This window comes from Haliotis rubra, unplaced genomic scaffold, assembly GCF_003918875.1.
Source record: "Haliotis rubra isolate DU_JTF1 unplaced genomic scaffold, ASM391887v1 Scf6, whole genome shotgun sequence".
NCBI classification, from domain to species: domain Eukaryota; kingdom Metazoa; phylum Mollusca; class Gastropoda; order Lepetellida; family Haliotidae; genus Haliotis; species Haliotis rubra.
The window spans coordinates 1,616,973-1,677,920 of record NW_025767301.1 but is presented as its reverse complement, the minus strand read 5'-3'; the positions used below and the strand labels follow the sequence as shown (position 1 = coordinate 1,677,920).

General features: G+C 38.8%; 1 protein-coding gene across 1 annotated transcript; it reads left to right on the top strand.

Annotated features, from left to right (window-relative positions):
- Positions 1–240: 240 nt before the first annotated feature.
- LOC124255368 lies at positions 241–49,258 on the top strand. Its single transcript, XM_046689266.1, has 8 exons — positions 241–771; positions 22,222–22,314; positions 23,246–23,404; positions 24,136–25,057; positions 26,185–26,427; positions 26,838–27,004; positions 28,177–28,377; positions 48,116–49,258. Exons 1-8 carry the CDS (start codon positions 514–516, stop codon positions 48,275–48,277), a joined length of 2,205 nt encoding a protein of 734 aa, XP_046545222.1. The 5' UTR covers positions 241–513; the 3' UTR covers positions 48,278–49,258.
- Positions 49,259–60,948: the final 11,690 nt, after the last annotated feature.

Below are 60,948 nucleotides of genomic sequence, written 5' to 3'. Positions count from 1 at the left end.
ATGATATCCTGGAGATTACAGTTCGCACTTATTAAGTCAACTATGTGAACTGATGTGGTAACATTAAGCAATATTACCACTGATTACAGTTAAATTATTTGCGGTCTGGTGTCGCGTAGATTGGACTGGTGTCACGGAGATTGGACTGGTGTCGTGTAGACTGGACAGGTGTCGTCTAGACTTGACCGGTGTCGTGTTGACTGGACTGGTGTCACATAGACGGGACTGGTGTCACGGAGATTGGACTGGTGTCGTGTAGACTGGTCAAGTGTCGTCTAGACTTGACCGGTGTCGTGTTGACTGGACTGGTGTTACGTTCACTGGTCTGGTGTCACATAGACGGGACTGGTGTCAGGTAGACTGGTGTGGTGTCACGTACACTGGACAGGTGTCACATAGACGGGACTGGCGTCAGGTAGACTGGACAGGGTCACGTAGACTGGACTGGTGTCTCATAGATTGGATAGGTGTCGTCTAGACGGGACTGGTGTCGTGTTGACATCTGCACATTAGATGCATAGGAATTATTCCGCCCCGGTCCACCGGGCCCCTATGCTTGACCCTTCTTCTTGGAGCAGGAAGGACTCGGACACTAAGGTACCCAAACAGGCTATGTCCACAAAGATCTTGGGTCTAGGTCTGTTTTTAGTTGGAGTACTCCTGTTATCAGTGGCTCTCATCATCGGACTGGAGTTTCCCAAATATGTGCGCACTAAAATCATTGAAGACCAGTGTATTCTGAACAGAGACCATTCCAAGTTTGAATCGTGGGTAAGTTGCTTCAATGCTTTTTTTTCTTTTGTGTGTTGTGTCAACATTCATTACGTATGTCCACGCTGTTATGCAGAGGTAGGGTGAGTGAGTAAGTTGGGTTTTAAGCCACTTTCAGCAATATCACGGTGGGGACACCAGAAATGAGCTTCACACAGTGTACCCATGTGGGGAATCGAACCCAGTCCTTCGGCGTGACGAGCGACCGCTTTAACCACAAGACCACCCAACCGCCCCGCAGAGGTAGGGAATATTTTGAATGAATATCCCACCTTTCCAAGATGACATTCCCGGCTCTGACTCGTCACGTACTACCAAGATCAGATTATACGGTAAAGAAATTCTTCAGATTACTGAACTTAATCTTTGATGGCGTGTGGGTATTCAATTCGCTGCCTTCCAACTGTGGGGATATATGCTCTGAGCTGTATAAATCGCTATACCTTTGGCCCTGGTATTTGGTATTTTGAAGAATGTCGCAACTATTCGATGTGTAGACATTCAGTTAACATGAACATACTCCACAATACCGAAAACGTCAATAGTTGATAAACAGCAAAATGTTTCGGAATGAATGAAAAACACTGTTATCGTTTTATCTTTAAATGTGTGTCTACAAAGTTGTATCATAACGTGAAGCATTCTCATTGCCCTGCACCTTGAGTACCTCGGTCAAATAGTGTGCAACTCCTTGAGGAGTATACAACCCAAGATGCCATTTAGTCCAGAAAGTTTAAATTTGCATCTGACCCCCACGTCATCACATATAATCAAACGCGTTTCACCATTTCTCACAGAGAATGCCCAATTTGAATGACACAAATCGTAAAAAAAGACAATATTTCTGTCACCTGTTGTTGCTGAACGAAAATCAGAAATTGTAGCACTCAAGGGGAGCTTGTAAAACTTCCATCACATCTCATGCAATACCACCCTACACGATCGTTGTAATCTACGTGACTTTTCTGTATGGTGGCTGCATAACACATTGAAGGGAGATATCATTCACAAAATTCAGTCGTTATTCCCAAAGTTGTGGTTCGTTAAGAAAACAACATTACATGTAACATCCTTTCCACTCAGTTGTGTTTGTTAGCATTATAACAATAAACTTTATCAAGGCAAAGCTCTTGAAAATATAATTTTATGTTAAAATGTTAAATGCTGTTCTTTACGCAAAAAAAGACGACAAAATGAATCGACATCTGAGAGGTAATATAATGAACTTCACTGACAATACAACAACATTAGAAAAGGTGATATTATTGATAAGGTTGTCGATGAATGTCTTTGTAACGTAGATTACAGATTTGCACAAAAAACACTTGTTCAGATGAATAACATTCATTCCTTCTTTTTTTATATTCCCTTATCCGTAATCCCGCTGAATCTCTGCATGGGTCTTACCCATTCTGTCAGAATTCAACAATGATATTTTTGTAATCTACGTTACCAAACTGTAATCTACATTACCTTACAAACATCTTCATTGGACGTAATACTCGTCCTCATATAGACTGATTTTACATCAGTTTACCATATATGAAAGTCATTATTGCTACTTGATGAGCAATAAATAAAATATTCATAACAGCTACCGGAACATGTGATAGTTATGAAGGTATTACTTCATTCATTGCAATCTACGTTACCATACTTTGAGGAACGAGTACAAAATTGAGGGGAAAGATATGTTGCAGATTTCTTAAGAGATCGAAATATCATATGTTTAGGGTTAAGATCAATATATCTAAAAAAATTATGTGATATTTTAAACAATTGATACATGCTTCACGAAATACAACTTCTATCAATCTTTTGAAATGATGGCTACCTACACCCAAATATAGTGATCATTTCCAAATGCTTCTACCGAAGAAATTCTCAACAGTAGAACAATTGTTTTTACATATTCTGAAACTATATCTCTCCAATGAAGTAAATTAACAAACATTCTTACCTGTTTCATAGGGAATTACCCGAATAAAGATGAAGTTTCCCTTCCAAATTTGAATTTCGTGAAATGTCACTGAAGTGCTGCGATCATGTGACAGCAACCGGTGGCAACTGTTGTAGGTTATCAAATTATTTGCCAGGGTTCTCTGACTATGCTACGAAGCGAAATCTTCTATTTCCAATTATATTTTGTAAGATTCCATATCAGGTGGTAACGTAGATTTCATAACGTAGATTACTTGCACCGTTTGCAAACTACCATGATCTTGACTGGAAGCATATTGCACTCCCTTTTCGGTCTTATTACTCTATGAAAACACAAAGCATTCATTCTAATCACTTTTATAGGTAGCTGTTATTCATATTTCTGTACAGAAATGGTAACGTAGCTTTCATGCTTAACACTTTGTGTACGGTTTTATATGGTACGATGTGTTCCAAGGTGACACTTTTTGTACATATACTATATCCAGTAAACACTTGCGAGCTTTCAAAACAAACGTTTGCCAATATATATGCATTTTACACTGAATTTTACGTTCGGGAACGTAGATTACCGCTATTGTGGCGACATATTTCGTAGTGTCACATTTGTTTTGTTTATTATGACAATCCCTTCATTTTTTCATAGGTTTTACATTCATGTACGTACAACCTATGGGGAGTGATTTTAAACGCCTGTGATGGTAAACATACTAAGTGTAGCCATTTGTTTAAACACTAGAGCTTTGGGGACACCAAGAATGAATAAATTGTGACACATATTTTGGTTGTTGCACACAAAATAGCGATTACCAGTTGATTTCTTCGAATTATACCATGTTTAGTTGATAGTACTCTGATACCTATTTGACTTTTATTCGTGTGTATTCGTCTGCTTAACAAGTACAAACCAAAACGACATAAGAAATGGCCAATTGGGCATTCTCTCTGAGAATTGGTGGTTGACGACCTTTGATGACGTTTAAGGCAGAAGATGATAATAAAAAATCATAATGTGTTACTCGTGAGTGCATATTTTTTCTTTGAATGTATAATCTGACTAAGTTAATTCCACAGTAAAAGGTCATTAGTATGACAATAATTCCTCAGTGTAAGCGTCGTCACAAACTATTCAGTTTTATATTTAGTGAGGTGAGGTGAGGTGAGGTGAGGTGAGGTGAGGTGAAATTGGGTTTAACGTCGTGCTTGAGCATATTTCGCTCATATGACGACGTGCATGTGGTGCACGTGTATGTGCGGCTGCTTGTACTAGCCCAGACTGAAGCTGATTTTATAGTGCCAGCCCACTGAGATACCATGCCGCAGTGAAGCATGAATACTCCACTCAGAGACATTATACTGACTCCGAGTCGACCAGTCCTTGTTGTACCCATTAATGCCGAGCGCCAGACAGGGACCAACAAGTACCATATTTTTACGTCATTTGGTATGACGCGGCCGGGGATCAGAACCGCGACCTTCCGCTCTCCGGGCGGACGCTCTACCCACTACACCACGGAGGCGGTCTTTATATTTAGTTATCAAATTGGACAAATAAATTGTTCCATACTTCGATCTTTAGAGGTATCAAATCAATCAATTCGAAATGACAACGACCAGTGGTCAAATGAAGACAGAAATATGTGTCCATACATTGCCTATCAGCTGCATTCCAATCCAGTTTTAAAGATACGTTGTTTAAAATCTCAATGAGTGAGCTTAAGCCGCTTTTAGCAATATTGCAGCAATATCACATCACGGCGGGGGACACCAGAAATGGGCTTAACACAATGTACCCATGTGGGGTATCGACCCCGGGTTTTCGGTGTGACGAGCGAACGCTTTAAACACTAGGCTACCGCACCACTCCTTTAAATTACAATGATACTAAATTAAACTTGTTATTTGACAACAGCCAGTTATGTACGTAACCACTTTTACTTTCTCGCTTATGAGAATGCTATGTGAAAAATACATATCTATGTCAGGTCACAATGTTATCCCGCATGATTAAATAACTATCCGCTTGAAATGTTGAAATAATAAGCACGAAGTTTTCATGTAAATACATATCAATTTCGCTTCCTCAGTAATTGCCATTTGTATCACATGTGTTGCACGTTGAAAATATTCAAATAAATGACATATGTTCAGGCTCGCGGCCCTATAAGTGCATATTATATAGATTAGATACCGCGCCTCTTTTAAATCTCAATTTAAAACTTGATATAAATATTTCTCTCCCTCGTCCCAACAAGAAATCTATAAAAAAGTTCTATGCTGTTTACTTGTATATGGTAATGTAATACCAGGCACTATTTTATTGCTCAATCAAGGTTACATCATTCAAAGCCTTGAACATATAAGCTTCCCAAGGTTTAAGGTAGAATATGGAAGATTTTCATTGATCATTAACCAAGATGATGTCCAATGCTGTGCCCTGTTTTAGATTTGTACCATATGTACCTGTGCTCTATTTTAGATTTGTACCATATGTACCTGTGCTCTGTTTTAGATTTGTACCATGTGTACCTGTGCTCTGTTTTAGATTTGTACCATATGTACCTGTGCTCTGTTTTAGATTTGTACCATATGTACCTGTGCTCTGTTTTAGATTTGTACCATATGTACCTGTGCTCTGTTTTAGATGTGTACCATATGTACCTGTGCTCTGTTTTAGATTTGTACCATATGTACCTGTGCTCTGTTTTAGATGTGTACCATATGTACCTGTGCCTTTTTTCGTGGTGAACAACTGACAATGCATTTATGACAGGTGCGACGATTGGCCAGTATACGGTCACCTATTCGCCCACACAAGGTATCGTCCATATTTAATTGTGGTTTTTAAACAAGTTACGGTATTATAAGTATGGTGTCTGCATGCCATATCCTCACATGTTAACATAATATACTCGATCACCTCATAGTAAACCCAGAAAATAGCTTTCAGCCCGAAAGAATTTCTGGGTCAAGTACAAGATTGATCTATTTGGAGCTACTATCACTTACAGTTATAGCATTAATTATACAGAGGGGTATATTTAGAATGGTTCACCAGAACAGATAAGGTGGATTATGTTGCCATAACGACACACAGAATTAAAAGGTCATTTTACAGTAAACATGACTTTGAGCGAGAAATATGTTTACCAGCTAGTAACACATACATTTGATTTGGTGAGCATTTCTACTGGGACATTTAATCACGGATAAAACAAACATGTATAACTGCGTTAGGTTGTAGTAAAAACAATAGTCTTGAGTAACACTTGCAAGTAATAGGAGGCGAGTAAAATGATCATTTTGATGTTAAGATGATCATTGTGTGGGCAAAACGATCATCATATGGTTGAAATGACCGCTTTGATGTTAAGATGATCATTGTGTGGGCAAAACGATCATCATATGGTTGAAATGACCGCTTTGATGTTAAGATGATCATTGTGTGGGCAAAACGATCATCATATGGTTGAAATGACCGTTTTGATGTTAAGATGATCATTGTGTGGGCAAAACGAGCATCATATGGTTGAAATGACCGCTTTGATGTTAAGATGATCATTATATGGTTAAAATTATCACTTCGTTGCTCAGATGATCACATTTTTGCTGAAATTATCATCATGAGGTAAAGTGATCATCATGTGCTTATAGTGATAATGATCATCATGTGCTAATAGTGATCATCATGATCATCATGTGCTTATAGTGATCATCATGTGCTCATCATGTGCTTATAGTGATCATCATGTGCTATAGTGATCATCATGTGCTTATAGTGATCATCATGTGCTATAGTGATCATCATGTGCTATAGTGATCATCATGTGCTTATAGTGATCATCATGTGCTATAGTGATCATCATGTGCTATAGTGATCATCATGTGCTATAGTGATCATCATGTGCTTATAGTGATCATCATAGTGATCATGTGCTATATAGTGATCATCATGTGCTATAGTGATCATCATGTGCTATCATCATGTGCTATAGTGATCATCATGTGCTTATAGTGATCATCATGTGCTTATAGTGATCATGTGCATGTGCTTATAGTGATCATCATGTGCTATAGTGATCATCATGTGCTATAGTGATCATCATGTGCTTAGTGATCATCATGTGCTATAGTGATCATCATGTGCTTATATAGTGATCATCATGTGCTTATAGTGATCATCATGTGCTATAGTGATCATCATGTGCTATAGTGATCATCATGTGCTATAGTGATCATCATGTGCTATAGTGATCATCATGTGCATGTGATCATATGTGCTTATAGTGATCATCATGTGCTTATAGTGATCATCATGTGCTTATATCATGTGCTATAGTGATCATCATGTGCTATAGTGATCATCATGATCATCATGTGCTTATAGTGATCATCATGTGCTATAGTGATCATCATGTGCTATAGTGATCATCATGTGCTTATAGTGATCATCATGTGCTTATAGTGATCATCATGTGCTTATAGTGATCATCATGTGCTATAGTGATCATCATGTGCTTATAGTGATCATCATGTGCTTATAGTGATCATCATGTGCTATAGTGATCATCATGTGCTTATAGTGATCATCATGTGCTTATAGTGATCATCATGTGCTATAGTGATCATCATGTGCTTATAGTGATCATCATGTGCTTATAGTGATCATCATGAGGATGAGGTAAAGTGATCATCATGTGCTTATAGTGATCATCATGTGCTTATAGTGATCATCATGTGCTATAGTGATCATCATGTGCTTAAAGTGATCATCATGTGATTAAATGACCACTTTGTTGTTTTAATGATGGTCATGTGGTAAAACAAATCATCATGTGTTTACACTGATCATGTGTTTCCAAGTGGTTAAAACGATTATCGAAGAGATTATCATATGCTATGATATGCAATAACCTTCCACAAAGAAAACGAATTTCGCTACCTTACATGGCACACACACAGACACACACACACACACACACACAGACACACACACACACACACACACACACACACACACACACACACACACACACACACACACACGGGGTAAGGTGCTATCTACAAACATCACTTACATCTTAACCGTTGTATATGGGTCACTCATTCTGCATTTTCATTATATATGCTGCGAATTTTAAAAGGTGCCTTACATCAATATAAAAGAAGATGGATACATGCTGAAAGTGTCAGATCAAGGAAGGTAAACAAGCATCACCCTGCATGACCCGTGTTTAAGTAGGCCCTCAACACACAGCCAACAACAATCACAGGACACATGACAACACAATCATCACACTGATCAGAACACCACCAGGTTAATTTGGAGAACGTGGAATTACTTCGGAGTCATTTAAACAGGAAGAAGATACATTTCAAACTTCAGGTTCATCGGTACTATTTTGTCAACTTCTGATAATACCTGTTAATACTCACAGTAGAAAATAGCTTTTAAAAGGCCAGTTTACCCATGCGCATACAGTGTCGCCATGATTATTAATTTACAATGTAATTCTCTGTTAATGTTTTCTCTGTGATCAATTCATATGTTTATTATTGCTATTTAACCTTCTACACCCTAGGGAATTTGTGTCGTTGGACAAAAGAGACTGGACCTGGTTATTCGCTGTCGTTGACTTTATACTTATAATCGAATTTGCAGTTGATCATATACTGATGTAGACAACTAAGGTAACACATAAAAGTGCAAGTGTACCTATGTTCCTTTCAAGATTTTTACCCGCAGTGCAATACAAAGGTTGTGAAGAAACATGGAAAAGAATATATGAACACTTGCACTCATATGTTCCCTTATTTGTTTCCATCAGTATATATTAACTGTTTCAGTTGGACCGTAAAGTGGAGCGATTGACATGAATCGTACGAAACAGGAGATGAAACAGAAATGAGACACAAACAGTACGTCATGAAAGTTATACTTTTTGCAAATTATGTGAGTGGCAGTGCTACCGGCAGGACAGAACCTTTAACCTTTTGAACTAACACCTGGTGTCACATCTGATTTTCAGTGATCCATTCAGTTAATAGTCACCGCTCGTTTTAGGCCCAATGGAATCTATTTCGTCGGAGACTCCAGGCTGGTTATTCTCTGGTGGTGACGTTTTATAAGAGGTCCTGTAAGAAAAATGCAAACCGGATGTGTTTCGAAGAGGCAGCCATCTTGTTTTCCACAACCCTTAACGGTTTCTGTTTTTCTTCTGGAACCATTATTTAGTTTGATTTCGATATTGAACCATTATCCGCTTTTTTCTCGATCCGAATTCATTATTCGTTTTTTTCTGTATTTTGAACTGGAAGTAGTATTCAAAATTCAGTTTCAATGAGATGAGATTTTGAGAAAAGTCACTGCTGAAGAGGTGGGTAAATAGATTAAAAAGGTTGGGCAAAACGGAGATGTAGAAGTGCACTGTAGATCCTTCAGCGCTCATTGGCAGACTTCCATACTGGATGATTCATAGTCTCCAGTCGTGACATGTGGAAATAAACTGATATTCAACGACGAACAGATGATAAGATACGGTAATCGCAACGACATCGAGAGTTTTATTGACATGATGGATTGTCACACTCCCTGATGACATGCAATTTGGTGCACGTGTTCATTACTTACTTGCATCCTAATATCAAACATACCAAAATAGGCTAAGAGAGGAAAAACACTGAAAATCTTGAAATATTTTTTGTATAAGAAATCGAAAGTTTGGTCTTTGGTTTGTCGTAAATGAGGGTTTCTTGGTCTCTTTGACGTCGTTGATGTCATAAAGATATCCATCATCTCTTAACTCATCAACCACTGATGCTGCATGTTAATACTGACAAAAAGAAAGAAAGGGGCCGTCTCAAAACGTCCCCCTGCCAGATACACTAGTTCATCGTATTGACACAGATATTTTGCTCTTTGTTATATTCATAATTCTGCAGCGGCATGGTCAGAATAGATCAGTATTCCACGAAGGAGCCAGAAATGCGGATCAGTTTGTACCATCTTGTGACTTTTCTGACTGTACGAATCCGAGTATATGTGTATCATAAATATGTTTTTTTAAGAGTCACTGTCAAATAGTGATATTAACATATTCTTTGGAAGTTGGAGCAGTAAGGAACGATAACAACATGTGAATAACAATACAAGGATAAACAACTTGTTTATTACAGCGGGAACGACGTATGGGTCTAGGTTCTGTCATCACTTGCTTGATAACCTTGTTAGAACCTGCATCGAAGCGTCGCTCTCACTGTAAGTTAGAGAAGATGTTCATCCATGTATCGTTATCCTCTCAGTGATAATTCCAGTTATTGATCAAAACACACGTAGATGCAAGTCACTGTGTATTTACTGATTCTTGGCTTTGATACATGCCCTAGTCAGTCGGTAATTAAAAACTATGTAGGTTTACATTGTAATGGCACCGGTGACTTGTCAGTAAATGGATTATCTCATAAATCAATATGTCTGGGAAGAATTTGAGATAGAGTTACATGGAGGCAGCACCGATGTTTGAATCAGAATCATATGCTTAGATGAGGTGAGGTGAGGTGAGGTGAGGTGAGGTGAAATTGGGTTTTACGTCGTGATTGAGAATATTTCGCTTATATGACGACGTGCATTCGTGTGTAGGTGTATGTGCGGCTGCTTGTACTAGCCGAGACTGAAGCTGGTTTTATAGTGCTAGCCCACTGAGACACCATGATGCAGTGAAGCATGAATACTCCACTCAGACATATTATACTGACTCCGAGCCGACTAGTCCCTGTTGTACCCATTAATGCCAAGCGCCAGGCAGGGACCAACAAGTACCATATTTTAACGTCTTTTGGTATGACGTGGTCGGGGATCAGAACCGCGACCTTCCGCTCTCCGGGCGGACGTTCTAATCACTACACCACGGGGGCGGTCGATATGCTTAGACTGACTGACTGACTGAGTTTGGTTTTACGCTACTTTTAGCAATATTCCAGCAACATCACGGCGGGGACACCACAAATGCGCTTCACACAATGTACCCATGTGGGGATTCGAACCCGGGCCTTCGGCGTGACGAGCAAACGCTTTAACCACTAGGCTACCCCACCGCCCCCCATATGCTTAGATGTGCTGATATCTAAACTATATATACTTATAACTAGACTATATTTTAGCTTTATATATCGCCGTGAATAGCTGTAATATTTATTAATTCATTAGCGGTATTCTCATGTGTTTCAGTTTAAAACTTTTAGTAAACTTTGTACATGTGCTATAACAACGTTAAATGTATTGACGTGAATACTGGGGAGGTATTCGTAAAAGCCTCGTAATCAGGCTCAAGGTGTTGATCCCGACATCAACCACTGGTTTGCCTCGCCCAGTTTCGACTGTTTACAAGCTATAATGGTCTACATGGAATATTGACGTAAAACAACAGACAGACAACGCGTTAGGACACAGTGGAAGAAACCAAGCACAGTTTACAGAGGTATAGATAAGCTGTGTATCTGCTTGAAGTTTTGTAAATACTCAATAAGTTTGATCTTACATGCGTACACACATAAATGTCACATTATAGCTTGCGTACCGGTGGTTAGATGAAATAACTGAGGAATATTGAGATGTGAACTTGGCTACTTGCAGTCTTTCGTATCGTTTCTCATATTACAGATCAAATATGTATAACAAACACGTAAACCAACATTTAAACTTTATCATTTATCTACAACTTTATGGAAAATGGCAAAATACCCAACTGAGTCGGATTGAGGTGGGTACAATTTATTTGGTTACTCAAAGGAAAATTAGGATACCCAATTGAGATGAACACAAGCGAGTACATAACTCAATGACTCAAAAATTTAAGTTATCTGTATCTCTACAGTTCACATATATTGCATACGATGCAGGCAAAAGAAAGTATGCTGCCCCAAATTGGATTTGGCTAAACAAATGCAAACGTAACGAAACGTAAAGAGACTGAAAACATTCCCTGAAACGCCTCGTACTCGCGAACGCAACTATGCTACCCGTACACACAGTGTGTAGCAGTCCATTATGATTAGGTGAATGAATGAGTGGGTATAAGTATGTTTTTAGCAATATTCCGGCAATTTCACGGCGGGGAACACCAGAAATTCTCACATTGTGCCCATATGGGGAATCGAAGCTGGATCTTCGGCGTGACGAGAGAACGCTTGAACCACTAGGCTACCCCACCGCCCCTTATGATTACGAGAAGACGAACATATACACGACTTTGTGTTCGGGTAGGATGTTCTTATCAAACAAAAAGTCCACAGAACTGAATTGATAGTTATTTACACACTGATCTCGTTGTGCGGCAATGAAGTACAACTGTACATATTTACCTCATTATTACATATTTGATATACGTGTAAGATACATAATATGGTACGTATGTATCGGTTGCTTGCCAGAATACGTTACATGTGTACGCACATCTAAGCAATTAAATGAAGAATATTACGTACACTATTTCTTGGAGATTGCTTAAAATGAGATATTATTGTTTTGAAATTTTTTGCTAAGTTCCTAATTGTTCCTGATTTATCGCAGTGAAATAGCTGTTTGATATGCATATTTGGATAAATATTAATAAAAGCATTTCTTTCTAAAGCAAGGTTGGGCAAATAAACAAAAAAGTGAAAGTCATCTCAAAAGTTATCTCCAATATTGTTTAAATAAAAGAAGAAACATAATATTTCATTTGGGGGTGTTTTACTCAGTCCTCTAGTCTGTCTCACAGTCCCTGAACCACATTATTTTCCCTACAGCCTAGCCTTCCCTGTAGTGCTAAAGCCCTAAATAAAGCAAGTCTAGATTTCCCCAGGTTCAGGTTCTGAATCTCTGGTCTCCCTAGGGCTCCTTTTCAATTTAAATGGGCTTGTTTGTTACTATCAAAATTATAGATATTCAGAGACTAAGCCTTAGTCTATCAGTCCTCCTGTTTCTTGTTTGACGTTCTGAAACTGAGTGACGCCCGCCCATTATCATAATGCTGTAAACTTAGGAGTCTCGTGTTTCAATTAAGACTTTAAACAATTATTATAAATGGTCCTGTTTGAAGATTTCTCAAAGTCTGCAGATTAACGTCTTTAAGTCTATTTCAAACAAATGCGTTTACAGTTTTTAATTAGGACATGCCTGTGGGACCCAAATATTTCATTCCAGTTTTCTCAAAAGTATCCTTAATACAGGCAACCCGGATACAGGTATTATCATACCCTCAACCACCCAAAAACTAAAAACAAAAATTACCCCTCATCCCAACAACCCTCAGATAAACGTTTTATACATTCTTACAAAAAAACGCAATTAATATGAACCTTCACATGTTTCTTTATATATAATTTTATTGATTTTTGTCACGGTCAGAGCTCAACATTAAGATGAGAAGTTTTCAGAATGTTAACGATGTCTTCAAGCAATTGTTTATGAGGTTTACGCCAAATGTGTTTCTTTCCTGACGTGTCCTTTACAAAATCGTACTGGTATTTATGCGATCGGTCACGATTGCGGAAGCAATCCATTACAAACCAACATGTGTTCATGTCATGTCAGACATGTGTAATTAGAACTATATCTGTTGTTATAACTATATGTCTTCAGGCAATTGTTTATGAGCTTTACGCAAAGTGTGTCCTGTACAAATACGAACTCGTATTTATGTGATCGGCCACGATTGCGGAAGCAACCCATTACAAACCCATATCCGTTCATGTAATGCCAGACATGTGTTATTACAACTATATCTGTTATTATATATCTGGTTCGTTAATCTGTCCGTCATAATGTTTATTGCTACAAAATCATCTAAACGTATTCCTTTTCTCTTATTTAAAATATGTTTTTCATGCATCTGTTTCATGATGTACATGTATATGGATAACAACATATCTACATCCGTGTATTTATGATTCATGTCGACTTTTCTGTTCCATATTATGGTCTTATAAAATTATCATTTATTCTCATTCTGCCGAACAGGTTAAAAATTTTGTTTTGTATAAGACACACGTTGACTAAACGAAATCGATCTGTCGGTATGTATAATTACACTTGTTTCGGGCTCCCCAGATCTAATATTTAATATTCACGTATGAGTCTCCATCCTCCTGCAGATGCAGGTGCAGAATAAGTCCCTTGATACATCTTCCTACATAGATAAGATAAGATAAGATAAGATATAATTAAATTTGTTTCGGGCTCCACAGATCTAATATTTAATATTCACGTATGAGTCTCCATCCTCCTGCAGATGCAGGTGCAGAATAAGTCCCTTGATACATCTTCCTACATAGATAAGATAAGATAAGATAATTACACTTGTTTCGGGCTCCACAGATCTAATATTTAACATTCACGGGCATGAGTCTCCATCCTCCTGGAGATGCAGGTGCAGAATAAGTCCCTTGATTCATCTTCCTACATAGAAAAGAAAAGAAAAGAAAAGATTTTATTTACGTGTTACGCAGTATATTTACATACAAACAAGTAATCGCAAAGACAAGACAATATAAAATATATACCAGCCGGACAGTTGGCCTATGAGACACGAGGTGTCTGAGAAATCGTAAATATATTTTATTTACCTGTTACGCTGTATACATACAAACAAGTAATCACAAAGACAAGACATTATAAAATATATACCACCCGGACAGTTGGCCTATGAGACGAGGTGTCTGAGAAACCGTAAATATATTTACATACAGTGTCTACTTACATGAGAGTCAGTCTTGTTACACGGGTTGGCAGCAATATTCCAGCTGTGCCAGGGTGGGAAATGTCTAGAGTTCACGAACTGTTGGACTCTGAACGGACATGGTATTTTGGATCAATGAATGCCGTTTTAGAGTATTATACAGTTTTACCATGACGCTTGAGTCTGCTGAGGGAGAAGAATTCCAACTGATGCAGGTTGTCCAGGTTTTGTACAAAGCCCACAAATAGTAAGGTTTTATATACCGTTGTAATCTGTATTAATCACGATACCAGAAATGGCCTTCCTACATTGTACCTGTGTGAGGAATCCAACCCAGACCTTCAGCGTGACGAACCGCAGGCTACCCCGAAATCAGCCAGCCCTGCTACTACGTGATTCCTAGTCTTCTGTAGTTCTCTCTGTGACTGACCAAAGTTTGTCAATAAAAACGTCTTAAATATGTATAGCTAAGCAATAATTGCTTTTAGAATAAGTGAAGTGATACTGTTCCAGATGTATCCTGTACATACAACGAACGTGTATCCTTTCACGTGTGCAATGACATGACCGAAACAACATGTCGGATGAGACTCGTATATGATCGGAAGAGCTAATTCCTCGGAGTGTACTTTTATCGCCAGTAAGATGCTTGTTTCCTGCCCGATAGCACGTGTTTCTAACCAACCCAATCAAGCATTATGTACCGTTATGAGATTTAATCCCGGGTCGTACCAGAAAAACTGGGGCTAATTACTTCCGCTGTCACTTATTCGATGCCTTTGCGGAAAGACAATAACATCATGTGACGTTGATGCGTCTGGGAGCTGTTCAGGTGCAGGTTGCTACGGCGGGGATGCCGATTGCAGCTGTGCGGGGGACCAGGAGACGCTGTATCCTCCAAGGAGACTTGATACGTGCATGGGAAGATGCAGTGGGGGATGCAGGAAGTAGGATGAATGGTCGACCCCCTTTCACAATGGTTACAGGAACACAATCGCTAGGGGCGCCTGAAAAAATCTGAGTATAACTGAAGGATGTTTAGTGAGTGAGTTTATTTTTACGCCGCACTCAGCAATATCCCGGCTATATGGCGGCGGTCTGTAAATAATCCAGTCTGGACCAGACAATCCAGTGACCAACAGCATGAGCATCGATATGGGCAATTGGGAACCGATGACATGTGTCAACCAAGTCAGCGAGCCTGACCACCCGATCCCATTAGTCGCCTCTTACGACAAGCATTGGTTACTGAAGATCAATATTCTAACCAGGACCTTCACGGGTGAAGGATGTATAGAACATTAATAGAAGTACAATGCCTCTCATGCTGTCTAAACCACATACTCATCCAGGCAGCATATGTCTGTAGGAATGTGACTAGGTATTTTCTCGTTATGACCAAGGACAAAAGTTGCTTCATCAGCAGCCATCCATGTGGAAATCGTGTAAACTGAACGGGTTGAAACAGCTACCGGTGTGGAAATCGTGTCAATTGTATGGGGTAAAACAAATGTCCATGTGGAAATTGTATCAACTGAATGAACTGAAACAACCATCCATATGGAAATCGTGTCAACTGAATGGGCGGAAACAGACACCCGTGTCAACTGAATGGCCTCAAACAACCATCTATGTGGAAATTGTGTCAACTGTAGGGCTGAAACAACCATCTATGTGGAAATCGTGTCAACTGTAGGGCTGAAACCACCATCTATGTGGAAATCGTGTCAACTGAATGGGCTGAAACAACCATCTATGTGGAAATCGTGTCAACTGAATGGGCTGAAACAACCATGTATGTGGAAATCGTGTCAACTGTAGAGGGTGAAACAACCATCTATGTGGAAATCGTGTCAACTGTAGAGGGTGAAAAAACCATCTATGTCGAAATTGTGTCAACTGTAGGGGGTGAAACAACTATTCGTGCGGAAATCGTGTCAACTGTAGGGGTTGAAGCAACAGTTCTTGTTGAAATCGTGTCAGCTGTAGGGGGAGATGCAGAGCTCAAGAGGGGAAGAGACCTCGAAGATAATCCAAGATCATGAAGACCTTGAACTGCCGTTACTAAGAAAACTACTCATAAAAATATGATTATGGTTGATCGGCGGCGACTCGGAACACTTCACTGTCCAATACAGTATGAGTAGAGAGTTTAGAACAGTCTGATTAATGAAATTGGAATTTACAAAGATCCTAAGAGAACACAAATATGCACAATCCTTATTTGACGTCAACATCCAAAGGCCCTAAAAAACAACAACATGTACAATATATCCACAACAATGTAATAGCTCGGTATTATGTTGTAGCCTTTGGAGTGCCTCGATTACATTCGCTTTTCGAGATATAGTAATCAGATATGACGCTCTGAATGGTTCGCGCACTCGTAAAAGCCAAGACGCAAGTTGCTGATAAGAACGTTCAACCTGACCTCTCTTTCAGGGATCAGATTATGACGGCCTTGAGTCTCTCAGTATGGAAACATACGGTGATAGAGCCTCAATTAGCAGCCGACGTATTTAGTGCTATGTAATTAGTGTCAACATAGATAAAGAGTCTGTTGTCTTTATTACGTAACATAAAGGTACGCCAGCCGAAACGTGCCATAGGTGTGAGGTGGCCATTGAATTTTCAGCATCGTGTTGGTACACATTACGATCATTACGATGCACGATGCCAGGTGCTAAAAGCTTCATCACGCAAGTACCACAGCTGCAGGTGTTAGCGATACCGTCTGTATGAACACTTTTACCACGCCACGTTTATTTGTGTGTCTTTCGTACAGAAATGTATTCTTTGAAAATCGCTAGGTATAGGTCAATCGGAATTATCATCTGTATTAACACATGCAACAAGCTTTAGAAATAACGCCTTGAAAATATTGTATATCCATCTGATGTAATAGTGCATGTGACATCTAACTGTATGAGTTGCTATGTATATTGTAGACTCTATAGGTGTATAAAATACAATATATGCCTTCTTCTTCTGTATTATCTGAGTATATCATCCGAGTACATTATCTGTGTATATCATCAGAGTACATAACCCGACTATATCATCCGAGTACATCATCTGACTTTATTATCTGACTGTGTCTTTTATCGAGCAAACGTTTTGAGTTTGAACCAAATATGTTTGTGCAAAAATAGAATGTCGATATAACGCAGTCACCAATACGTTGCTTGGTGGGACCACATCACGTACCATGACGGTAGTGGTTCCATAGAACACATTAACCTAGTGATCAAGGCACTTCTGTATTCTGACCACTCACACTCCACCATCTGTTACTGGAAAAACACGACGTCTAATGGACTGAGATAAAGGCCATGCAGTGCCCCAACAGTGACATGTGCTGTGTCTGCAGTGACGAAAACATCAGTGTTACACAGTGATTAAAACATCACTTCCTTCCCTGAGTTCAATGAAGCAGCGCTTCCTAGGTGAAATCCCATTAGCTGTCTTGGGCTGGGTGTACACGGAGCAGATGGCTCTATTCATGAACCTAACTATCCATAGTGAGTGAGTGAGTTTAGTTTTACGCCGCTCTCAGCAATATTCCAGCTATATGGCAGCGGTCTGTAAATAATCGACTCTGGACCAGACAATCTAGTGATGAACAGCATGAGCATCGATCTACACAACTAACTGGCCATAATCACACAGATCCTCATTTTGCTGAATTTATTTATTTTAATTTGTAGAATAATAATAACAATATGAGTTTAGTTCAAGATAGACGGGGCAGTGGGGTAGCCTGGTGGTTAAAGCGTTCGCGCGTCACGCCGAAGAACGGGTTCGATTCCCCACATTATACCATTGATGGTGTCGACTTTGATATTGTTTGAATATTGGTAAACACGGCGTAAAAATATACCCATTCAGTATAAACCCATTTCATATTGTAATAGTGTGGTATGCCCCACAATTCAGAGAAATCATCAAGTCGATGAACGAAATTGACAAGTTCTCACATGAAATATGTGTTTGTGTCCTGCTCCCTCGTGCCAGGTATCATTAGGCTGTAATACTGATCGGCTAGAAGGGCCGTGATATCGACACATATTGAAATATACAACATTAATGTTTTCACACAGGATATCAATCAATCAACCTGGGTGATATGAAGCACTATGCCAGTTAACTGTCACGACAATAGGGGTAATTTTCAACAGCCAAGCGGAAACATGGAAAGGTATTGTTGTTTGACAAACAGACCCCTTCAGTAATTGCGGCCGTGAACCGGAGATGCATGGGGAAAAAACACACCGGGTAGAAGTGATTCTCATTGACGTGAAAATACATTAAATAAGGTATAATTATCAGACCGATATGTTTCAATATTTTCCTCATTTACACACCTGAATGTACATCTTTCTTGCATCTAAAAATGTTCTGGTTACTTCTGGTTTCGTAAATTGAATCCATGCTGAATTATTTGAAAGGGTCATTAAAAAAGGGAACGTGTCGTCGAGTCACGGAAGTGAGATGAAAGGCTAAGTTAGTGTGGGGACGTTTGTTGTTCTAGCGAGAGGTTATCAGGTGCATTTTCTAAACGACACCTGAATACCGGCCGTTGGGCAAATCGATACCAGCAACAGTAATCTGTTAATACCACCGAGTAGTCTGAGCCATGCCCGCTTAACCATGCACAGAACAGATGTTAGTGCTGATGTAATTGCACGATCTCAAGCAGACTTTGTACAGTCCCTGTTTCCAAAGTTTCCAAAAATTTGGCACTGCTAGTGTTATACCAAGAAATATAAAGCATCTGCGCAAAATAAAATAGCCAGTGAGTGAGCAAGTTTAGTTTTTCGCCGCTTTTAGCAATATTTCAGCAATCACGGCGGGGACACCAGAAATGGGCTTCACACATTGTAACCATTTGAGGAATCGAATCCGGGCCTTCGGCGTGACGAGCGAACGCTTTAACCACTAGGCTACCCCACCGCCCCGAAAATTTAATGAAAGGATGACTATAAATCAATAAAGACACCAGGTGTTCGAGAAAAGGATAACATGTCCTGCCCTAACGGTTGTGTCGGTTTTCTTTTTGTGCGACAGTGAGAGACACAGAGGTTTTTGTGACCGGTGCTTGTGTGACCCTGACTCCGTGGGTAGTGTGTGTTTTAGTGGTGTGAGTTAATGGTGTGTCTTCTGACATAGATTTCATCATGTTTGATGAGCTATTGTTCTGTGATCGAATGACCATATAGTCTTTTGAGGTAGTCTTACCTCTCATTTATACGTTGTAAACATGGTGCTAAGGCACACGATTCCAAATGAGAATAAAATATATGTAATCTACACTTACATTACCTCAAAGTTTGAAACAAAGTGTTTTGATCTCCATTTTACCATGACCATAGAACGCTTTGAAAACAGTGGTCTTCACTTGGCAGTTATCTGAGAACATGCCATAAAGAGGCCACGGGTAGTAGGAAGCGAAAAACATTGTACACAAGTTCATTACCTTTGTTCTTCACCAGTTAAAATCATTCTTATACAGAGCAAAAGGAATATATGTTAAATTTCATCGTAAAGTGTTGAATATTTGCCCTGCTTTGATTTAACCTAACTTGGAAATCAAACTTACCTCTTCCATGGTAGAGACAACAGGTTATTAAAATAGTGGAAAAAACGCTAATTCCTTTCTCAATAACTAATGAAATCATAGTATTATGTGATTTTATACATGAAGTCGTATTCTAGTTGGTCTGAAATAACTCCCACGTAACGATAATACTGCGTCTATAACGAACGCGACTATAACGAACCAACTGATATAACAAACTGTTTTGGGTTGCGGCCACATGTTGTATATATTAGTCGAAGTGCTTACACGCGAACTATAAGTAGTGGTCCCTTTGAGTTCGTTATAACCGTAGTTGACTGCTCATGTGTGTAACAGAATGACTTTCCCTTCAAGCGATGTTCGGCTGAGTTAATTCTTCTTCATTTACACATCACTATGGCTGACGAAATAGTTGTCAGTGCTATCAGGGATACTCTACAACATTTATATAGTCTCCCTGGTGCTATTTACAAATTGCGTGAACATAGAGAACACTCCCGAGATGTATTTACGTTTACCATTACCGTTATCATTTACTGGTTGAAATTAGGTGCTCGGTAAAAAAGTCCTAAATTTGCCAAGGACCTTTTTCCTATAATCGGAAATTAAACTGCTGTCACAACCTCATTGCCAACGGAAACACACTTAAGTATAACTGTATTCGATCGGTATGAGTTGAAGAGGTGTCCATTTTGTGCGACAGTGAGAGACACAACGACTGCGGTGACCGGTGCTTGTGTGGTCCTGACACCGTGGGTAGTGTGTGTTTTAATGGTGTGTGTTAATGGTATGTGTTCTGATATAGATTTCATCATGTTTGATGAGCTATTGATGTTCTGTGGTCGAATGACCACTATAGTGGGTATTAGGTATCCATTGTTTCGCGCACCAATGCGTTGGCTATCTATAGATGGATGTTTTCATTCGTAATAGTTATTCGTATTTGATAAGACATGTTAATCTTGAGGTATCAAATGAAATTATTACCTGATTTTATTCATAATTGACTTAATCACAATCAAACATTCTTCACTGTCATGGCAGTATGATCAGACCCGTGAAGATCCGGTTTAGGGTTGATCTTCAGTAACCCATGCTTGTCGTAAGAGGCGACTGATGGGATCGGGTGGTCAGGCTCTCTGACATCGTATCCCAAATGCGTAGATCGATGCTCATGCTGTTGATCACTGGATTGTCTGGTTCAGACTCGATTATTTACAGACCGCCGCCATATAGCTGTAATATTGCTGAGTGCGGCGTAAAACTAAACTCACTCACAGTCACTCATGACAGTATTATCAATGTTGTACAATATATATGACGGCGGAAACCTTTCATCTTAAAAATACATCGTGACGAGACAAGTTTTTATTACAAACAACACAGTGAAACACATTTGCTGTGCACCCAATATTTAGTGTTGTCTATAAATTTAGCAGAAATTTAGATTTTGTACAGGAATATGTTACATTCAAATACTGTAACAATGCACATAACCTGGCATGAATGTATTCACAGGAAACACGTCCTCTACCGTGTTATCCTTTCATAAAGTACTACACATCGTTATAATTGCCAGCTTACATAACGGACCTGACAACACTGGGCAGCAATACACCACGCTGACATCATTAACAGACTTTGTTATTTTACTGCGTAGTTTATAAGCTTTCATGATAAAAAATGTAACATGCAAAGCTTTCTTATGACGTTAAAAATGTAACGTAAAATTGTATTTAGGACGATAAAAATGCATGATCTAAAAGATTTCTTGTGATGATAAAAATGTCACATGTAAAGATTTCTTATGGTGATAACAATATTACATGTAAAAGCTTCAAATGATCATTGAAATTATTTTCGGTTTACATTCTATCTTGAATTGTTCTATTGAGTTGTTCTGGTCACGATATGGCTGAGCTATCGCCGACGTGACTTTCAATCTTCACTCACTCACTCACTTACTTTAAATTCTATACACGTAAGATGATTGCAACAAAAGAAAAAATAAATACCAAATAAAGATGTATTCTTCCCATATATATATACCATATTTTCTTATACATGCGTCTTCAGTGGACTCAGGGGGCTAGCACCGGCTAGTCCGGACTAGTACAAACAGCCAAACACACATGCACGCACACATGCTCGTCGCTGTAGGACACTCATTTCACACACACCGCCATGTAGTATACCTTCGTATTTATGTTTTAGAGAACGGGATCTCAGTGGAACCGAATAAATCGCATCTATTTTTGGGTGCTTGAGAACAAAGAAGGTTTCCTGTACCACGGGGAGGAACCAAAGGTGAGTGTTTGAATAAGACGCTGTTCTGTCTGATATCTGTTCAATACCGAATATGTTGAGGCACTTTTATGGCAATATCCTATAACTGAGCGAAAAATAGTTTAAAGAAAAATTATAAAATAGGACATATATTGAAAGACAAAAGTACATGTGACATATAAACTAAAGAGAATATGTAAAAACCCGTTTTATAGTCTTTAATTTCTGGCAAAACTATCATGCAATCCCAGCGACATTTGGTCCATTAATAATTTTGCCAGTGAAATAATCCAGATCGCAGTTACATTTGCGAGTCCATCGACGCATGTGTTGCAACGGTGGTGATTCATTTCCTGACACTCACCCTAAGCTATAACATTACGACACTTGCTGTTCGAATGGACATCAAAAGTATTTATAATGTTGTGGGGTTTCTACATTCGGAACTTTAAAGATGTCAAATTATAACCCGGAGACAATTGATTCCCAGTACCATAAACATAATTGATATAAACCTGAGTGGATTATCATTTAAGTTAATCATTTGCGCCAGTGATTTAAGTTCCTTTGAGCAACGTTTATGCTACAAAAACTGTTTTTGACCAAAAAAAAGAAAAGAAAAAACCCCGAAAAACACACAGAAAACCCCCAAAACAGCAACAGAAAAATAAGAAAATATAATCAAAACGGACAAACGAATAAATCCTCTAATGGAACTCCGTGAAGAGGTGCTGAGAAACGACATGGTGTATAATTTATGAATAACATTATGATAGCTCGGAGTATGTCTAATTTACTTTCGGAATAGACCGACATATTTCGTTTTCGAAGTACAGAAATATGACTAATGTTCTGACCTGGACGAATTTAGATGCCCAACTCCAAATTGGCTGATTATAAATAATGCAATGAAGACAGTTTTGATTCGGGAATGTAAATGTTAATAAAACAGGTGAAAGAGAGGGGTCCGTACGTGTACCGAGAGACGGAGGAGAAAACTGACATCACATTCAACGTCAACGAGGTGTGGATGAAGCTGTGGCGACGAAACGTGTTTGATGCCGATCTCACTGCCTACGAGTGCGGTTTCGACTGCACAGAACAAGAACCGGTAAAGCTGTATAAACTTGATAAATTACCAAGTGTACCAAGTATATAACGGCGTGGAAGTTGTAGCGGGGTGGATGTAGGTTTGCTGCTCAGGGAGACAGTTGTAACCTTTAAGTGGTCCACATTCTTTCAGTGATGGGTCGCGCTTAACTCCGCTTGAACATGAGTCCTTTTTAAGGGTGTGATTGATTTGAAAAGCGAGCCCGAGAGGTGCGTTTTGGAGCCATCTGAAGTAGAGGTGCTATTTGGAGCCATCTGAAGTAGAGGTGCTATTTGGAGCCATCTGAAGTAGAGGTGCTATTTAGAGCCATCTGAAGTAGGGGTGCCATTTTGAGCCAGCTGTAGTAGAAATGATTTGGGGGCCTTTTGTAGTAAAGATGCTATTTGGAGTCATCTGAAGAAGTGATATTTGGAGCCATCTGTATAAGAGATAGTATTTGGAGCCATATATAGTGTTTTTTATTTGGGGCCATCTATAGCAGAGGTGATTTCCTCCCTTTTCGTCAACAAATTCTTGACATGTGTGTGTGTGTTTTTCTGGTGCAGTGTCTAATATGAATATAACTAACATGAATAGTTAATGGAATGATGAAGAGGAAATATATGTGCAATGTTGCTTTTTATGATCTGAGGGATGCCGTACTGAAATGAGGTATATGTTTTGTCACCAGAGTTTCTTAAAATCCTTTTAATGATTGAAAACATTCATAGATTCTATACTTATATTTACAGTTGACGGTTATCAACCAGGATTTTCTTCAAAAGACGACAAGTTTTGGGTCGGAATCGGATTACACTTTTGAAGCGATCCCTGCAACCCTGACAACAGCCATGGTTGACCTTGGCATTGATGTGTCCAAAAACATCACCGACAAACTCCCCGCCTTGGGATGTTTGACTGCTACATGTGATACAGTTTGGTCGACTAAATTACCTTCGACCACACACTTGAACGACTTGTCATTTGGTGTATGGATTCGTAAAAACGACACGTCATATAAATCTGAGATATTGACTGAGAGAGGTCAAAGATCTTTCACCGAAGAAGAGATGGTTGGGATATATAATTTATTAACAACGCCATCTTTGCTCAAGAACGGTAACTCGCCTTATTCGGAGTGTTTATCATGGGCGCGTCATATAGCTTGTGCCTCCAGTGGTTCCGATGCGGTGAACTCAAACGTCAGCTGTGGTATTATATCCTTATTGAAGATTTACAGCTTGGGATCTGTGTCGTGCTTTCAAAATTTCTCTGCTCAAATGCAACATTTTCTATGCAGCCAGCAAAATCCTAGCCATTGCTTTGTCCTTCCCAGCAACATACTACTATCAACTGCCTATATAGAAGCTTTAACAGCGTTCATCTTATCACATATAGCTGCATTTGTTCACGAAGCTGCCATTGTAAGTCTCCAGAACGATCTGGTGACAACCAGAAATCAGTCGGATCTGGCGTTTGGGTACGTCCGGAAAGGTCCAGATGACGTGTCCATTTTTGTGCCAGGTGTGTTTTCGGACCCTTGGTCGAGTCTAGGGTCGGGCCTGGGTCCGAGTCAGGGGTCCAGTGAAGGGTCTAGAAGTGAAGTGAGTTCAGTCTGGACACTGGCCACGTGTCTTCAGGATCGGAACATTGACAATAACATGATGGTTAAAAGTAAGTGCCACGTCATCGTATAAGAGGGTGAGTGGGTGAGTTGTGTTTTATGCCGTTTTTGCAATATTAAAGCAACATCACGCCGGGTGACACCAGAAACGGGACTCACACATTGTAACCACCTTTCGGGAATCGAACCCGGACCGATACTTCAAATAAGTATCTAGTATGAAGTCTGCTATGCTTAAAAAATAATGAAAGCACTTACCTGTGCCAGCCTTATTTCTTGTGTCCAGTGTACCCCTTGGCTGAACAATGTTTGATTGTCGAAAAATGCATGTTAAATTTGGATATTTCAAGCAGGACACATTTAGATTTGGATATAACGATGTTGACAATATGCATGGATAGGGATCGGACCTTTTTAGTGACATTTAGATGTAAAGTGAACGTGTATCGGCGGTGTATTATATACAATAAGCTTCACAAGTCACAGTCGGATGCATAGTATGAGAGTACAGTAAACTACGTTTAGAGCGAACTACGGTTATAACGAATTAACGGATATACCGAACTGTTTTTGTTCCATGCCCCTTGCTGTGTATTTTAGTCGAAATGCGTATAGCAAACTACGGTTATAACGAATTAACGGATGTAACGAACTGTTTTTGTTCCCCGCCCCTTCCTGTATATCTAGTCGAAATGGGTATAACGAACTACTGTTATAACGAACTACAATAGTAGTGTGCGAAATAGTTTCCAAATTGTGCTAGCCAGCTAGCTATGCCTGAAAGCTACTAGCCCACAAAATAATTCACTAGCTCGAAATTTGAATGTAGAAACTAAGCAAAATATTACAAAAAGGTAAAATATCATCATATATCCGGCCATAATCTTGCATGATTTAAAAGTGTAATATAACTTAACAAATCGGAGAGAGGGATATATAAAAAAAAATGAACCCATGAAAATTCACTTGACAGTCGGGCCAGTGACTGTGGAGATTTACTGGCCCGACTGGACTTTTACTAGCCACGGGCTAGCGGGCCAGAGGCTATTTCGCACACTGTACAATAGTGGTCCCTTTGAGTTCGTTATAACCGTAGTTCACTATATTCTGTTATGAATACCTGTTGTGTGTGAATGCGTCTAATTTCAGTTATTGAAAACTAGTTTTTGTATTTTAGAAATCAACGGAAGTCATTTCGCCCCCAAACGTCTTCTTAAAGCAAGTGAAATGAATGTGTATTTGTCCTCACACACGGACTTTGTACCAGCGTGTGGTCTACTTCAAGCATGTGTAGCTTGTCAGCCAACACTGCAGTCTCCCAAAGTCTACATACCAAAAGTCTGGAGGAGAGTGCATTTTAACAGTCAAACCCAGTCCACTCTGTTCAACAATGTTGTTTATACATTCTCCATGGCTAACGGTAAGTGTTATGTCACATATGGTTCATCTTCATAACAAACCTCGCTCACAAAAGGGGTTCGAACATACGAAATTTAACAATATTCTCTGGATAAGGCAAACTTATTGGAGTAATACAAATATGTCCGTTGCATCGATAGTCACTATTTACTTAAACATACAGGAAGCCGCGATGGCTAGGCGGGTTAGACGGCTTTGTGTGCTGGCGATTAGGTGCCTGACTCTGGGGGAGTGGGTTCGAATCCCGGATGAGACTCCACCCAACAAAAGTACTAGAATTTGTACTGAGAAAGTGTTAAATAATATAATTTTCCACCACTCCACGAAGACTTTGTTTAAGTTCTTTGTACCTGACATCTTGAGTTATCTTTGATTTATCCGGAGCAGACCTAATTTACCTGATTGTTGTAGACACATTTACAAGCCATGGATCTTATGACGTCCACGATGGTGTGCAGAACATGACGGGCCTCTATTCCTACCTTGTATGGATGAGCAACCCCCACTTCGTCTACTCGTCCGGGTCTTACCCCACAGGATCTCAGTCCGGAGGGGCCGTCTCAAAGCATATATCATCTGTAAGTATCCTGTTATCTCTGATGCGCTATGATCTTAATGGATCGCACTACTGATGCGAGCTAGTTTGTTTGACGCCGTTTGAACCAAATTTCAGTTATATCCCGTCGTGTGGGCTTGAAGTGGGAAGAGAACTTGAAGTGAAACTGGTGTGAAATCCACAAGTTCAGATGTAATTGTTGAACCAAGAAAAATAATCACGGTGGAACTTAACTCTACCAAGCGAAATACGTTGCTTTAGACGACCTGGTTTGCCAGGTCAGTGAATCCGGCTACGAAACTGTGGTACAAGATGTAGTTACTTTTGAGAGTAAAGTCGGTCACTTTTTGTGCTTTATGACAGTATTGACGTGCGGCTGTGATTTCAATCACATATACAAATATAGTGAATAAGTTGACTTCATTATCAGTACAGAGTGTGCCAGATCCTACCCAATCTGAGTATGTGTTTATAACGATGGATGGTTGAGCAGAGTATCCTGCCACCTTGAAATGACTCGGGTTGAAACAGAGAGTCTTAAACCACGTCTCGTGTAATACCATATTTATGAAACGGGTGAATGGTTTGGTAAACACCAAAGCATTTACCCGTTTCATAAATTATTACTCACCCAACATTAGCAGAATAATATCTTAGAATTCAACTTACAGAACGAGTGCATTGCGCTTTCATTACAGGGGTCACGCGTATGAATACATTTCATTTATGATTGGCAGCATAGTCTGTTTGATTTGAGTTTTAAAAGTTAAACAAGGAGTATAAAAAAGGGACCAAATGACTTCAACCAACATATTTTATATAACGCTATTACACGCAACGGAGCAAAGAACAGTTATTATCGCGACATGTGTAGTGAATGACAGCCGACTTTGTACATGTGACCGAGTGCAAATAGTTCTGGCAGCACGCGATGTTATTACACAATGTGTAATAACATTGTACGTTTATAAAAAAGTGATATCTTCAACGGATGAGTAAGAATTACATACAACCAATATATGTGTAATTTGATATAACTAATACACGAGTTAAATCTATATTACAACTTCCTTCGGCATACGATTTCCTTTTCGTTATTTCTGACAATAATGGGTGTCAAGGGTGAAATCTTTATGAACTTGAAGTGAAACTGGTGTGAAGTGAAACTAAATCTCTTTCCTTTTCCTTCTCTAGATCGACGTCGAGCCTGATACAGGGCGAATTTGGCAGCGGAAATTCCGCTTTCAGTTCAACGTTGGGGTGACAGCCAAAAACATCAACGCCAAACGAAATAAGTCACTGAACGTGACGTACCTTGGTCGACCGATTCCGATCTACTGGACAGAGAGAAGTGCTGTAATATCAGAAGGTGAAACAGGCCATTACAACTATAAGGTAATGGCACAGACATACATGTATCTATCACTGACGAATTTGTGGCGCTGGGATAGCCAAGTGGTTAAAGCGTTCGCTAGTCACGCCGAAGGCCCGGGTTCGATTCCCCACATGGGTACAATGTGTGAAGCCCATTTCTGGTGTCCACCGCTGTGTTATTGCTGGAATATTGCTAAAAGCGGCGTAAAACTAAACTCACTCACAGACGAATTGATGGTGAATCATGAACACATGCTCACGACACAGGCGGAGTGGTGCATTGTACAATTTCAGCGTAAATTTCATATAATTATGAAAATGGTTAATTCAGAACATATCTGAAGATATCTGATCGCCCTTACTAACGCAGGAAAATATTGATCAGCACCTCAAAAGAAAATGTAAGTATTGATGCCGTCTTCTACCTGGTACTGAATTATTCGAGAAACGGGAGACCAAAAGCTTCTTGTGTGGGTCAATAGAATGACGAAACCTGACAAAACCATTTGTACGAATCGTTTCATTCATATATTTCAGTGATAAGGCCTCAGGCCCACGTACATCTTATTTGCAAATATTTACAATTGGTGCTGCATTTCCTAAATTTTAAAGATATGACGATCGTAGACTGACAGCGTCTTTCACAAAATTTGCCAGGTTTATTAACAATAAAACATCGGAGGACTGTAGCATTCTTACAAGATTCTCTCTGTGACTGATAGTGTCCACGTGTAAGTAAGAAAAATATCTAAGACGTATATCATGATAAACAGGACAAACAAAAATAAAATGAATTTCATTTTCAATAGCATTTAAACTACATAGTGGGCAAAAACGGATGTTTTTGTCCATACCCTGCCTCCTTCCTGTATTTTGCATTATATCGAGTTCGCCAATTCTGAACAAGGTAAGCATGCGTGCGTATTCTTTACGTAAACTGTTTAGGTATAGCTCTGGAAAGAGGGGCACTTTGAACTCTGCATAACAATTTAGTTTCGAACAGTTTGACTCCTCAGAATACCATGTTTGTGTATAACAATCTTTAACCCTAAGCTTAAATTCATGTATAAAGCATCCCACATCACCAACACCTTGGCATTGCCAAACTATTCCAAAACCTAGAGAATACAAGAGATGCTTAATATGAGTAACCCAAGTTTCCCTACCAACTGCATCTAAACCTACTAACATACTATAACACTGTTTGGGGTACCTGTTTTGAGACATATTAAGAAGTTTGAACCAGTATCTTATACATCTGACATATGTATCTACGTAAATACCATAACGACCACATTCGCCCAATACAGCAACATTGCTAGATTTGGAGCCAACACCCAAAACAAATTTACAAAATTTAGCTTGAAAGCGTTCAAGAAACAACCACTGGTGGACACCCCAAATCTCTGAACCATACAGAATTATTGGTTTGATTTGTGAATCAAACATTTTAAACAGAACCTTTGGAGAAATATTACGAAGTTTATAACTATGTTGATGAATGGAAACCACAGCTTTAGTAGCTTTCTGGACTAATGTTTGTACAGCTTTGGACCAACACAATCTATTTGAAAAAATGATACCGAGATAACAACAGTAGGTTGATACTTGATTGGGACATCGCCCAGTTTCCATTTTTCATATTTCCTTAATTTGCCACCATTTCGAAAAACCAATATTTCAGTCTTATCTAAATTGACTCTTAAGCCCCAGTTGTTACATAACGTGTGTAAAACGTCTATTTTCTTTTGTAACTCGAGAACAGAGTCTGCAAAAATACATAAATCATCAGCATAGAGAAGTATAAAGAACTCTAATAAATCTTCATGAACAAAAATCCCCCTGCCACCGAAATTGCTGAATGTCATTTTCCAGCTGGTTTATGAACAATGAAAATAAGAGAGGACTTAAAATGCATCCTTGTCTAACACCACTGAAACAATTGAAATAATCCGTGATATTGCTCCTTGAAATTTTAACAGAGGCCAAAGTTTTTGAATACATGTCCTTAATGATAGTAAAATCTTTACCATGAATATCATTTGAATAAAGGACATACCACAAAAAATCCCTGTTGACGGAATCAAAAGCCTTTTGAAAATCGACAAATAGACAATAAAACCTTCCTTTTGATTTAGATAAGTACTTCTGTACTAGAGAGTGGAGAGTAAACATATTATCAACCGTAGAACACCCCTTCCGGAAGCCAGCTTGACACTATTTATCATACAAATCTACAAAGGATTTTAATCTGTTATTCAAAACTTGTGTAAAAACCTTTCCAGAAATGTCCATGAGTGAAATACCACGAAAGTTGTTGACATAATTACATTACAGTAATGTTCAGCACAGCCTTAAAATATTCAATCCATTGTGCAACACTAGTAGTTGAAAATGTTACTGGAGGCTTTCTGACATGAGACTTCAGTTCTGCCCAGAAAGCTTTTGCATTTTTATTATCATTACATGAATCTAAAATTTTAACTACCGCCGCTTCTTGAAATGCTTCCCGTTTGCGGCGACATAACTCCCTAAAACTGTTACGAGCCTTATGAAAACTTGTTAAACTGGCAAATTCGCCCTTAATTCTAAAACTATCCAACAATTCATACTTTCTGCGCTGAAAACGCTCACAATCCTCATCAAACCATGGTGAGGAAACCAAGTTGTTTGAGGTACTACTACAGCATGAGACCATACCACTGTCTCTAGCTGAATCCTGTATGACTGTAGTCCAAAGTGTCAACTGCGCGTGTAGAACCTACGTCTATTACATGTTCAGCAAGAGACAATTGATCTAGTTTCTGTTTCAAGCACTCGCTGAAATCATTAGATTTCTGAGGGCGCCAAAAGTATTTCCTTATGGTAGTACCACATGCATACTGCACTACAGGTTCTGCCAACGTTAAATTACATTTTAAACTACAGGTAATTGGACAATGGTCAGACTCTAGACGTGTTTGAAGTAAAATCCGATAATGAGTGAAACAGTTCAGTGGATCCAATAAAGTAATCCACAGTACTGGCCTCATTATTAGCAAAACAGGTAAACGATCCGTGGGGATCACTGGGAAAACGTCCATTTACCACGTGAATTCCATATGTACAACAAAGACTTATGAGCTGCTTCCCAAAATCATTTACATAAGTGTCTCTCGATACTCGTGTTTTCATAAAATCGTCACTTTCATACTTCATATCTTGTAAACCAGGAACATAGTCAGTGTCATCATCATACAAGATGTAATCGGACAAAAAACCCAGTACGAGCATTAAAGTTTCCCGCAAACAAAATTGTAGCATCTGGAAAGTCCTACAGTAGTTCTAATAGGCAGTGTTCCAAATAATCAATACCTTTGAGTGCACGGGTGTCAGTTGCAGTAGAGCTACCATCTAGGTGAATGTACACAAATCCTAGAAGATTATCATTCCGAGTTTGAAATAAACACGAATCCTACTATATCATATCACTGGGTAATAAACCACTATAAAATATTCATGGTACCAGGTGATATCGAAGGGTTAAAGTATCCTGCCCCCAGGGCACAAAGAAATGTTAAACATGAAACTAGTCAGGTTTCAGTGATCTCTGAGTCCTGGTTCAAATGGGTAAAGAAGTGGTAAGGAACTGGCTATTTCACCATTATCAAACAACAGATCGTCGATAAGCTTTCTCTTAATCGTCTTGGTCAAATTCCAGGGTTTTTGTGATATTGTCCGAGCAGATATTGTGAAACAGACCACCAAGGAAGGAAGCCCAAATGGATAAAGAAAGCTATTTTAGTCCATTGAAATCTCCTCGTGTTCTTTGTTAACTCTTTTCTCCATTGGGTGTCAAACAATCTAAGAAATGTCTTCAAACATAGGCTAATTGCAAAATGCTACACCAGTCATCATGAACGGCACCCCTTTTACACAATCGCCTGCTAGTTGTAACTATGAACCTGTACATGGACATCCCGTCCACGTCACGTTTGTTTATACTACACCGCCCCCCTGGTGTAGTGATTAGAGCGTCCGCCCGGAGAGCGGAAGTTTGCGGGTTCGATCGCCGGCCGCGTCATACCAAAATATGGTACTTGTCGTTCCCTGCCTCGCGCTCGGCATTAAGTGTCTGAGAGGGGTATTCATGCTTAACTGCGGCATGGTATCTCAGTGAGTAAACACTATAAAACCAGCTTAAGTCTGGGCTAGTACAAGCAGGCACATATATACACGTATGCACGTGGTCATATGAGCCAAATATTCCTAAGTATCACGTAAAAACCCATTTCACCCAACCTTTTGAGAGAGTATGCAGCGACAAATGACATGTCTTGTTTAGCTTTTCTCCATGCTGCTATTATAAATAATTTCATATTATTCAATCCGTTTGGAGCGTGACTGATTTAAGGCGTAATAGAGTGTACTTCGCGTTCAAGATTAGCGACTTGCGTGGCTGTATGGCTGTTTGTACTGGAATACTTTGACGGTTTTACAGCACTAGAGCACTGAGTTACCAGGTTTAACATCACATGTACCATCTGTCAGCGCCTTCCTTTACGAGGTATCAACATGGATTCGCCTCAAAACTGTGTTCGATATGCATGAATATGGATTCCAAACTGTGGATGGCACCATTGTTGCAACAACCACAGATAAACCTGCTGCCCCTGACGATCTTCTCATGGACATTAGTTGTGCTTTCTCAACTTCAAGACTATGTTCCAACTGCAGTTATTCAAAGAAAAGCATTCCCTGTAGCGTTCATTGCAAGTGTAAGGGTTGCTGCTTAAACCCATCACCACTGCCTTGTGATGAGGTTATTGATGAAGATTAATGGGGACTGCCTTGGATACTTGTATAGTTTTTGCGTTGCGATTTTGTTATTTCATCTCTGGATATCTTCAACTGCTGGTATGCATGTTCTGATGACTGAAGAAGTCCTGAGTGCTATGAAAAAGAGGTTAGTTATAAAGTGGAATGACACTGTCCAAAAATATTCCGTGTATTAAGAGATTGCCAAACTCATTCAAACGCTGCAACGTCAGTGAATGTTTCTTATTGAATTAAATGGCAGGAAATATAATAGAAAATAATTGAAACCATAAACCTTGAGATTCATGACCTCATTATATACAGTAGAATCAATAGAAGCTGACCCACCTGAATTTGATATGGCGGCCATCTTGAATTCAAAATGGCGGCCATTTTGAATTCAAGATGGCCGACATCGGTACATAATTAAAATATTTTAAATCTGTATAAAGGCAGACTACTTTAGAAATGAAACTACAAACCATTTTGAGGATAAACCAGAAATCTATTATGAACTATGTAGCCATGACAAGCCCATTCCTGCTGAAATGTTGGTGAAAAGACGAACAGACCACCACCCCAAAACCATGCATAACAAATATATTTCCCCAACCTTGATTTTCTTTGGTTTCCTTTGGGTCTTACCATAAAGGTGAGCAATAACACCCTTCTGGTCAGCTTCAACACAAATTTGGTCTGTCCGGGTACAATGTAATTTGTACTGGACTCTGACGCGAGCAGGGTTTGGACCACTGACCTTCCGTTTAAGTTAGAATGTTATTATTTTAGCCCAGTATATCCCATTTCCTTTTTAGTCCAGTTCTTCCGTTTTCGTACAGTGCTGTTTTTAGCCTAGTTCTTCCCTTTTTCTTTCCAAGTGTTATATTTTGGCACAATTCTTCCCTTTTCCCCGAGAGCGTTATTATATTTTTGCCCTTTTTGCTTTTCTTTTCCAATATAGTGTCGTTCGCTCAATTCTTCCCTTTTCCTTTAAAGTGTTATTATTTTTTAGCCCAGTGTTTCCTTTTCAGTGTTATCATTTTTAGTCCAATCCTTCCGTTTTCCTTTAGAATACTAAATTTAGCCCAGTTCTTTTCCCATGGGGTGTGATTATTTAATAGGCAATTTCTTCCCTTTTCCCATAGAGTACAACGTTTTAGTCCTATCTTTCCCTTTTCTATGTCACGCAAAGTACATGTAGTCGCGTTCACCGAAGAGACAAATACGATTTGATATCCTAAACCGCAACTTGCCCCGGGTTTCCTATTATACAAAACTGATCAATACCCAAGCCGATTTTGCACTTAACACTGTCACCCTGGAAAGATCACGACCTTTGACCTCGTGAAGGCTGCAGACAGTGTAATCTTTATAAACCCATATCAACCTATTTCTCAACCAATCTAATTCCTATTTCCAGAAATTTAAATAATGTTACAAGTGTGATCATTACACGTATAGAAAACAGATTTCGTTACCCTCTGGGTTTATTAACTGTAGAACCGCATTTGACATGGTATCTTCAAGGAGTATTTTTGCATTTTTGCACCGGAGATTGGTATTTTAGCATTCACTATTTTTTCTGAAATTCATAAATCTGTGACTTTCAGATGCAACTGAAAGAAATGATAATAACCACATCGGGTACCGTTCACATATATTTTTGTTTTGTTTTGTGATCTGTCTCGAGAACAACGGGTGTCGTTACTATCTGATAGAGATTCTTAAAACACATACGTTTAATATAATCGGAATCGTTCAATGGACAGTACTTTTAGGACAATATTCTTATGGTCATGAAAACTGATTTGTCACTTCTGTTTGACAAATAATATTTCTTCCAGAAAAACAAAAAGATTTGTCCTCCTCGCCTCAGATCTTTTCGAACAAATATACATGTCACTAACAGTAACCCACCACATCACACGCGTCATTGGTTAATGGTGTGTTTTACATTGACCTTGTACGACTAGTGATACACAGAGAAATCAGATGGAACTCTCATAGACTTGTTCCATTGCTTCGTATTTACAAAACCTTGTCCAGCTTTGATGTACCAGATATAAGACATGAAAGCTTCCCCGGCCTTAACAACGGTAATTGATTCATTGATTGGGTTTCCTGGTGAACGTTCATTGAATTGATGTCACTGACAGAGGGAATTACTTGCGGGATGAAAGTCCTTTTCACGTGCAATTATCTTTGATCTGTGGAAACACTAACAGGAACTGAGGGGCCGTCTGGAGGAAGATCCAGGTTCCTGGTTTCTTGTTGTTGAATTACAAAGCACTCGTGGTACCAGTTAGCAAATTGGACTTTCGAGAATGATTGCTGTGGCATTGGATGTCTGGGGATGGATCGTATTGTTTCTCGATTGAATGGGTTCCGGGATCCTATCCTATGGGTGCCTATTCATGAAGCTATCTAAGACATACGAATCTCAGCCACATAGAACAATAATTTCGACTGCCATATGTGAAAATAATTCCTGAATGGGTTTAATCCTATTGCACCTTTATCTTACTTTCGATACGTAGCTTAGCTGTGACTGCGCTTGTGACGAGGGTGCAGTAAACTAGGAGTTGGAGTAGGGATCCCAAACATGTCATCGACTATTCAAGAAATATACTAGATTGAACATGATGTTCATATTTATCCATACAATATAAATATGTTGGCACTAGAACCATAGTGAAATGCCCACAATGACGTTATCTCCGATGTGAGACAAGTTAATGGCACTCTGGATTGCTAGAAGTATTCACTGGATGACAAAATTACTCTTCGTGAGGAGGCAAATTCATGGTACTAGGGACTGCAGTGAAATATCCACAGGACCACATCTCTATACGCGAATTAGAGACAAGTTTAAAATACTATGGACTGCAGCGGAATATTCACAGAACGACATATTTAATCTCCACATGGAAACACGTTTAACACACTGGGGACTTCACCAGAATCTCCAAAGATTTATGGAATTTACGAAACTATAGATAAAAGAAGTGAAAACTTAGAAATGTAGACAGATATTTTTAAAATTGACAACATGAACCCTCATTCTGTTTTTATATTCATAAAAGTCATACTCGGATCATTTACCAACATTCAAAGTTATAGGTTTACCACCTGGAGAGTCATTTGAAACCAGACTATCAGAATAATCCATAAGAAAACCAATAGCAACGATTGTTATATTCTGAAGTGCTTCACAGTTGTATGGAAGCATCAATAATTGATTGTCTATGCCAGTCAAGCATGGATATGTATACAGTTTACGTTAGCGTATGTGTTGTCATGATACCCGTTACTAGTACTTGTTGTGGAAATCCATTATCATCTGTCAATACTCCTGTTGACGGAAATGTACAAGGATGGAATTCATGAGAGACATAGTTGAACTGTGTATCCTGTATTTTCGTATTTTATAAACTATTCCATTTTTAATACGTTATATTCCACATGTTGTGCTGATGAAATATTACTTGCATTATGTATACAGCTTCATACAAAGCGATGTAAATGTTTTGTTATGGAAGAAAACATCATTATATTTGCTCAAGCCCCTGATCGATATTGTTGGAAAAACATATTCCTCGGCAAAATCCTAGTAACCCAGGGCAGGGCGACACAACTTAGGGCGCAATGTAAATGTCGGATGTAGCCAACATTTGCGTTGATACAAATGAGGTAACGGCGGTGCTTGAAGACACCATTCTTGAAAACAGCCTTGTGGATATTGTTCCAAATGTTAACCAAAGAAATGCGTTATCGGCTGGTTCTGATCCTGTTGTAAGCATCGAACCATCTTATCCAATACATGTTGTTCTACGGAGGAGAGGTCTGGAGAAAGAGCTGTAGACACACCAACCGAATATAGATGTTTTGTTAATGCAGCGTCAAACGTGGATGACCATTCCATGGCCAGTTATCTTTGTTGCCCTGCTGTTGATAATGTCTCCAGAGGTATGAAATCGTGTTTCGACGGACAAAAATGTCCGGCAACTTCGTTTTGTGCCATTCCTATTTGTACCATACCAACGACATACCAGCTGAGTTTCAGCAAACTCTGACATTGCGTGAGCGTTATTTACAGTTAAACAAAATTGTTTTTAGTTTAGACCTGGCAGCTAAACATTCATTGCTGTATACATTTAAAAACACGTTTATGAGTATCATCTTCATGCATCAACATGCACGTGCAAAAATACGACTTTTGAGACAAGAGAAGATGACTTAAAGGTTGTATATTACCATATGCATTTTCTAATTTCAGGGTAACCGCATTTGTATTAATCAATATATGAGGACGGTTACCTTTTTTCGTATATATACATATAGAACGTCAAAGAAAAAAACCAGTATCGATAATCAATGGAAAGATATGCCATAGAGCTGAATGTATGTATGTATGTATGTATGTATGTATGTATGTATGTATGTATGTATGTATGTATGTATGTATGTATGTATGTATGTATATGTATGTATGTATGTGTGTGTGTGTATATGTGTGTGTGTATGTACGTATGTGTGTGTGTATGTATGTATGTATGTGTGTGTGTGTGTATGTATGTATAATATTGGGTATGTATGTATGTATGTGTGGGGTATGTATGTATGTATGTATGTATGTATGTATGTATGTATGTATGTATGTATGTATGTATGTATGTATGTATGTATGTATGTATGTATGTATGTATGTATGTATGTATGTATGTATGTATGTGTTAGTGTGTGAGTGTTAATTGTATACAATACATAATTAATATATTATATACCTGATCTTATTAAATACAGAGGGATTTAACTGTGTCAAAGACTTCGCTTACTTACTTATATCTAGAACAGTGCCAGTGTTAGAACTATTTTTGCATACAACTATGGTAAACCTACCAGGGTTAATGAGTGTGGTTGAGACCTAACCCTTCCTAAACGCACGTACTGCCATCCTAACCACGCCTTGTTTCTGTGCGTATGAGTCTGTATGTGTATTTGTAGATATTCAGCTGGGCCTGGGAATGTGTTATAGGTTTCATCTAATTGACATAAACTCGCGAAACAGGACGTCAACCGAACTGACGACCGCTGTTTGACTGCCGGAGCTGATTGCTGGAGTAACAAGGGCTACATCATTTGACGCCCTGTTACTCAGCCATGCGGGGATCCTGTACAGCGACTGTTGTAGCTAAGATACCAACCTTCCGTTTGTGAATGCGTGTTAATAAAACTCAGCGCCTGCATTGATAATTCGACTCTGGAAAGTGTAAAATCCATACGGTCAGATAAGGCGTTTTTCACGAATGTTTCAACCCCTGTCGTCGGTCATTGTAATGTGACGTTGCCATGGAAACTAAAAAAATATCCAATGCAAGTGTCTCAGATCAGTTAAAAGACATTTCTGCTTCTCCAGGCATTTACAGTTTGTTCAAACGGAGAATGTCGACTTGGTGTGTTTGTCATCAGTCCATTTGTGTCTATGGATCCCGACTGTCGGGTTTTGTTGGGGATGTTAGTGAGGTTGGGCACGGTTTTTACCCTAACAATTCTTGGTAATTTATGTACAACTGGACACTGTACATCCATCTAAGGCAATCAACTTTAATCTTTATAACGATGTACGTAGAAAGAAGAGTGCCTTCTCAAACCACCAGCAAAGGTTCTCCAGCCATCAAATTCAGTTTGACAAAGTCAAAAAATCCTCTGTACCAAACATCAGGACTTCACAGAAAAAGCTTTCAGAAGCAATAGAATTCTGAGCCTGTGGTCAACAGAGATAAGAGGTATCACGTAGCGCCTGCCTGTGAGGAGCTAATCAAGCAAGAGATTCCTTTTAATAAGGATCCAAGTTAAAACCTTTTATTCCTTATCTGATTTCATTACCTGTGTGCTTCATCCAATTACCTGTGTGCTATTTTACTCTGACCTTTTGTTAACAATATTCTGCTGCTTACGGGGGCGTTTGGGTAGCCTAGCGGTTTAAGCGTTCACTCGTCTCGCCGAAGACCCGTTTTTGATTCCCCACATGGGTACACTGTGTGAAGCCCATTTCTGGTGTCCCCCGCAGTGATATTTCTGAATATTGCAAAAAAAACGGCGTAAAACTAAACTCACTCACTCACTGCTACTTATGACATCATATCATCATCTATATACATATACACATTAACATTAATAAAGCACCACCCACTTTTTACGTGATATATAGTACTACGCGTTGTAGTATGTGATTTGAAAACTAAAGACCGCCTATAAATATGGTAAAAGTTTCCTCATACTGGCAATATCAAGCATCAAATTACCAGCATCGTAATCATATGCCATTCCTCGTGGAGTGCCTCTGTCAATTCCTGCTAATTTTGAGCAGGATGATGCTCGAACTCGACGTCCAAGATAGTCAAAGACATGGTCGATGGGGTTCATATGGGGACTTCTTCCTGGCCATGGTAATGTTTCGATGTCGTTCTGCATGGCGGCTCGAGAGCAATGAAGTCATCCATGAATATCGGACGACTGGCGAGTAGATGGTTATCAACATGAGGCACGACGGCGGTGTCCAGTACTTCCTGTTGATAACGTCAACCCTTGAGTGTCTCAGGTACTGTAATGAAATCCAGCTTGCAGTTATACGAAACACAACCCCTCATTATCACCGAGCCATCACCAAAGGGTGCAGCTGATGGATCATCTCCTGGTGATACGTCTCAATACCCGACAACGAGAAGAAGATAGCGACTTTCATCAGACCAATGAATCCTTTGCCATACCATCAAGCTCTCAAGTTGCGGTTTCCTTGGAACTTGCACTACACCAGACGTTCCGGCCTGTGCCTAAGTCTGAAAAAAGGACATCTGATCGCAGGATCCTTTAGACCAGCAACCAACAGCCTCCTTCTGATGGTAATGGTGGAGAGTCGCACACCTCTCCATTCCCGTCGCAATTCTTTGGCGTGGGTCAGAGGATTGAGTTTTCCCGGAGGGATTGGAACTCGGCCATTAAGGTCATTGGATTTCCTTGGTCTTCCTGATCTTGGATGATCCTTCATTTCTTGTTTCCTCACAAACCGACTAATAACTGTGCTGTTAATATTCAAATATTGCGACAGGACATCCAGCGTCATGCATGCCCATAACTTGCCATCGTGTATTATCTGACACCCTACTTCTTGCCATGTCAATAAATAAAAGTAATCTATATTCCGTCTTCTTTTAAATCAGTTCAGAAATCCATGTACATAATTCAATTATGAATTGTATACCCCAGTGTGATTGGCACCTTTGTAGCACGTGAGCATGCGACTCATACCTTTTGAGAACTTTACATGTGCGTTCCAGTATACTAGTATCCAACTTCAGGTGGTGCTTGATTTATCCTCATGTATAGATATACCGGTCCTCATTGGGTTGTCGGGGCGGTGGGGTAGCCTAACGGTTAAAGCGTCCGCTCCTCGCGCTGAAGACCCGAGTTCGATTCCCCACATGAGTACAATGTGTGAAGCCCATTTCTGGGGGTCCCCTGCCGTAATATTGCTGGAATATTGCTAAAAGCAGCGTAAAACCATACTCACTCACTCATTGGGTTGTGTTTATATCACCTTGATAACTGTGTGAGAATTTATATCAAAAGGTCATTACATGCAATAAACCAGAAGTTATTATCCATAAATTTTTATGTGTCCTTTAGCGAAGAGAGTAGAAAATATGAATATACACTGAGAGTATTGGTAATCCTTATCATGAATGTAAGTATGTCATGGATATATCGTAATGGATATATCAATACTCAATTAGTCTAGCAAGATAACGTATGCTAACACCACTGTTTCAATATTTGATCTACTCCGACGATCGATGCGTGGTTCTTGGGTTCACGCTGGGATCTATTATCAACATGGTTTACGCCCCTCATGTAGAATCGCCTCACGTGTCTGTGCATGCTTGATACAATAACAGATGTTGGACCAGGTTGAATTAAATCTTCAGCCAGCTGAATGTGCAGTTTACATGTGATCGGAAAGATAACCAACGGCATGGTTCTTCATGCGTGTAGATCGGGGACTCACTCCCACAGCTTGACAAATAGGAGAAATACAGTTATCTTATTTAAACATATGTATTTACAAAATTAACAAAGCATATAATACTAATCGAGCGCAATGCTTAATTTTAACTGAAGCAGAACCAAACTGCCAAACCATTCTAGACTTGAGCTTGATTAATTTTTTAATTTATTTTCTGTGGGACATTATCTAATTGTTTGGTCGTCATTCTAGAAGTAAAAAATGAAGCATACAACTTTATGGATGACAAATTCTTGTTTATTGCACAGAGCGACTTTTCGATGTAGATTCTTACACCGTTATGACAATGACAATGACAATACTATATTACCACAAGGGGAATTCTTTTTACATTTGAACGTAGTGACTAAAAGTGACTTTGAAAGTGGTGACTAAAAGTGACTTTTGTATGTTTCATTTTTGACTGACGAATCGCTTTCTCGCATCCATTGTGTTTTGTCTTTTCTTCTCGGAAGATTGAGTTAATCGTTGTCTTACAAAAGGAATTAGAGATTCCAACTAAAACGGAATATACACCCTGTGTGATGATGACTAAAACTGAATCAAACACGAAGTGCTTACCCGATGGTGACGTATTTAAAACGATCATAGTAGTGTTTTGAACTTTAAGTTTCAAGTATCTCGGGCACTGTTTTCAGCCTGGCCCAGTTTTGTAATTTAAATCCAAGTTTTGAGAGCATATTGTATATGCACTATATATAAATGACACTTGTCTTTGTCAGCGTGTGGTTAATATCATGATCATCAATGCAAGTAATCTGGTCACGATGACATACAATAAGCCAGGTCACAAATTGTAACAATCCGCTTTTTAAACAAATTGTTGGCATTTACTTATTGAACAGACCAGGGCCCGGTTGTTCAATACTCGGCTATCTTAACCGCCCGTTAACTCCTAACGGCCGGTTAAATCCTTAACTGGCCGTTAGGTAACCGAACGTTAAATATGCGTTGTTCAAAACATGGTTAGTCATGCCGTTAGCTCACGTCGCCGTCAAAGTTTAACAGTGTGGTTAACGTCACTGGTTAGCTTCCATATATCCCACAATTCCGTTTTCTGTTTACTTCCGGATTACTAAAAATGGAATCGCGAAATGTCGCCTGCACCCCAAGGAAAAAGAGAAGTCGAAATTTCTCTGTTGGCGATGAAAATGTAATCCAGTCAATGGTTGAGACCAACTCTATAGTTTATCATAGGCATGCGAATGTCGTAGCACTACGAACGCTTGTATTGGAACACAAGGTTCCAGACGTTTGCATATATATTTCAAAGACATATGATCCCAGCTCTGTGTGGGACTTACTTCAATTCCGACAACAGAAAAGACATTAGATAAAATATGATGAATCCATAAAATACGTGTATTATTAATAGTAGAAGCATGTTTCCAGAGGATAGAATATTTACAAATATTACACACAGGAGTTACGCTTAGACGGCTACAGTCTTAATGAATCTTTGAATTCCCACAAGACCTATCGCTCACTTTTCACTCCTTAAATTGTCATGACTGTATGGCCAAGTCATTAAGATGCTACTTTTAACATCTAACAATATAAATGTTGTGACAATAATACCATTAGCTTTTATCTGAAACATGCATTCAATGCCAATAGAAACTTAATATGTTACTAGCACCACGTGCAAGTAATCAAACTGTAATTGTACTATAGGCCCCAGGGCCAACACTGCTGAATTTAATCGATCTATTATTCGACCTTACTGTTGACAGGAATCTCATGAATAAAACTGTGCAATATCGTCATTATCTGAACGTCTTCACAGACGCATATTCCGGAAAGATGTTTTGAAAAACATGAAGCTGCGTCGAATTTATAGATGAACATAATATCCTCGATACTCATTAATCAGATGAACCTTCATTTAGTTCAATTCACAAGTGACTGCAGAAAAAGCATAATTTCTTTTAATGACTTCAAGGTCGGAAAACATGTATCATATTTCATAAGTGTATTATAGAACGCTGGAACGATTCGGCAGAGAAATACTATTGTGTCATTGTATTCCTTATATAAAATACATCAGTGTATAACATTAGCATTCAGATATTGTTATAAAATAAGTTTAAAATTCCAAACATCATCGTGTAAAATGACAATGTTCGCTGTGACAAAAAGGGTTTCGATATTCAAATATAAAATTTAATCAAAGTGGCTACGAAGTAGGCCTGCATATCACTCACAACTCACAACGTTTCGCAAAGGCCGGTATTGAGACGCCAATTACATCACATATATTTCATATTCAGGGACGACAAATGCATCACTGAATTCTAAGGCTGGGACGGGTACTACGGTACTCCAATCCGGGTCGGGTACAGCTGGAATCGAGTCCTATTTCTAGGAATCGGGTACCCGGAAAGGGAGAGAGCTCTGTAATGACAAGGGCAGACAATAGCTTGTCTTTTTCGTTTTTGACGTAACACACATATACATCATTGAGTGAGTGAGTGAGTGAGTGAGTTTAGTTTTACGCCGCACTCAGCAATATTTCAGCTATATGGCGGCGCTCTGTAAATAATCGAGTCTGGAACAGACAATCCAGTGATCAACAACATCGATCTGTGCAATTGGGATACGATGACATGTGTCAACCAAGTCAGCGAGTCTGACCACCCGATCCCGTTATTCGCCTCTTACGACAAGCATGGGTTACTGAAGATCAATATTCTAACCCGGAAATTCAAGGGTTTTTACATCATTGGTATTGTCCGATTAATGGAGCATAGTTTTAATGACTGTAATTTATCTGTGCATGAGCAGTGAGTAGTTAAGTTAAGTAGCAGCAGGAACGAAACGTTCGTTGTTATAACGAGGAATGTAAGTAATGGTGTTACTCTCTATATTGGTTAAACAGACGTAAATTAAATAGCTTGAGGTCAGTTTTAATGTCTTATTACCACTTTTTCAAGTTTTCTATAATAGTCTCTGTTAAAGCGTGATTGAATATTCAGAGGTTGACCCGAATATTGTATTTCTTACATTTCCGGGTACTCGATATCGATTCGGGTAAGTACATGCGGGTACTCGATTCCCTTTTTTCCTACTCGTCCCAGCCCTACTGAATTCCTCATACATTTTAGAATCTAATTACAACTGGTCTTTGTCACCAATACCAAGTGTCTAGATAAACTGAAACGAAAGATATTGAAGGTGGAAACAAATGCTGTGCTCGAAAGACAACACCTGTTTGAAAGAAAATTCAGACTTTATACTGTGTAGCATTTTCTCAATTTTCAGACACCCATTTGCATGGAAAGAGCATAGTAGCAAGAAATAGGAAATTAAAAATAGATGCAATACAGGAATGTGATGTGTTTATACGAAACTGTTAAGTTTCTGTGCAGAGTGACGCCATGACTGACGCAAAATCACGCAGAACGACAACGGTAATAATCGGCATTTCTGGCCGCTTCTTCTCTTTCTTAAAATGAAAACGATAAAAACACGTAACAATACACAGATAGTCAGAATCATTTTGATTACTTACATCTCATATTTATGTACAAACGATGCCTGAATCAAGGGAAGGCCATTTTTTAAAGAAATCTCAACGGTAGTGATGTCATACGTCAACATTCTCTGAGGTGAAGGTCGGTAGAATAAGAGTATACACAATCACCATATCCCGCCGATTACACTTTCAGTATCATAATGTAATCATTCGGATATTTTTTGATGAAACTAATTTAATTATCTACATTTAGTCTTGTTCACTATCATATCATACGTGGGTATAGGGTGTACGTGTTTGATTCTTTGAAAGTGTTTGTTTGAATAATATTTACAGAAGAATTTCACACATTTAGTGTAGTAAAACATATATAAACCTTTACACAAGTGTTAAAAGATGAAACGTAGGCATCATGTTCTTGTACAACATGTATTTTAGTTCCTATGAAGTGCATAGTTACAGTTTCGTATGTAACTCTTCGTCAGAATAATTTCCAGTATCTAAGTCCAGTCCACGATACACCCTATCCTTTCTTTGCTGAACTGGCATCATGAAAGCAGTGTTAGCCATGAACGTCATTTGCGAGTTAACCACACTGTTAAAAAGTTAGCGGCGGTCCTTAGGTGTAACTTAACGTAACGTTAACAACCTGTTTAAAGTTAACAGAGTTTTGAACAACAAGATAATCCTCTGTTATTAGTTAACGGTCGGTTAAATGTACTTAACGGCTGGTTAAAAAGATAACCGAGTTTTGAACAACCGGGCCCAGATCCCTAAGCCATTCGACCGACCCAAAGCATTGATGAAAGTTAAGTTATATAACAAAAGTCCCTAAGCCGTATAATATATACTCTTCCAAAAAAGAAATGTATAGGTGTTATTGATGCATGAAATTTCAAACGTGCAAGTTTCCGAAGTTTCCGAAGATGTGATTTCGCGCTGTACACAAATCAGCATTATAATGGCGAAATAATAACAATCAAACACTAATTTTGAAAAATATTTGAATATTACACCTGGACGTTTTTACCTTACTGCACAAACCCCATTAATTGTCTCAGTGAATTTTATTCATGGTAACATGTTCAACTTCTCATGGACTCCCAGAAGAAAAGCAGATAGTTCGATAACATGACATAAATTCTTTATTTTTGCAGATTCCCATAAATCAGGTTTATCTGAAAGAACCTTTAATGACACGTTATGGCTTAGGATTTGAAGAACGCATTTCTCGCATCCTCGGTTTACACCTGTGATAATAGATTTAGATTTTTAAAATCAGAATGAATAAGGGATCAAAACAATTCACAGTTGCTTATTACTCAGTAAGACAAGAAAAGAGGACTATCGGGCTGAAAGTGAATAAACTACCACTGAACAAGCCACTCATTATCAGTTGCATAGCAACGACTCAATTACGCCCTATAACACACAACTCAGACTCCTGTGATGATGCTGTGTTTATTGGTCACTAGTAATTGCTAAAACAGGGTCGATATTCATACTTACAGTGGAATCTAATTAACTCGTGGCCGTCTTGTACCCTTCCTCTGATAAATCGAAGTCGGATACCCCGAGAAAGGTGAGGTTACAGTGGCCCAGTATTCTGAGGTTCTGCCATCCTCTAAGGAGAGTTGCATCACTTTGGCGTGACATGATCCTACGATCGTTGTTTCGAATCTGCATATATTTCTAGTAGGGCTGGGACGGGTAACCCGGATACCCGGGACGGGTGGGTAATGAGTTGGACCCGGGTACCCGTCTCAATACCCAGACCCGTGACGATCATGTGACTAATAGATTGAACAATGTAATATGTTATTCTTTCATGATTAAAAGGTTGTATTGTCTTTGAAGATTTAGGCATAATTTACAGTCACTTCTTTTGAATATAATACATAGTTAAGATTTTGAAAAACTCGAATTTTTAGCCTCCGAGCTGAAGAATATATTACCCTTTCTTGCTTATTTGATGTCAGGAATTAACATAACGGGTATCCGGGTAGGGTAGGGTAATAGGGGGTAGGGTACCCGGGTAGAAAATTTGGACCCGCCCCAGCCCTAGTTTCTAGATTTGTGGGCGCCATACTTGACAATTTTGACATAGAGTGGTATCGGTGGCATAATGTTGAGAGAGAGGTTAGTTCACACTTACCCGTTCCATCGGATAGGGCATCTAAACACACAGCAGAGTTACCGTTATGTGATCATGTATTACTGTTTCTTTGTTTTGCCAGGTACAATATCAAAACATGACGCGTTTCATCTCTTTCTTTATTGATACTCACGTTCTGTAGTTCCATTTCAAGTCAAGTTGGTTATTAACACTTCATAATTAAAACAGCAGAGCTAAAGAATATATTTCGTACCGTAAATCAGTTAGCATAAGTACTTTAGCTGTTTATCGAAAGGAACGTGTAACATATGTTGACACTTTCTTTGTAAAGTACAAATTCTAGTACTTTTTGGGTTGAGTCCCATCCGGGATTCGAACCCCCACCCTCAGAGTCAGGCACCTAATCGCCAGCACACAAAGTGAGCCGCCTAACCCGCTCAGCCACCGAAAGGAAGGTGTTTCAAACATATATCGGTGGTGGACCATTGCCCACTGACTGTAATGGGTCACCTAATCAACAAACTATATTTTTTCAGTTTTAATTAATGAATAGTTGGTGATGCAAACAACATATTTTCTGTGAAAATATTATGAATATTATTTCGCCTGTTTGTTTGGTCTGTCAACCCGCTCTCAACTACCTTCCCGCTCTTTAAGGCAGACTGTAAATGACCGAGTCTGAATAATCCAGTGACAGACATTATGGAAATGTCACTGTTTGTGTGCGATGCTTGGTATGACATGCATAGTTTGGTGCGGGACCACTTCCATTCCGGATTCCCCTCAAGAGGATACATTTCACCCCTGGGCGATGTGAGATCACGTCAATGATCACATGATTATGACGAAGAGATTCAGTTACAATACTCTGATAAATAGTCAGTGCGTAAAATATGATTCTCTTTTCCCACACTTTAGTCATTTTACAAATTAACTAAAAATCTATCCCTCCGTTTCAAAGATGGATTAAAACATTAAGGTCTAAGAACGTCACAATATGCCAATTATACTAGTATCAAGAAATATACATATACATTGATTTTCGTCTTCTTTTATTCCTATTATTTTGACATTCAACATCAAATATGTTTGAGTTGATCTTTCACAATAACATTACTGGACAGAATGTTCAGTCAAATTTCTAAAGTGACTGAAGACGTGAGGCATTTTGTACATTTACGGTGTAAAATGTTACACACTGGCAGGAACAAATATACCACTAGTCAGAACGGTATGGGTGCAATTACCGTGTAAAGATAACTAACTGATATATTATTTCTTTTTTCAGGTCGGTCGCTTGATGAGGGTGTCCTGCGGAGGTCTCATCGGAATATCTGTGATGTCCGTCATTGTGATGGTTGTCGGTGTTGTCGTCTGCTTCCTTCCCGCCAAAACTAACAGAGTTGCGCCAGTTCCAGATGACAATAATCTCGTCCATAACCACAGATGACAATGAGACAGGTCGTGGATCAGTTATCGTCAACAAAGTTTGAAAGTGGTTAAACAAACACGTTGGCACCTCGTGGTGTGGGGTGAAATGAAATGTGCTTGAAAGTCGGATCCAAAATGTTTGCACTTTTAAAGCGAAGTGTGCCTCTGCTTGCACTGGTCCGGGTTGATGTCAGTGCTCTAGTGTTTGCCACTGCGATACAATGCCGGAGTTAACGTGGGTACCCGACATGTATACTGACTCAGAGCCGACCAGGCAGTGCTTTATCGCCTTAATGCAGAGCTCCAGGCAGGTACCACGTACCATGTTTTAACGTCTTTTGTTTTGACGTTTCCTGGGACAGCACTTCCGACCTTCTGCTCCTCGGACAGACACTCGACGTTGTCCACAACCCCATGGAAGTGACCAGAGGTAGCACAGGGGTGTCTTGTCAAGCACTGCCAATGGGGTGAATGTGAATGGGATGACGTTTACCATTTATACGCCCCTTGTGGAAAGTAAAGAGTGAATCACCATTGATTCTATAACCTGCATTGGAGGGTCATTCTAATATATGATTCTGGAGTTGAATGGACACTGTTAACAGAAGCCCTTAGTGTGGAATATAACAATTCTACACAGCATTTTCACATTGTATAGTTTATTGTATCCAAACCCATTTATGTTCTTTGGTTTCTGGAGGTGAAGAACTTTCCATGTGAGATTGAATGGATATCGGTGAAGGCAGGTGAAAACAGTATTGCTAAACGATGGAGATGTTGATATATAATGTGTGAGAAAATCACTGCACCAATGCCATATGTATTGCACATTAAACACCCAGATGACAATAATATAATCGCAGATACAAATTATCGTAAATTCATCAGATTTCCATTTAACAATTTTCTCACCGCGTATATAGATGTTGACAGTGTTCATGCTTTCTCATATATATATATATATATATACTTCCCATCAAAAGTTTAGACTCACTTATAACACTCACTATATGTTAGAAGTATGTGTGTGTACATATGTATGTATGTACATATGTATGTATGTATTTATGTATGTATGTATGTATGTATGTATGTATGTATGTATGTATGTATGTATGTATGTATGTATGTATGTATGTATGTATGTATGTATGTATGTATGTATGTATGTATGTATGTATGTATATGTATATGTTTGTATGTATGTATGTATGTATGTATGTATGTATGTATGTATGTATGTATGTATGTATGTATGTATGTATGTATGTATGTGTGTTTGTGTATGTATGTATGTATATGTTTGTATATGTATGTGTGTATGTATGTATGTATGTATGTTCTTATGTATGTATGTATGTATGTATGTATGTATGTATGTATGTATGTATGTATGTATGTATGTATGTATGTATGTATACATATATATATATATGCTTACATCAAAGATTGATTTTTCTACTAACTTAGTGGAACCAACTGCAAACCTAATGCAGATGAATTTCACGAGGATCATGCATGAAATTGCTGGAAAGCATGTGCAAATATCGGGCAAGTGAACAGCTGCGTTTTGGTGTAAAGTCTTGTTATACATTCGCCAATTTTCAATGATTTTTATCATTTATTGAACTCATTACAATAATCTTTTCAACGTTACGAATTTGTTTTACAATACATAAGTTCATGTGTAAACAATACCTTTAAACAGTATGGACTATTTTGCAAGATTTAGTTTAGAACAGCTGCCTGAAGAAAGTGGCTATATTTACACTAGTGAGTCTAAACCTTTGATGGGTAGTATATGTATAGAGAGGTACGTCAAGTTTCTTTTGTACGTCAGTTTAGATATTCGTTGCTGCTGTATTTGATGTGGCCATCAGAGCTGTGTTTTGAACCTTGCGTGTGTAGTGTTTTGGCGACTTTTTCCAATCCATAACGTTTTCACAACATTTGCATTTTTAATTAAAATTAAAATTTTAAGTGCATACAGTATATTTATATTGTTCTCGAGAGCATGTAAACTGAAAAATCAATATACGCGGTACAATATACTATATTATATTTTTAGGGCAGGCGTGCGATGACACCACCTTTCTGTACACAATATACTAGTAAATAAAACACCAGAAAACCACATTTCTGATTCATCAGCCGAAACTGATTTACTTTTGTGCAAAAGTCAAAATAATTACGAAAATTATAAAAAAGAATCATTGAAAACCAGGACTTAAGCCAGGCGTTCAGAAAGACACAGAAGCATTATGTGACACAAAATATTCATTGTCAGTCTGAGAACAGTCGAAGTGATGTATATGCTTATCAAGCGCAAATCTTGTTCCTTATGCGCATATATAAGGTGATTACAATGAAATATTCATAATCGTATTATATATCAAACGCAAATGCCTAATGGGTATTCTTAAGTGAAATGGGCGTCAAAACAATGTGCTAGCGGAATACCTTTCACCCAACACTCATGAGTCATTGTGAAATGAACACTGATCCTGTATTGTCACACGAGTGAGTGAGCGAGTATGGTTTTACGCCGCTTTTATCAATATTCCAGCAATATCACGGCGGGATACACCAGAAATGGGCTTCACGCATTGTACCCATATGGGGAATGAAACCCGGGTCTTCAGCGTGGAGAATGAACGCTTTAACCACTTGGCTACCCCAACCCCCTGTCACATGAAATGTAAGTGGTGGTGGTACCGGTAATGGAATGTAGGACAGGGCGATCTTACCATGATGATGTCATCATTGATTCTCTGTGACCGAATCCCGTACATTTCATCACCGTATATTCCCTAAGCGTGATATGTCCTATATACTGGAATGGAATTCGTGAATTCTTGATTTTTGGTGTTGATGTTTTGAATTCTTGAAATTGGTCAGTTGCGCTTTGCGTCGTGCCTTGTGGCAGGTTGCTATCATTTAGTCGACTGATAATGTTAAGATAATGTTCTCCGATTCAAGTTGATCAGGTACGTGGTATGTTCATTTCGCTGTGAATACAAAAGCACCGCTTTAGATATTTGGCATGAACAGTGAGTGCATTGCATGTAAAGCCGTACTGGAATCGCTGCCTGTAAATGATCGAGTCTGGACTAGACAAACCAGGTGTTGATATTATGAACATGGTTCCACCCCGACGGAGTATGGTGACACAGGAGACACAGGTGTGTTATAATGGTTTAATAATTCATTTACCAAGCTTGTCAAAATGTTCAGTGATGGTGAAATTATGGGCCTTTGAAATATATCACATGTTTCCTGTTAGTATTTTATCAAGGAAACACTGTCAAGCATTGGTGATTGTCGCCATCATGCACGAACCAAGTTTTGGGCGGAAGATGGATTGTCCCAGCCTTCAATATATATATCTCAATATATCTTGCTGCATAATATAGATGGGACTTTTATGGTTTGGGAAATAGAGTACTCAAATGATGTCAAGGGATATCCGATTCTTTCATATCACTACAGGTAATCTGTCAGGGCGTCCTGAAAGAAAGGGCGTTATAGCCTTCAAATTAGACTAATGCTTTATCTCTGAATATGTATAATTTTGATGGTAACAAACAAGCCCATTTAAATTGAGCCCTAGGGAGACCAGAGATTCAGAACCTAAGGGAATCTAGACTTGCTTTATTTAGGGCTTTAGCACTGCAGATAGGGCTTGGGAAAATAGGGAAAATAATGTGGTTCAGGGACTGTGAGACAGACTATATTCAAATGTGTAATATGAATATGAAATACACTATTCTTTGGATAGTAATATGACAGAATCAGGTAATCCTTAACTTTATTTGAGTAGTATGGTTGAAGGATGTGCATAAATGACATTTTGGGTTCCATACCAGATAATTTGTAAGAATATTTGTTTAATGGGCGGGAGCCTGGTCTTGAGCATGTCTGAAGAGTCTTCTCTGCTGATGTTATAGTATTTGAAATATGTCAAGTACTGAACATAATACAATCAAATATTGAACATAGGTGGTGTGTACGTAGAAGAGAAATATAATGATGTACTCTTTATTTAACCACGTCAGTTTGATATTTGTGTTGGGGATATTGATCGCTATCTACAGATGGTGCCCAGTGACAGTTTGAAATCATGCATAATATTGATAAATATCCTATCATAGCAATATAGAATGCACTATATTTTCTGTAACAGAGATGTTTAATTTTCTAATGAATATATGTACGATGTGGTTTGTTCAAGGCAATTAAGAACAAGAAACCATGAAATGGGTTACGCATTTGTCTTTGTGAATATACATTTGATAGGAAACTACAACCAACATCTGTCACTTTCGAAATTAACTAATTTTCTGTGGCAGGTTTCGCTATGAATATTAATGTTAATATGAAAAAATTGTTGAAAATTCTAAAGCTCTAACATAAAAATACGTTGATTATATTCCTATGTATCATTTTGGCAATTTTAAAAACAGCTGATTCAAAGCGTAGTGATATTTTTGACGATGTTCTGCACTGGAATTAAGAATACTGAAAACTTGGACAAGACAGTTTTCTAAAGGTCCTGTTAAGCAATGTTTTTGTTCCGATACATGTAACATATTTCCCGTGTTGTTTCAGATCTTGTACACAATTGTCTTGCCTTTGCATGTATTTGTGACGCGTGCCACCATGATACGTTCATCTTTCAACATTACTATTTGATAGTGATTAATACCTGTGATATAGTTGGAATCATATAACTGACTCTTGGCAGAGCTTGCTTATCATTGTTCAAGCAGTGTGTGGCTCTCATTTACGCACGTTATGTGGTCTGAAGATACTGTGAAGAGTTGTGACTTGGTGTGAAACTGCAGACATTAAAAACATCATCGAGTCCAGATTCCCTGTTTTAACAATTTGCTGTTGAGTGCACTATCAATGAATGTTCAATACAGTCACTCATCATTTATTATGAATATTCATGCAATATTCGATAAATTCATACAGTTACCGTCATTATTTGTTTAAGTTTATTTGACAATGTTGTATCTATAACATGTTTATAAGATTAAAGATATGACACTGTATGTCTGGTTGTTGATTACAGGAAGCCATGTAGATACACCCGTGAAGATCTGGTTTAGAATTGGTCTTCAGCAACCCATGCTTGTCGGGTGGTCAGGCTCGCTGACTTGGTTGGCACATGTCATCGTATCCCAATTGCGTAGATCAGTGCTCATGCTGTTGATCACTGGACTGTCTGGTCCAGACTAATTATTTTTAGACCGCCGCCCTATAGCTGAAATGTTGCTGAGTGCGGCGTTAAACAACAAACCAACCAAACCAAAACCATACCGATACCGTTCTGTACATACCGTACCGTTAAAACTATACTCTTCAAAAAAAGAAACTTGACATGCTGTTTTGGAGTTTACTTACTGAGTGCATATAATTGATTCAAACATGACACCATTGCTCAGTTACAGTAAAATCATCATTTGACACATTTCCAAAACATGACTATCCAGAAAGTGTTTGGTAAAATCACAGAGGGCTATTAAAGCCACTTGGACAGAGTATAATGTCAGTATCTGGTGTGACCCATAAAAGAAGATGCGTAGTGCTGTCTTGAGGAACACTTGCTGAAGTGATGTGTGCACTTCTTGTAGTGTCTGGGGTAGCGGATTACGCTGGCGCAACCGTCGATCAAGAGTATCCCATAGATGTTCAATGGGGGACAAATACGGTATTCGAGAAGGCCAAGGTAACAACTGAACATTGTTTGACCTGTCAAACACGTGCAACGTGAGGTCGAGCATTGTCATGCTCCAAAGATCACGTTGATGTAGGGAACAACGTGACGTTGAACTGGTCTTCTGGCAAATATCGCACTGTCTGGTCGGAGATTAGGAGCAGTCCACGGATTTGGATTGTTGTGGATGATGCGGCCGTGGTGTTTGAACGAAAATGTCTCAACGATCCTGTAGCGATCCTGGGTGGCGGTGGTAACTCCAGGTCGACCTGACCTGGGTCTGTCATTAACACTCCCAGTATTTTTGTATCGGGTCCATAGGTTTGAGATGGTCTGTCTGGACACCCTGAAGTGACTTGCCACACCATGCTGCGATGTTCGTCCTTGTAAACGGCCGATGGCGTTGTGTCGTTGAGCTTCTGTCAGTCTTTTCATTTTCTTGTTGTCTATTGTGGCTTAAAGCAATTCATGTGGAGTACCATTGATGTGGCTTTTTAAAGCCTACAGTTATAGGCTTCAGCTCAGGGTGATGCACAATTTCATGATACTCGTGCATTTCATGTAGGGTGCGGTTTATCGATCACTACAGACGTTAGTGTAACGTTACGTTTTTGTTAAACGTTTCTTTTTTCAAACGTTTTATCGTGAGAAATGGTACTTTGGTGATAAACAGTTAAAAAGTGTTACTTACTATTAGTACTTAGGGTTAATATTCTCCTCCAGGCTCTTATGGTCAAACGCTTGTAAGACTCTTGATAATGAAATTCGGCAAAAGTACTTGCCACAGCTGAATGCCATGCCTCAATGTGAACAAAGCATGATAAATGTATTACACCCTAAAGATTCTAATATTGTTAAATCAGTTGCTCTGTTTTTTAAACATCTGTTTAAACATTATACATGAAAATATCACGTGGCATTGTAAAGTATTGTATCTTTCAATTGTATTATAGGCCGTTAGACCCACATTACTGAATAAATATGTCTGTCTGTCTTTCAAACGTTTTATCGTCGGCAACCATTCCCCCACATGCTGGGATTCAGCATGGATTGGTTTGTGGCAAATATCTTCCTGGAATTCAACTTAGTCCTACGTCAAGTTTTTTTTATGTCAAGAGTATTCAACAAAAATGAGTTATTTGATGCCTTTGGGTGTTGTATCAGTATTTAGTATACTGATGGTGTTCCGTGTGTGTGCTGCTGACCCCTGACAAGCCTGTGTGATAACAGTCTTTCATGAAGTAATAAATACAAGTATCTCTCTTGTACTTGTATTGTGACACAAATATTCTGTGTATTGATGTGCAAATATAATATTACAATCACATGTGGGGTAAAGGACTGCACTGTAACTTGACCTGATATCAATATTTGATCAGTGTCTACCAAGCAAAGTGCCATAGCAAACATGCACTCAATTGTTCAAGGGAAGCATCGAGTCCCTCGCTCGGGTGAAGTCGGCTTTCCTGAAGAGTGAAACATTCTGTTTGCTGCTAGAGACTATTCATGTCCACCTTGTAACCGTCAATGTGTGATTTCTCCCCAAAATGTAAACATGAAATGTAAGTTATGGAATGAATTTAATCAGACGGTCCAAACCTTGTCAGCAGATGCCCTGCGTTGGCACAAACAGAGTATCTTCATCGACATAATGGCGTCGCTAGGTCCTGTGATTACCGTCTTCTGACTCACAGGTCCATCCATGGTACGACCCACTATATGTAGTGAGTGAGTGAGTGAACGAGTTTAGTTTTACGCCGCACTCAGCAATATTTCAGCTATATGGCGGCGGTCTGTAAATAATCGAGTCTGGACCAGACAATCCAGTGATCAACATTATGAGCATCGACCTGCGCAATCGGGAACCATGTGTCAACCAAGCCAGCGAGCCAGACCATCCGATCCCGTTAGTCGCCTCTTACGACAAGCATGGGTTACTGAAGGTTCATTCTAACCCGGACCTTCACGGGTCTAGATGTAGCGGGCGTGGTGAAAGGGTAATTACAAATACAAAATTCTTTACATATTCTCCGAAAGGTTCCTGGGAGAAGTCACTTTCGCTGCCTCGGCTGCGTTAATTTGTCTCACAGTCCCTGGACCACAGAATTTTCCTTTCTGCCTAGCCCCTTCTGCAATGTTAAAGCCCTAAGGAACAAGTCTAGATTTCCCAAAGTTCAGGAACCTGGGTCTCTCATCTCACTGGGGCTAACTTTCAAGAAATTGTTTGTTCCTATCAACATGATATATATTCAGAGACAAGGCTTGAGCCTATCAACATTATATGTATTCATAGACAAGGCTTGAGCCTATCGACATTGTAAATATTCAGAGACTAAGCCTTGTTCCTATCAACATTATATATATTCAGAGACAAGGCTTGCCCCTATCGACATTGTATATATTCAGAGACTAAGCCTTGTTCCTATCAACATTATATATATTCAGAGACTAAGCCTTGTTCCTATCAATATTATATATATTCAGAGACAAGGCTTGCCCCTATCGACATTGTATATATTCAGAGACTAAGCCTTGTTCCTATCAACATTGTATATATTCAGAGACTAAGCCTTGTTCCTATCAACATTATATATATTCAGAGACAAGGTTTGTTCCTATAAACATTGTATATATTCAGAGACAAGGTTTGTTCCTATAAACATTGTATATATTCAGAGACAAGGTTTGTTCCTATCAACATTGTATATATTCAGAGACTAAGCCTTGTTCCTATCAACATTATATATATTCAGAGACAAGGTTTGTTCCTATAAACATTGTATATGTTCAGAGACAAGGTTTGTTCCTATCAACATTATATATATTCAGAGACAAGGTTTGTTCCTATAAACATTGTATATATTCAGAGACAAGGTTTGTTCCTATCAACATTATATATATTCAGAGACAAGGTTTGTTCCTATAAACATTGTATATATTCAGAGACAAGGTTTGTTCCTATAAACATTGTATATATTCAGAGACAAGGTTTGTTCCTATAAACATTGTATATATTCAGAGACAAGGTTTGTTCCTATCAACATTATATATATTCAGAGACAAGGTTTGTTCCTATAAACATTGTATATATTCAGAGACAAGGTTTGTTCCTATCAACAATGTATATATTCAGAGACAAGGTTTGTTCCTATAAACATTGTATATATTCAGAGACTAAGCCTTGTTCCTATCGACATTGTATATATTCAGAGACTAAGCCTTGTCCCTATCAACATTATATATATTCAGAGACAAGGCTTGCCCCTATCAACATTGTATATATTCAGAGGCTTAGCCTTGTTCCTATCAACATTATATACATTCAGAGACAAGGCTTGCCCCTATCAACATTGTATATATTCAAAAACTAAGCCTTGTACCTATCAACATTATATATATTCAGAGACTAAGTTTTGTTCCTACCATTATATATTATTCAGAAATTAAGCCTTAGTCTAGGGCTGCGTGTAAATGGGCAAGGTCCCTGAGCGTATGATGAACATAACCGGCCAGACAGGTCCAGTATCACTCGAATCCTCTTTGTTGCATTCATTTAATTAAATCTGTAAAACATAATACTAATTTTATTGTCACAGCGATGATACTCAACACACTGACATGGTGCAGTATCAATTGAAAATTCCACCCTAATCTTCCGGTACATGTACAGGTACATGTCAACGTTTGATAGATGATATATCGACATCTCTTGTCGACGTGACCATTAGCGTGAATACGAATAGAACGAATGGATACGTGAGTGAGTGAGTGAGGTTTTAGACCGCTTTTGTCATTATTCCAGCAATATCACTAAGAATGGACTTCACAGATTGTACCCACCCGGAATCGAACCCGGATGTTCAGCGTGAAAGCAAACGCTTTAACCACTAGGCTTCTCCACCGTCCCACTGAATACATGAAGAAGCGTGTTGTGTCAGAGTATTAGCTCACCTGGCTGGTCAAGTCAAATGATCTTCAGCAGCTATAATGGAAAACCTATTAACGTATATAACTTCGCAGTTAGTTTTCAGAATGGTTATAGTTTGTAGTTGGCTTTATGTTTTAAAATTTAAAACTTTCATCTTGATTTCGACGATATTGAAATCTGAACCTTCTTAAGCCCATTACCGTGCTATTTCTGTTCCAAATGAAATGAAGATGTGTGTAGATAGCAGAATGGTTAAGCACGTGTTCCGTTTTCCATGATATTTAAGATTTTGACCTATACTTAACCCTTGCTTTTAAGGTTTGACCCCGATTTATATAATGGCCTCCTCGGCAGCCATATTAATGTACACGTGGCAATTACGCACCAATTTATATCCTGCATGTTGGCAACAGAGTTAGGGATTCAATATATATGTTGTGTTCAGTATTTAAAGTGTGACCTTGTTTTGGTTCGCCTTGCTTATCTATTTCTTCATGCATATATCAATAATATGTTGTCATTATCAAAATAGTGGAATTCAACCCATAACATTAGTTTTAGCTTTAGATAAATTGAAATATGATATCGTTCACTAAAGGTCAAATGGTCAATTCCTGCACTGATTTACCTACCTGAACTTAGGAAAGAAACCATTGAAATTCTCAGTTTGTTCATACATAGACCTATGCTTAAAGAATCGGAATGACAAAATAGTCTGTGCAAGACTGTGTGACGAGATGGATGACTTTCGAGTAGAAACCTCCCTCGTGTGTCAAGAAATATTTCAGCTCCAGCCTTTCGTATCTACTTGACACAGCTATTTTGGGTACAGTCAAGTAACCACATTCCTCGAAGATTTCAAAGAGCGTCATAAAAATGATGCTTAAAGATCAGGACCTAGATTTTCGAAGCTCTCTTAGCGCTAAGATAGTCGTAAGTTAATGTTAATGTATGGCACTTACGACTATCTTAGCGCTAAGGCAGCTTCGAAAATCTAGGCCCAGGGTTACAGCTATTAATTTCATAGTACGGCTTTCAGAATGTTTATGGCTGATTCAAAAGATCAACTCAAGAATAAACTGAGTCTCGATTATCTGCCGAAACACTTTCCATGAAATTCCAGATGAACATTATATGAATGGGTCGCTAAAAAGCAGTGAAAAGCGCCACTCTCACAATTTTTAGAATAAAATGAGATTGTGTTTGATGCCTGACGTCAAACATAAAAAACTACTGTCATACGAAGACGTAATGTAAACAACCAGGAGTCAGGAATTTGATTGCCAAGCTTAGCTTATGGGAAATGAAGACGTCATAAGTTGGAGCTGATCGTATTGTGGTATGAAGGGATTCGGGATTGGAAATCACATCTCTTGTTAAAAGCTTGGCGCTGAGGTGACTATCATTTTGAATTTCATAGATCCCGACAGGACACTGAGGTGTTTTTACTCGGGTGTTTCTTTGATTTCTAGCTCAAGTGGATAGATGAAATGAAGAAACACATTTACCTTGACATGTAATTCTCTCCATATGTTGAAATAATTTCAAAATTTTATGTTGTTAGGTCTCCGATTTGATATGAGGTAACTGATGTTTCAAACATGACGTAAGTGAACTGAATCCGTAGAAATCTTCACAGATAACCAAGGAGAATCCGAGGACAGTGATTGATTATATAATTTGCATCGTTATATTTGCCTTTTGAAGGGTGGAATCTGTTTCAGAATATAATTGAGACAGATTATTCGCTAGCGTTGAATTATTAGTTTGAGATTCGCCATTATGCAGGATATTTTTCCCTATACGATAAAATCACTCAACCGTCACGTTTTATTTGAAATGAACTACACGTTTTGAAATGATCACTTTGACTTACAAATAGCCATCGAGTTATTTAGTTGTTGATTCTAAGTAGTTATCGTGTCTCGTAGGCCGTAGGGCCGGGTGGTCTACATTATTAATTGTGAATTTTATGAGATTTTAACATGCCAATTGTATACCACAGGACACGTTAATAAACTATTTATTTTTCTATGTACGATTTATCGACATCGTGCATATTTACGAGAGTAATTATGTTGTTACGAAAACTAAGCACGTTATCAACAATGTCTGCGAAGGGCGCTGAAATGGGCTTACATACAATTAAATATGCTCAAACAAATCAGAACGGAAAAATGGGTAAAATTTATGCATTATTGGCAAATTAATTACAAATACTCATCTTCAACATTTTAAGTGAGTCTGATTTATGCGATGCGAATTTATCCTATTAAAGCGTAACCATGTTTTTTGCTGAACATGGTAATTACTCAAACTGGATTTCGCTATAAAAAACAATATAATAACATTCATAATCACACACATGTTCTGATAATATCTTTACATATTCATGAAGGCATGTTTTTGATTTAAATATTTGCATGTTCTTAAAAAAATAGTTTGGATATTTGCGTGTTTGTTGAGGACAGGGTACTCTAACACGTGGGTCTTCGTTGTGAACAGTGGAGAGTGAGTGAGTGAGTGAGTTAGTTTTACACTGCTTTTAGCAATATTCCAGCAATATCATGGAGGGGACGTCACCAGAGATGGACATTACACGTTGTGCTCATGTGGGGAGTCGAACGGGGGTCTTCGGCGTGACGAGCGAACGCTTTAACCACTAGGCTACCCACTGCCCCTGTGAACAGTAGATCGTAGTTGTTTAGCTATCATGTTCTCACAAAGACTTCTGTTTTTAACCGAAAAAAACCACGCTAACGCACTACCACAGCTTGTTCAAAATCACTCGTCGCGGGAACGTAGCAAACAGGAATGGCGCAAATGAGTGAGGGATTGAGTTAGTTTTATTCGAGCAATATCAAGACAGGGGACACCAGAAATGGTTTCACGTATGTGCAATCGAACCCAGGTCTTTGGTGTGGCGAACGAACGCTTTAATACCCCGTCGCCCCGACGCAAATGAAGTTACCAGATATTGTAATGTCCATCAAGACACAATACCATCTCCTTGGATACGCTTTCGACTGCAGGACAACAG

Coding starts and splice junctions, on each gene's coding strand:
- LOC124255368 (XM_046689266.1), top strand. CDS start 514: ATGCATAGGAATTATTCCGCCCCGGTCCACCGGGCCCCTATGCTTGAC. Junction 27,005..28,176: donor TCTCAAAGCATATATCATCT/GTAAGTATCCTG, acceptor TTCCTTCTCTAG/ATCGACGTCGAGCCTGATAC. Junction 28,378..48,115: donor CAGGCCATTACAACTATAAG/GTAATGGCACAG, acceptor TTCTTTTTTCAG/GTCGGTCGCTTGATGAGGGT.